Here is a 71,519-nt window from a genome sequence, read left to right on the forward strand (position 1 = left end):
TTCACTCATCATTCAGAAAATGTCCCTCCCCAATAGTTCTTGCAACTGATATCTCAAAAAAACAAAAACTTGGTGCAGGTTATTGAAACTTGTAATCTCAGCTATCTATAAACATAAAATCAATTTCATGTTGGCAAATCCAAGCATCCTGATTGGTTGGGACTGTGTGGGACTGTACTTCATCAACCTTTGACCCATCAAACTATCAATCAAGAGTACTTGCGTGCCATTGGTTGAATCTGCTCCTCTCTCTTGCCTGAGTGGCTGTTGCTTCTCAGCAAAGCTGATTCTGTCAGTAAAACGCAAGGAACCTTGGATCTGGCAGTTACTGGCTCTTCCTATTCTCCCCCATTTGGCTGAGCCACCTGTCACACTGAGGAGAGAAAGAAAACCTTACTTTGATTGGCTAAGGGAGGGAGGAGGAGGGAGACAGCCAGAGAAAGTCAGAGACTGTTGATCTGAAAGGTATCGCTAAAGACCTCTTAGGCAGAATTCATTGGGGTCAGTCCTGACTATGGCTGCCAGTTCCAGGTTGGTAGGAAATCCTTGGCGATTCTGTGGTGGAGTTTGAGGAGGGCATAGGAGTTAGAGTGTAGTGTATCAGCAGCCATACGTGACACGCGCAGAGGCGACTGGGCTGTCCCAGGCGCCTCCAGCGCGGGGCGCGTAATCCCCCGCCAATCACCAGCTGTGGCGGGAAGTTTAACAGGTCAGGATTGGCCTAATAAAGAATGTTGCCCGACTCGCGTCTCCAGACTGAGTACGTTACACTGGCGACGAAGGTGGGATTCTAGCCTCATTGGCTACAGAGGAGACCAAGGGCACCACCTGGCCACGACCGCCACCGCAGCCACCATGGCCAACCAGGGCGGAGCCACCGGTCACGTTGAGCCATTCGACCCCGCGAATCCAGAGGCCTGGGAGTCCTACCTGGAACGGGTCGAATGCTACTTGAGGGCCAACAAAGTCGCGGAAGACAGCATGAAGAGGGACGTTCTCCTGAGCGTCTGTGGGGCGGCCACATTCGAGATCGCCAAGGGTCTCTCGGCCCCCGCCCGCCTCACCGAGAAGTCCTTCGCGGAGATCAGCAGACTCCTCACCGGCCGTTTCCTGCCGCAGCCCTCACGGGTGGCCCGCCGATTCCTGTTCCACAAATGGGACCAGGCGGCAGGAGAGTCGGCCGCCGACTACTTGGAGGCCCTGCGCAGGCTCGCCGGGAACTGCAACTTCCCCCAGATGGAAGAGACCCTGGCCGATCGCTTCACGTGGGGCCTCCGCGACGAGAGGCTCCAGCAGAAGCTCTTCGCCAAAGAAGAGCTCACCCTCCAGAGCGCCTTCAATGAAGCCGTGGCGTTCGAGAGGACGTCCAGGACCTTTCCCAAGGCCCGGACAGACACCGTCCACCACGAGGAAGTGGACCACAACCGCCCAGAGGAGGGAGAAGCCCACCAGCTGCGCCGCCCAGCCGGGCCGCCCAACAGAGCGGCCCAACGCCCCCGAGCGCCCAAACGACCCCCAGCGTCGGAGAGGGTTCCTGCCACCAAGTGCGCCAGCTGCGGCGACCCCCACGACAGGAGAGACTGCCAGTACCGGACCTGGGACTGCCGGAGCTGCGGGAGGACCGGCCACATTGCCAGGGCTTGCCGAGCCAAGCCCAACCGCCGGAGGCCGACCACGCATCACGAGTCGGCGGAGTTCCACTCCACAGACTCCACGTCCCTTCAGGTACTGAACTTGCCCCTCGCCACCCCCGACAAAATTAAAATGGCGGTCCTCATCGAAGGGAACCCCTGCCAAATGGAGGTGGACTCAGGTTCCTCCATTTCCATCATAGCAGAGGAGACCCTGAGGAAATTGTGCCCCCGCCAGCGGCTCCAACTAAGGCCGGCGGACTTCATACTCCGGGACTTTCAGAAGAATCCGGTGCAAATCGCGGGGTGGGCGCAGGTGCAAGTTGAGTGGGGGTCCTTCTACGGCCCACTGGACATCCTGGTGGTTAAGCGCCAGCTTACCACCCTACTAGGCCTGGCCTGGTTCAAACCCCTGGGGATCCGCTTGGAGGGGGTGGGGAAAACCCTAATGGCCAGGGGGTTCGGGGAAATATGCAAAGAGTTCCCTGATGTGTTCGATGGCTCCCTAGGGAACTACAAAGGGCCAGCCATCTCCCTACCCCTAGACCCCGCGGTCAGGCCGATCCAGCTCAAGGCGAGGAGGGTCCCGTTCGCCTTAAAACCAAAAATAGAGGCCGAAGGAGTCCTAGAGCCGGTGGACTACGCCACCTGGGAGATCCCCATAGTAACCCCAATCAAGCCGAACGGGGAAGTGAGGATCTGTGCAGACTATAAGTGCACAATAAATAAGGCGCTGCAGGATAACCCCTACCCAGTGCCGGTGGTGAGCCACGTTCTGGCTGCCCTAGCGGGGTCTAAGATCTTCGGGAAGCTGGACCTGGCACAGGCCTACCAGCAACTACCGGTAGACGCTAAGATGGCGGAGGCCCAAACCATTGTGACCCACAGGGGGGCCTTCCGGGTGAGGAGGCTACAGTTCGGGGTTAGCGTCGCTTCGGGGATCTTCCAGAGTATAATGGACGCTCTTCTTAAAGGGATCCCCGGAGTCCAGCTGTTCTTCGATGACGTTTTAGTCGCTGCCCCGGACCCCGAAGGCAACCGACTAAGAGAGGTGCTCCGCCGGTTCCAGGCATTGGGGCTCAAAGTCAAGCGGGAGAAATGCCTGCTGGGGGTTCCACGGGTGGAGTTCCTGGGGTTCGCCGTAAATGCAGCGGGAATCCACCCAACGGAAGAAAAGACACGAGCCATCGTGCAAGCCCCGGCCCCCACCTGCAAAGCGGAGCTACAAAGCTTCTTGGGGGTACTTAACTTTTATCATTCATTCCTCCCCCACAAGGCAGCCCTAGCAGAGCCCCTTCATCGCCTGCTGGACAAAAAAGCCCCTTGGGTTTGGGGCACACGACAAGCCGCTGCGTTTCAGGCGGTCAAGGACGTCCTGGTGTCCAATGCGGTGCTCCACCATTTTGACGAGGGCCTCCCCACCATCCTGGCCTGTGATGCATCGCCTTATGGGTTGGGAGCAGTCCTGGGGCACCAACTCCCGGACGGGAGGGAGGTACTGGTAGCGTACTACTCCCGCACACTGACTCCGGCCGAGCGCAATTACGCGCAGATAGACAAGGAGGCTCTGGCAATCGTGGCGGGGGTCCGCAAGTTCCATGAATATCTGTACGAACGGAGGTTCACGATTGCTACAGACCACAAGCCCCTCCTAGGTCTGTTGGCCCCAGACCGACAAACTCCCCAAATTCTATCACAGCGTGTGCTGAGGTGGAACCAATTCCTCAACTCATACACTTACACATTGGTCCACCGAGCCGGCAAGGCTATGGGTCATGCGGACGCACTCAGCCGGCTGCCACTTCCTGAAGTAGGTCCAGACCCCGCCCCCGCACACCAGGTAATGCTAATGGAGAGCCTCCCGGAGCCGCCCCTCCACGCAGCGGAGGTAGCTAAGGCCACCCAGAAACACAAGACCCTAGCATGGGTGCTCGACTGGGTGGTGAGGGGCTGGCCAGAGGGGAACATGGGGGAAGAATTCAAGCCATATAAGGTCAGGAGGGAGGAACTAGCAGCACACAAAGGTTGCCTATTATGGGGAAGTAGGGTGGTGATCCCGCCTCCGCTGCAGAAGTGTGTCCTAGAATCCCTACACGAGACCCATCCCGGCATAGTCCAAATGAAGGCCCTGGCCAGAAGCTACGTTTGGTGGCCGGGGATGGATGGGGAGATTGAGAGCTGGATTCGCAGGTGCCAGACGTGCCAGGAGTCACGGCCCGAGCCACCCAGCGCCCCCATCACAAGGTGGGAGTCCACCCGGAAGCCATGGTCGAGACTCCACCTCGACTTCGCGGGGCCATTCCAGGGGCAGATCTTCATGATAATAGTGGACTCCTACACCAAATGGTTGGAGGTCATCCCCGTAGGGTCCACCTCGTCCGCAGCCGTGGTCAGAGCGCTGCGCAGGGTCTTATGCACACACAATATCTCGGACACCATAGTCTCTGATAACGGGACCGTGTTCACCTCGGCCGACTTCCAGGCGTTCCTCCAGAGATATCTGATTAGGCACATAAGGTCTGCCCCCTTCCACCCGGCCACCAACGGCCAGGCCGAGCGGATGGTCCGCACAACAAAAGAAGCCCTGAGCCGAATCATACAGGGCGACTGGGACCACAGGTTGGCCGCGTTCCTGTTCGATAATCGGGTCACCCCCAACCCTGTCACGGGGGTTAGTCCGGCCGAGCTCCTCATGGGGCGCAAACTCATAACCCGACTGGACAGACTACACCCCGACAGGGCTTCAGAGACCCGCGGAAATCCCGAGGTCCGGGACGCGGCCAGGGGTTTCTTTGTGGGCGACCCAGTATACGCCCGGAACTATGCGAGGGGGCCTGAGTGGGTGGCAGGCCGAGTGCTACGAGTAACGGGGTCCCGCCACTACGATATATCAACCGAGGGGGGCCAGGTATTACGGCGGCACATAGACCAGCTACGCCGCCGCACGCTACCGGAGGAAACGGCAGACACAGAAGGGGCGAGATCCGGGGAGGAGCCAACCGAGGGCTGACCAGAGGACGCGACCCCAACACCGGCTACACCGCCGCACGAAGCGCTGGGACCGACAGAGGCCGAGAGTCCAACGGAACCAGACCCGCAGCCTCTGGCCACACCTCGGCCCACCGACGCACCAGCAGCGGAAGCCGCGCCGCCTCCACCGGACCTCCCTAGAAGATCCACCAGGGAGCGCTGCCCCCCCGCATACCTTAAGGACTATGTGCATTAACCAGGGGGGGAGGGGTGTAGTGTATCAGCAGCCATACGCGACACGCGCAGAGGCGACTGGGCTGTCCCAGGCGCCTCCAGCACGGGGCGCGTAATCCCCCGCCAATCACCAGCTGTGGCGGGAAGTTTAACAGGTCAGGATTGGCCTGACCTGCCCAGTAGGCTGTATCGGAGACTGTACATAAGCGGGACCCGGCCTGCGTGTTCTCTCTCTTGCAACGTGCTCCTAATAAAGAATGTTGCCCAACTCGCGTCTCCAGTCTGAGTACGTTACATAGAGCTTCAGAGTGGGGTCTGCGAGACCCAGGTTCTTGTTATGGAAACCGACTGGGTGATTTTGGACCACTCACAGGAGAATGATGCAAGCTGCTTTGCCTCCTCACCCCTCACTGTGGAGAAAGACAGCCTATGTAGAGGCTGTGGGGAGGGCGAAGGCGATGGAAAGTTGGAGTCAGAGGGGCAGATAAAGGGAAGGAGATAGGGTTGCCAACTCCAGGTTAGGAAATTCCTGGATATTTAAGGAGGGGCTCGGAGAGAGTGAGATTTAAGGAGGGGTTGAACCTCATACAGGTACAATGCCATTTCCTCTTAGGGAACCACTGTTGCCAATCTCCAGGTAAGGGCTGGAGATCACTCGGAATTATAACTGCTCTCCAGATGGCAAAGACAGCTCCCCTTGAGGTGTGTGTGGGGGGAGTGAATGCCTTCACTTGGGTAGGTGGGAAGGCAGCAAGGGGGGCATTTGCCTGGAGCCTACTTCTAGAGCCTATTGCATTTTTCTTCACAACAGGCCTAGTCATCTATAAAGCTCTTCATAGCCTAGGAGCCACATAACTTGCAGTGTTCTGGCAGACAGCTCCCCTCATCTCAGGAGAGCCTTCTGAAAGTTCCTCTCTGAAAATGAGGAAGATCACCAACCACCCAAACACACATATTTTCTGTGGTGTTTCCTATCATGCGGAACTGCCTACTTTAGGAGATAGTTCTATCTTGCAAAATGTGCAAAACAGAATGTTTAGGAGGGCATTCTTATAATGGAATTAGACCAGTCATGTAGAAATAGATCTACAGCAATGACTACTGTTGGTATCATCTGACTTTTACTGCATTGTCTAATATCTTAGATCCAAATAGGCAGCTGTGTTGGTCTGAAGTAGTAGAATAAAATAGGAGTCGATTGCACCTTTAAGACCAACTTAGTTTTATTCAGAACGTAAGCTTTCATGTGCATGCACATTTCTTCAGACGAGGAATGAGGTACAGTAAGCAGAGCCACATATAGTTGGTGGGGTTTGGAATGCCAAGCGGTACAAAATTAAAAACCAATAGCACAGGGGTGGCCAACAGTAGCTCTCCAGAAGTTTTTTGCCTACAACTCCCGTCACCCCCAGCCAGCATGGCTGATGGCTGGGGCTGATGGGAGTTGTAGGCAAAAACATCTGGAGAGCTACCGTTGGCCACCCCTGCAATAGCAGAATAGTAAAATTAACAAATTCAGAAAACCTTTGATCTGGGTTGAATTAGCTGGGAAACCATAAAACAGTAACATGTCAGAATGTGAGAATGCCTGTTAATTATTCTATTGCTAATAAACCTGGGTCAAAAAGAAGGCATTTCTTCCCCAGAAGTTTTTCCTGTCCAACTAATTTACCTTTTAACATGTAACATAAATATATACATCATTCTAGTTTGCCATTAGGAAAAAATACATTAAAATATAGTAGATGGGTTTAATATATGTAATGAGATAAACAGCCAATATCCCTTGTTTGAGTATGTCAATACAAAAGCATTATTCTAATACACTATCCTAAAGGAGAAATATATTGGAATACTGTGGATATATCACCCTACTTGGTGAAAGTGGGTTTAGCATATATAATAAGATTAAAAAAAACCAAAACAACATCTCTGTTCAGTCCTGGGGAGGTGTTTGTTCCAAGTTTCATAATAGTTTGTAATTCAGCAATTCCCCTCTATTATCTTGTAAGCCCACACTCTGCATTGCTCACACAAAACCTCAACTTCAGGCAGTCTGCTGGTCTCATTGCTGCTCACATTGTCTTTGAATTTGTATTCCTAGTCCTATTTCATGTTCTAATGCCGTATGATCACACTGCTCGCCTGCTTTTTACTATGCAATCTCCTTTTACTGAGAAAGTTAGGCTATAAAGCTAAATAAATAGGCTCATAGACACTTGAATTCTTCACATCTTTCCCCATTATGGCCAAAGGGTGCTGCTGCTGCACAACGCCCTTTTTTCAGGGATTCCCCTTCGACGTCACTATTTTCATGGATGAAGTGCCTAAAAGTCTGGATTCTTAAAGTGCTGCCCCCGCAGAGCATGGTTAGCAGCTTGTTTTAAATCAGAAATTAAGTTATTTGGCTTTAAGATGAAGCACCATGGGATATGTAGTTTAAGTACACTGTAGGTCATATGCTCTGATGTAGCGCACGCTATTGGTCTAGATAAGCCCCTTTCTGGGGGCAAAAAAGTGTCTTGCTTTCGTTTGTTTCACAAGTTGTGAGCCGCAAAGAGAGGGGCAGATTCGCTTCTTTTAAACCACCAGTAATAGCACTAGAACTGGATCATTAAGGATGCCCTGTATTAGTCATCCACCAGGTGAATCGTGAGTTATGGCTTTGAATGCGTGAGATATCGTAATAAATAATAATGTAAGCTTCTTTGGCTGTGTGCTGGATACTTTCGCGCAACGGGGCTGAGCTGTCAGCTGACCGCTAAACTTGAACACTTAAGCCTGGGGTACGCTACAGCTAGGGTTGCTGACAGCCAGGGGTGGGTGGGATGGCCGTCGCTTTACTAGAGGCTTGATGAGTGGAACTGAGTTTTTAATGGCAAGGAAGCAAAGCACATCACCTGGCAAGTGTCCTATAGAGCGTCTGTTAGAGGACAGGACATTTTCTCCACCTCCCCAGCAACGTTCCTTCTAAGCTGAGTTAGCCTCCAGCTCACACATTTTATCTTAGTTCAGGAAAAAATAGCCCCAGAGCACAATAATTTTTGCAGTAGCTCATAACTTTAATGCCACTAGCTCACAAAGTAGAATTTTTGCTCACAAGGCTCTGTTGCTTAGAGGGAACATTGCTCCCCAGGGAGTTAGATCCAGATAGGCAGCCGTCTGAATTGTAGAACAAAATAGGAGTCAATTGCACCTTTAAGACCAACTTAGTTTTATTCAGAACATAAGCTTTCGTGTGCATGCACACTTCTTCAGACGAGGAATGAGGTACAGTAAGCAGAGCCACATATAGCTGGTGGGGTTTGGAATGCCAAGTGGTACAAAGTTAAAAACCAGTAGCAGAATAGTAAAATTAACAAATTCAGAAAACCTTTGATCTGGGTTGAATTAGCGTGGGAAACCATAAAACAGTAACATGTCAGAATGTGAGAATGCCTGTTAATTATTCTATTGCTAATAAACCTGGGTCAAAAAGAAGGCATTCCTTTCCCAGAAGTTTTTCCTGTCCAACTAATTTACCTTTTAACATGTGACATAAATATATACATCATTCTGTTTAAATCATATTGGCTGTTTATCTCATTACATATACTAAACCCATCTTCCACTATTGTTTCCTAATGGCAAACTAGAGTGATGTATATATCAAACATGTATACTCAGAAGTAAATCCCATTGAACTAACTGGGACTTATTCCCTTGAAAATGTATTTAGGATTTCATCTGCAGCAGCCAAATCAACACTGGGCCACTGCGCCTGTGTCTGTTGTAAAATAAATAAGCTGTGGCCACATTTCTCCAAAAGTGGTTTGCGCATTATCATTCCTCCCAGCACCTCCCTCCATACCCTCCTTGAACCTGCAAACATCTGACTTAAGCTACATAGCAGCTGGATAAATTGCTGGCATTCCATAGTGTATCTATTATTAGCACACAGAAGAACCCAGTTCCACTTGGAATTGCTTTTCTACTGATACTCACAGCGTATATTAGATAACCTCCTCCATGTATAATTGTATCCTGCTGCCTCTTGTAATGGAGTGGTAGGTTTTAAAAAGCTGGTGTGGAAGTCTGGTTCCTTAGGGAGAAGGTGTGTGAAAGGTGGAAGAATGTTATGTGTGTGTTATGGTTATCAGGCAACAGGGTTGGGCAGAGCAAGAACTTAAAGGAGCATGTGCATCCAAGTTGTTGGCTGGGTATGAATGCAGGTTAGTAGACATTCAGAACATGTGTTGCCTATGAAATTGGCCATGTGCAGTTTGTGTCTGCCCACCTGCACCAAGGATATCTCAGTAGCAGAAAGAAAAGTAATACAGGATCTCTCTTTCAAATGCTTAAATTCTAGAAAAGATTAGAGTTCTACATTCCTGGCTTTCTGCAAACTATATAAACTGGAATTATTCAAGAGGGCTTTTATGTGCAGGCAATAAGATAGAACTTAACAAAGTTATTTGGATAAATTAGTAGGGACTGTAGCCTATACTACTGTGTAGAGCCAGGACCAGCACATCCACTAGGCAGTCATAGGCAGCTGCCTAGGATGTGGACCTAGGGGGGCTCTGATTTGGGCCCTCCCACCCTCAGCTCCTCAGCAAGGGAAATAGGCAAGCGCAACAGTGCAGCTCTTACACCTCAAACTGTGTGTGCTGCCCAGCCACTGCTGCTCAGCCTCCTGGGCTCTGAAGGCTGAGTGATTGCCACCAGGTGGCATGCGTGCTCTGAGGCACAGGAGCCATGTGGCAACACCATGGTGCTTGCCCTCACCGAGAGAGAGGGTGGGGGGAGGAAAGGTGTGGGCAGCAGGGCCAGGGGCCAAGGCCTTGCCTTGGGTGCCAGATGCCCTGAAGGTGTACCTGTGAAGAGCTTGTTGTGAGTAGGATCCTACTGTGTAATTTTTGCAGTTTTTAACATGTCACATTAATACTTGAGCTATGCTTCAGTTCTGTTTCTAGGATTTTTATTTGTTCTACAACCTTAATCTTATGGCATTGTTCCTTAAGGCTGAGAACAGATGAGCGTTCTGGGGCGGCTGGGAGGCATTCCAAATCAGGACGGCTCAAAAAGAGCCTCCAGACAGTCCCCAGCAAAGCAGCCCCATCCCGTCTGTGAGGTGGCTGGTACCTCCACACAGGAAGGCACCCTAGAAGCTGGATACCCTGCTTTTTCCCCTTGGGGGGGGAAGTGCTGGTGTGCACTAGCGCTCTGATTGCTTGCATTAAAAAAAAACCCCGGAACAGCTTGGGGCGGCTTCGCAGCTCCAGGCCGCCAAGTCGCCTCCTGCTCGCCCTTCTCCTTCCAGATGATGTTGATATGCCTGGTGGCCAGCCCAAAAATTTGCTACCATTTCCAAAGTGGTAGCTTTTTGAGCTGGGTGGAGCGGCCTGAAGGACGGGGTGAGTGCGGGATGGGGACGCCTGGCAGATGTTTGTGGTTGGAGGGATTTTTTGGGCCGACTCAGAGGCGTCTCTGAGTCGGCCCAAAGTGCCGGTCTGTAATCAGCCTAAATGTCCCATCCTGTTGTCTGCATTGACTCACTTTATGTAATCCGCCTTGAGTCGCAGTGAGAAAGGTGGATTATAAATAATGGAAATAAATTAAATAAGTATTTTATGGACAATAAATATTTTGTCATAAAGCTGCACAAAATGTTGAATTGATTTTGATGATGCATTGCAAAATAAAGTCAGTTTTTAAGGTCTGGTAAGGTGACTTAACACAACCTCTCTAAAATAATCAAACTCCTTATAATTATAAAGAGAGTTCCTGAATTGAGTCAAGAGTAGCATTGTGGGTATGATTCTCCAGATTTACGGAAAATTTTGATTTAAAAGGATGCATTGAATAAAATAATGTTCAGCCCAGCAAATGCACCATGAGCCTTATTTTCATGCATTTTAACAGCTAACACTTGTATTAAATGAAAAGCTTCATAGAGGCTTAATTAATGTATACCCTTTACCCAGTCATCCAGTATTAGTGTCTCTATGAACAACTTTTTAATTCAGTCCATGTTTTGTATTCATCCTAAATAACATTAAAAAGGATGTTCTTCCATTTTTAAAGTAAACTGGTAAAACAGATATATGATCAGAATCAGATGTTGCACGTTATACAAAGTGATCTAAAGTTGGTTTCATGTGCCTGGGCACAACAAGGTTTTTACTTGACTTCAGCTTCACTTCATTAACCCACCTGCTCTGAGACTGATAAACTATGCCTATTCTGACTTTCTTTTCAAGATGAACCAAGGCCAGGAACTCTGTGTGTGACCCAAATTGAATTTGGAGATTTTTGTCATGTCCTGTGAGAGAGAGCCTTTCTAGAGCCTCATATCTACTGAACAGAGGAAATATAGAAGACAAAGAAACATCTGAGGAACATCAGATGGAGCAGGAGAATCCCTGTTGTGATGGAACACCTAAGCAGATGGCTCAGATGACTGAGACCTCTGAGGAAGCAGAATCTGCCTGTGTAGAAGAACACATGAGGACAGATTCTGCTCCAACAGGTACTATCTAAATATTTCACTCTGATGTGTGCGGCTGTTACCTGTGGCTCATGTGCATAGGTTTATGATATCTCTGAGGGTTGGTCTCAAAGGCCATAAAAGGTTATTTGGCAGCATTTGCTGCTAATCTCAGAGGGTGTAAGGGAGTCTACCAGCCACTTTAAAGGTAGGTGTATGGAGTGATGATCATGATAAGGGCCTCCAGTGGTCATGATGGTCATGAGAAGGGCCTCCTGGCAGCCTTTTTCTCCAGTCTGCTATTGATGCTGGGTTATCGATGCAGGGTTACAAAACCCACTTTGTTGGGACTGGGGAGACAGTACAGCTTCAAGCTGTGGTGCTGGTAGCATTTTATGCAGCATTAAAAATAAGTGAGTTGCTGGCATCCTCGCAATGGGATGTTTCACAAAAATGGCTAAAGCAGGAGGGGTTGTGGCTCTCTGCAGAGGAGGTCAGGCTGGTGATGTGCAGTTCCAGGTTTGTTTGTTTTTTTCTGGAAAAAGAAGTGCCAGAACTCTCAAGAGGGAAATGGAGAAACACACAGTGCTCCTCATGAACTTTTAAACATTTTTTGAGAATTTTGTTTCCATAAAGAGGTTCTAGAACTCTGTTCCGCTGCATTCCCCCAGAAAGAAAAAAAGCCCTGTACAGGTCTAAGACTGATCAGCACGGCAGGAAGTTCAGTGTGGTCCTGCAAATCACAAGGAGACTTCAGCTATGCCCAGTGCAAGCTCTAGCGGTCTGCATGAAGTTAAGGGGCACAGCCCTAGGCTACCTTTTTCAGCATAGCAGAGGTTCTCCACTGATGCAGTTTCAATTTTGGTTAGTCACTAGAAACATCTTGGCGGAGATCAGGTTACCTGCATGGGAATGTGGCACCATTCCATTTTGGCACTACTTCTACGACAGCAAAATTAGGGCTGTCAGCATGTGCTATTCAGAAAATTGAACTCAGTCAGAGAAGCCTCCATCCATCATAATGTATTCTGCCTGCAATGGAAGAACCACTTAAACTTGGAGGAAGACTCTTTAGGCTGGAGGAACTGCCCCTGACTTGAGGCAGGATGCACACCATTGAGCATTTTTCAGAATATACAGATTTTGTTTCTTGGGCAGATCTTGGAATTCATGGTGCACAAATCTCTGCATTATGGGGCTTCAAGTGCCATGCCAGTTTTTTTAATATGTTCAAGGGTATGGGAGACATAATTTAGTGGTGGCTTCTAAACTCATTTCTAAACGGAGGATCTTAGGAGACGTCCCAGTTTTGCCAGCTCATTTAAAAACTTGTTCAATCCAGCTGTCCATTTCCTGATATGTAGCTCATTGATTTCAACTTTGCCTCCTGCTTTCTCTTCTAGGCCTGTTCCTGTGAACAATGGATTTGTTGCATTGCAGTCAGTTCTTGCACTGTACCTTTGCCTTCTTGTGGACGCTGTTGCTGCCATCTTCTAATTCTGCCTCCAGCTTTATTCGTGCTCTTGCAAAGGCTTGGGTTTCTATAAAATGAGAAATTCTCATTCAGCAAGTATTGAGGTGCTATAATGAGGAATGCCTTGAACCCTCCTCCATGGATTCTTATTCCCACTCCAACACACTCCAAACATGTGCTATTTAAAGACCAGCTGAAGCAGAACTTCTTTCAGAAATTTTCCATTTGCTGCCAGACTTCTCATGAGGCTAAGTCCCCATTCTCTGAGCCAGTTAGGAAGACCACTAATAGTCCCCATCCCACTGCTGTGCCCAATCATGCTGTGGACCCTATTCATGTCAGGGAATGATATTTGCTCCCTGTTAAAAAAAAAAAAAAAAGAAAAAGCCCTGGTGATAGGAACAACTCTTAATCTTTTCCAGTATTTTGTTGATAGAGTGCTTATTTGTATGTTCTATTTTCACCTCCTATCCCAGGTTTGTGTTTGAGTTTACTTAGGGGCCTTTGATGAAGAACTTTATCAAAAGCTTTCTGGAAGTCTAAGTAAACAACATTACTGGGTCACCTTTGTAGTTGCAGAATATGGACCCTACAGATATATCCATGGTTCCTGGAGCCTCCCTTTCTTGCGGCATTTTCACTTGACCCTAAGGCAAGATCGCCCCCTTAATTCCAAAGAAATAGCATTTCATCATGGCTTTCCTCAGCTCTATGTTGCTGTCACCCAGTGTTTTAGTCAGCACAACTGCTTTACAGTTTGTCTTCCTTGTGCTCACTGTCTTGCTTCCATTGACTTTGAGTCATCCTTGTTTGTGGAGTTCCAGAAATAATCCAATCCATGCTTTGGAGTTCACTTTCAATGAATTTACTACAACAGGATTTTGCAAAAAGACAATAACTGACTTCATGCCACTAATACAACAGAGATGCTCTCAAAGCACAAGCACTAACATGGACTAACACACAGCAGAAAAAGAGAAACAACAAGAGGTAGGCTGAACTTCAGGAGAAAACATTCAATAAACCTAAACACTAGGAGAATGCACCACAGCACCCCCTAGGATACAAGTGGACTAATTCTCTCTTTGAGTTGTATTTACAGTAACTAGACTCTTAGCAAGATCAAGATGGGTAGCCATGTTTGCCTGTAGCAGTGGAAAAGAGTAAGAGTTCAGTAGCACCTTAAAGTCTAACAAAATTTGTGGTAGGGTATGAGCTTTCATGAGTCATTGCTCACTACTTCAGAACTGCATTGAAGATGTGAGCAGTGACTCACAGAAAGCTCATTCTTTTCTGCTAGAGGTTGTTGCTTCTCCAGCAATCCTCTCTGCCACTTACTACTTACCTCTCAGTACACACTTCTCTATACCATACTCTGTTGACTTTTAAAACTATTCTCAGATTTTAAAATTGATTTCAGAACTCTGGCCACATCTTGGTTTGTGGGGGAGGGAGCAATTCATGTGGATGATACCCTTTCTTTCTATTGGGGAATGCGCAAGAAAACTAACAAGTATTATGTTTCCCCCTTTGCAATTCAGCGCAGAATAACCCTTTATGGAAGTTCATTGTGGGTTCTGTCGCATTAGTTATCCTAATCGCCTTTGGGGTCATCTCTGCAGATGGTAAGCTGGTTGGACTTCAGTGCTATTGCCTTGAAATGTTTCTTCCCAGTTATATTACATGTAGCTGCATATCCTCAGACAGCATGCCAAAAATATTTGTGGATGATTCCCTGGCATTCAGCCACTGTTTTGGTAACCAGAAGACTGGTATGAGCTCATCCTCTGAGTTGCTGTGAAAATAGGTCAAGATTCTGTTTGGGGATCACCTTCCACCTGATCCTATAGCAAAATATTGAACTGGGCATCAGGGCATGAGAATAAATGCCATGTGGTAGCATGGCCTCACATGTCCTTTACACAGGCAGAATGCCACTGCTGGGGCCCTGCTGTTTCATACTTACATGTTGGGAATGTAATAATATCTTCTCTGATTTCTGAAATTCAAAACTTTGCCATCCTCATAAGAGCTGAACGCTGCATTGGCTTTAGATAAATGTCGGAACTTCATAGGTCAGCAAAACAAAGCTTCCAGTTTATGTCTAACCCACTCTGCTGCTTCCCTCTTTCCACAAACTAGAGGTAATTGGCATCTAACAGGCCACTTCTAGAAGTAAAGGCATGAGGCACACACCTTCTTTCCCACCCCAGGGAAAAACAGTTAGTGACTAGAGCAGTATGAAATGCAGAAATGATAGCCGCTGAGGGGTACAGAGAATGATTGATTGCCTGGCTCTGGCACATTAAATTTTATGCCTTGATGCACAGGGCCAGCCCTAGACTGTCTTACACCCTAGGCAAGGCTAGCTTCTAGTACCCCCCCCCACACACACACTGATAACATCACAGAGTCACATGGGGGCACCCAATTTGATGCCACCAGAAGGCCAGCACCTTTGACAATTGCTTAGTTTCTCTAGTGGCAGGGCCAGCCCTGTTGATACATTTGCTAGTTCTTAAGGCACCAGAAGGCTTAATTCTTTTGGCTGCATCAGATCAACATGGTGGCCTCGCTGGAAACAAAACACACCTGTGCATGTAAGTGCTAAGGGCACCTAGGATAGATGGTGGATCTCCTGATGCCAGTCTTCTATCTGTGTTTCCCTGTTAGATAATGGCATGGTGAATGATCTGTTTCTTCTCCAGTACTAGCAAGAAGATCTAAACCATTGCCCTGTGTCCCACCTTGCCCGACTGACTGGATTAGATCTCAAGGAATGTGCTATTACTTTTCAAAAGAAAAAAGGAACTGGACCTCTAGCCAGAACTTCTGCTTGTTCCAGAAGGCCACCTTGCTCACTTTTAATCCCAGCCTGGAAAAGGTGAGAAGCATCAATGCAGTTGTCCGTGCTTGTTTATTGATAGGCAATGTCATAGCTTTCCGAACCTAATAGCGCTGGTGGATTTGTATAGCGGGGAGGGGCAAGAGTGCTTTCAGAACACTAAAAGCTTCCTTGACTCAGTCAGCATAGGATTCATTCCCAAATATGTGACTGCTTGAAGCAAAACTCAGAACAAGTGACTGCAAATATATATATTTTTTTTAAAAAATAAACTGATTATCTCAGTTGCCAGCTGCAGTTCAGGGCTGTAACATGCTCACCTTCTTGTCTTAAAAGGATTTTGTGATGCTTCACAAAGGCAAAGCCCCTTTTTGGATTGGTCTCAAAAGAGAACCAAATCAGCCCTGGAAATGGACAAATGGAGAAAATGCAACGTGAGTGTTATTTGTTTCCTTACAGTCTTGACTGGAAAGTCTCAACTGTTGAGAGGCCTTTTGTTTGGAAAGTGATGTTAAGCAAGGTCATCTTATTGCTCAGAACCGTTGTTATTCTGCACAATAACTTACTTTCTTGTAACTTGGCTGCTGAAACTAAGGTCAAGTTCAAGGCTTAGGGCCTCCTTTCTTAAAGCCCTTCCCCCCACTCCTCACATGTAGGGTTGCCAGCCTCCAGGTGGTGTCTGGAGATCTCCTGGAATTATAACTACAGGCTGCTTCGGAAGTTCCTCCCCAAACTCCACCCTCCTCAGGCGCCATTCCCAAAATCTCCAGGTATTTTCCAACCTGGAGCTGGCAAGCCTATTCACACACCTTGGCTTAAGCAAAGCAATTGTATTCATGACAACGGGGGGAAATACAATTTGCACCTCTGAATATGGTACTCCTCCACCCCACCCCCAAGCTCCTTTCCTTTCCCATCTCCAAACTCTGGAGATGAGTGATGATCTCTCTCTCTCTCTCTTCCCCTTCCTCATTCTCTCTCTCTCTCTCTCTCCCCCTTCCTTTCTCTCTCTCTCACACACAAACGTCTTCTCCATAGAGTGAGCTGAGCAGTTAAATCAAGGCAGAAGATTAATTTCTGAAAGAGGAAACCCATTTTAAAAGGCAAGGCGGAGACAAGCAGACAAGGGGAATTGGGGAAGAGAAACACAGACATTAGAAAAAGAAAGTAGTGTTTATCTCTCTTGTGAAGGCAGGCCAAGTATTCCTATTCCTGAGAAATACTGACTCCTGTATACATGGGTCATTGCTCCCTTATTATTTTTGCCATCTTGCCCACCTAACTAAAAAACCTCAAATCGATTTATAAGGCAATTTGGCTAGCTGTGTCGTATGATCAGAGTCTGGCTCCCAGGCTGAACACAGTTTGGCAGCAGCAACAGATTTGTGGGCAAATCCAAAAATCAGAGTCCAAACATGGTCTAAAGGTTCAGAGATACAAGGCAAGTGCAGGGGCAGCAAGGTTGGGAGTAAACAGGCCTTGGATTCAGCAGGAGCTCACAGGAGCACAGCTCCTGAACCTTTCTGCGGGTTCTCTCTCTTCCTCCCCACCTTGTCCATTAAATAGTAGGTGCAGCTTCATAACAATTTCTGGATGAGCTCCACCACCTATTTTTCTACATTGCTCCCACAGCCAGTCTCTCCCTTTCTCTGCCCTTTATAATCCACCTTGCAGTTGTATTGCATCATGCAGGCATGCACATACCCTCCCTCCCTGTCTGGATCAGGGTGCCACTGGGCTGCTAATCATGGACTCCACCATCTTTCCAACCTCATCATGCTGAATCCTCCTTCATCAATGCTCCAATGGTTTTACAGACAGGGGTGAGGTGGATGGTGGAAAGCTCCCTGATTCTGAGCCATGGGGGTACTGCTGTCAGGCTGTGAATCATTGGTTGGCAGCATGGAAGTAGCTTGTGGCGGGGGGGACCTTCTTCACATAGGCATTCTGAAGAGGCCTCTGGCCCTTCGTGGTTAATTTTGACCAGCTGACCCACAACAAAGAGGCTGTGGAACCTCTGGGAAAGGGGGCACTGGGGGCTGTCCATCACAGGGTCCTTTGTTTTTTTAAAAAACTATTGTGATATATTGTAATAACGTATCTTCATTTGTCATCAAATGTTAGTACACATATATAACATTTTCTCCACCCCACCCACCAGCCTTTTGTGACCTCCAGCAGTGCATGCCCCTTATCAAACGTTCCCGTATTATTATTTAATCTAATTTGTTATAAGGTAAAAAACTTTGTCTATTAGAAAATCTTTCTCCAAAAAACTCAAAAGTTATAATCCATCTTCATGGTATTTCTTCTTAGTCATTGGGAAAAAGAAAAGAGGTTATAATCCAATAATCATGTTTTTTAAACTGTAATTGTATATTGTTTCTTTAAAGATTAACCATTGTCAAAGATCACCAAATGTCCTTTAACGTTCCATTGTTTTTCAATATATTTTTGAAACTTTCCCCAGTCATTTTTAAATTTCTCTAAATCTTGTTCTTTTAAGATTCTCGTAAGTTTGTCCATTTCACTCCAGTGCATAACTTTCAGAGTCCATTTCCATACTTATAGTATTTTGTCTTGTTTCCACACTTGCGCATACAATGTCTGTGCAGCTGAAAGCATGTACCAAATTATTGTTCTATCTTGCTTTTGAAATTTTTCCATTTGTAATCCCAGCAGGAAAATATCTAGTGCTTTCTTAATATTATATCCCAAAACTTTCGAGATCTCCTGCTGAATCATTTGCCAGAATTGCTTCGCCTTTTCGCAAGTCCACCACATATGGTAAAAAGATCCTTCATGGCATTTACATTTCCAGCATCTATCCAACAACTGATTGTTCATTTTTGCCAGTTTCTTAGGTGTCATGTACCATCACAGGGTCCTTTGGAGCCCCTTTGTTACTGGTGGCAGAAACTGGTGGCAGAAGGGCTTGTGCAAACATCCCCTCCAAAAGGTCCAGAGCAATGTTTTCCCAAGCCTATGTGGGTTTATGCAGACAGAAATTTTGGAATTATGTGCACAGCTGAGAGCAGGGTTCCCATGAATTCACCTGTGCAAACATTTGATGATAATTTAAGCATCCTTTCTAATTCTAAACATCCTTTTATTGAAAACTGCTCTGAACCATATTCCCCTAAAAAAGAATCTGTATCTGTGGGGATTTGGCTACCTCTTCTTTGATACAAGCTTTATGGTGTTTGTATTACAGGCTGGAAGTAATTGGAGAAGGACACTGTGCTTATCTAAACAATGAAGCTGCTGCCATCTCATTAAGATGCCGCACAGAACTCTTTTGGATCTGCCAGAAAACTGAAGCAAGCTGAAGGGGAAGAAATAACATGGACATTAGGGTTGCAAATCTGTTAGAGACATTGGTAGGGGGATGGGGGAACATTCTGGTAGCTGGAAGTATTGCCCATGATGTGCCATCTCCAGAAATGACGTTGCATGCCATTCCTGTGTCACCTGGAAGTGACATGGGCACATCAGGTTGATGCACTGGTTTTTGAGCAAAACTCTATGGTAAAATTGCCTTCAAACCATAAGAGTTTTGCCCCAAAACCAAAGTCCCCCCCCCCCCCGGTGTGCCCACATCACTTATGAGTGATGGAGGCACATTATGTAATGTTGCTGTTGGGGAGGAATTTCCTCCCACCAGTCACGTGGTTGATGGAGCAATCCCCCACCCCCAACTGGGGAATGGCAGTTCTAATGGACATTATTTCATAAAATGTGCTGGAATGTCAAGCCTGTGAGCACTTTTGTATCTTGAGAGCAGGTAGTGGGTGCCAACCTCGAAATGGCTTCTGAGGAAGAAGAGGCACAGCAAGTTCCAAATTACTGGAATCTTTCAAGCCAAGGCTCTTTCTACAATGGAGGAAAGTCTTTCCAAAAAAGGTGCTTCCTGCAAACATAAAGATGATGCTTCCTGGACTCTTCTGAAGCACAGGGGTGTCGAACTCATTTTTCATGAGGGCCAGATCTGATATAAATAAGACCTTGTTGGGCCGGGCCATGTGAGGTTGGGCTGAGCCATGTCGGGCTGAGCCATGTGTGTACCTATCTAAGATGAAGTAACAGAGATATAAACTTTATAAAGGATAAAAACACAATTAAATATATTTTTTAAAAAACTTCAAACATGCTTGAAACATTAGCACTCATTGGTCTTAATGATGCTTTCTTTGTATCTCTCCCATGGGATCCAGGGAACTGGGCAAAGGAAGCTCTGGCTCTTTCCTTCCTTCCCCAGGGGAACAGGAGGGGGAGAAGCCTCAGCCAATAGAAGGAAGAGATGCTTGGCTCAGTAGCTCTGCTGTGCAATTGAGAGATCCCGGAAAAACAAGTTGTTATGCAAAAGGGAAGCAAGCAGATGACAGCCAGTTGCTCAGGGGCCTAGTAGGAGCTCTCTAGGGGCCTGATTCGACTCCCGGACTGCATGTTTGACACTCTTGCACCTGTTCCAATGATGGAAATTCGGGGGGGGGGGGCTTACAAAGTATATACAGTTGAAGCGTTAAACTATCACATCTAAAATAGACACAAAGCTTTAAAAAAAAGTTTCTTACAGATGTTCACTACAAGGTAACCTCCATAAAACCCGTGCTTCTTAAGATTCAGAGTCACAGCATTCTTCTTCCAAAGAGAGCCAAGCCAGGTAAGCACTGTCGGCAGAATTTCTTGGCACTTGGAGAAGTGAGGATCATGGAATAATAAATGTGAAATATGTGTATGGTATGTATTATTGATGTGTTGCTGCCAATCAAGATAATCTATGCCCTAGTATTCCCCATTACTCTGTATGGATGCAAAAGTTGGACAGTGAAGAAAATGTGGTGTTGGGGGAGAGTTTTATGGATACCATGAATCTACGAAAAGACAATTCACTCTCCCTAAAAGCTAAAATGACTAAATGGATGTGTTTGTGATTGTATTTTGGTTACATTATGAGAAGACAAGAGTCACTGAAAAAGACAATAACACTAGGAAAGGTTGAAGGCGGCAGGAAAAGAGGAAGACCCGACTTGAGATGGATGGACTCAGTCAAGGAAGCCACAGACCTCAATTTGTAAGACCTGAGCAAGGCTGTTAACAGTAGGAAGTTTTGGCGGTCACTGATTCATAGGGTCACCAAAAGTCAGAAGCAGCTTGACAGCACTTCACACGCACAGTATGCCTCACTTTATGCTTAATTACAAGGAATCTCAGTTGCCATTGTGCTCACGTGTTCCGTTTGAAGAGATGCTTTGGAAACTTTTGCAGTCTGCCTGGTTTTTCCTCCAGGAACTTGATCTAACCCACAGGCTGTATGTTTGACACCCTGGTCTAATCACTCCATTACATTGGCTCTTGATACTGAGAAATGCTTTGGTTGGGGTTTTTTGTTTAATGTTATATTTCTAATTGTATCCAAAACAGATTTTGAGGCATATGTCTTGTTTTCCTTAACATTTTATTTAGTATTATTAAATACAATTAAAAAAAAATCTTTTGTTTTGCTGCTACATAACTGTTCAATTTTACCAGTGTTGCATAATCAAATAACATATCATTCCCTAAAGACTTTTACTAATTCTTAAATACTTTACAGAAATCATCCTAGCTGCTAGAGGGAGGGGAAGAGAGAACACTTGTTGCAATGAGGATGGACAGTGGCTCAATGGGAGGTGTGTGGAAGGTCCCAGGTTCAATTCACATGGTGATCACATGCAGGGCTTTTTTTTGGAGCAGGAACTCCTTTGCGTATTAGGCCACACACCCCTGATGTAGCCAATCCTAGAGTTTACAGTAGACCCTGTACTAAGAGCCCTGTAAGCTCTTGGAGGATTGGCTACATCAGGTGTGTGGCCTAATATGCAAAGGAGTTCCTGCTACAAAAAAAAAGCCCTGATCACACGGATACAAAAGGAAGTCTTGTACATGAAGTACATAGGGGAAATGCAAAGCCCTAGTAGAATTTAAAAAGGTAAATACGGGGTGGTTTGCCATTACCTTCCCCAGTCATCTACACTTTTCCCCCAGCAAGCTGGGTACTCATTTTACTGACCCCGGAAGGATGGAAGGCTGAGTCCTTAACCAGTTTCTGCTGGGATCGAACTCAGGTCATGAGCAGAGGGCTCTGACTGCAGTACTGCAGCTTTACCACTCTGCACCACAAGACTATTAGAATTAGAATTGCAGTCCCTCATTTATTCCTGTGATTCACAACATTTTTAGGATGATTATTGTTCCTGCACTGGATAGATGTGTTGTGATTATTTGTGTATATACTGTGTTCTACTACTTGCAAATAACAGCACATTGCAGGAATATTAACTGAATTCTCATAATAGATTGACATAGTGTCACTTCCCCATTAGGGAAGGTAGATGTCTCATATGCAAATATCCAGTAGGTCTGGGGGCCAGGATCCATGTAGTTGGGAGGGAGGACCTCTGATGCATACTGGGAAGTCTTGTATTGCTAATTCTGTTCCCCCAGTTTCCTGCGGTTGATATATACTGCAATGGAACTTGAAAGAAGAGACCGCTATAAGGCTTATGATATGTCTGATGCTGAGAGACTGAGAAAAAGCAAGACTTGTGGGGAAGCAGAATTAGCTTCAGGTAGAGCAAAGAATTTTCACAGGTTTGTCTTTTTTTAAATGTCAAGCCATGGACAGATGTGGGATTTGTATATTTGGTTTTATAAAAAGTATGTAGTTTTATGCTGTGTTGGAAACAAAAGATAGCAACCGGCTCTGTGCTAACTTAGCAATATTTACAAATTAGAAATTGAATCTAATTAACATCAGGTGGATATCTTCAATCACCTATATAAGTTTGAATGTTTCCAGGCCTTTTTACCAAAGAAGGTCATACAGCCAAGGTATAATTTAAGCTATGTCTGGGCCAGCAGTACTTTAAAAACATAACCTTTTAAAAAACTATAATTTTGAGAGAATGATGAGGCATTGTAAAGATGTGTCTCCTTTCATTTTTAAAAGTTTATTAAAATGTTTATGCTCTTGCTTTCCCTTTGACTTAAAGTGGCTTACAGGTAATAATCAAAACATTTTTATTTAAAACCAAGTAAAATAATTTTTTTTTAAAGCCAAATGCCCTCTCTCCCCAAAGAGATGCCTTGTTGGTATATGTAATTTGGTTTGTTGTGAAAGTCAACCTTGACATGGTTTTCTTTTCTGTTTACTGATTTATAAAATATTACAAACATTAAAGTGAGCATCACATTCTCTGTCAGTGCTGAAGAAGCTGAGTAGGCTCAACCCACTGGTGGTTTCAGATATCGCTGCTAACCTCTATTGGCTGTGATGGGCAGGAACAGATGGCCTTCCTTCCTCTTACAGCCTCTCATGAGCTAATGGTGTACATTCAAGGAGATGACCTATATATGAAGGCTCTATGCTTCCTTCCAGGTTTCTGGAATGTGCCCCTTCCCACATATCAGTGGAAGAGAAATGATCTGCATAACCCTCATTCTTCAAAGACTCCTGTAACTTGGAATATAGTTGGTAATGACTCATCAGCTTTTTGTGTTAGCTTTTCTCTGCAAAAAAAAGTTCTTATTTTTTTGCCCTGAACTGCATAGTTCAGGAAAGTCCAATCTCATCAGAACTCAGAAGGTAAGCAAGGCAGACCCTGGCAAGAAATCGGATGGAAAACCTTGGGATACCAGGACCGGGAGACAGAGACGGGCTTTATCAAACCACTTCTCTGGACATCCTTCATGCTCCAGTGGGGGTCACAAGAAGTTGCCATGACTTCCAGGCATACACACACACAGAGAGAAATACAAAAAATACCAAAAATACATAAATGAGCACTGTTTGTGCTGGTGGATGTTAATTCAGGTGATAATGGCATTGCAGTGTCATGAAGGAGAAACAGCATGAGATCTTCCCCTCCACTGTGCAGTGACAACCCCTTCATGTTATGAATGTGGCCCCCACAGTAGATCCTAATTGTCATGTGGAGGCCCAGTTAGTGGGATTCTTCCTGCCTTTTGAGAAAAACAGTGCAAACTAAAAGTTTGGTTGTTCATGTGAGGGGCTCAATTCACACCAGAGGCATTTGTGTTTTGCCTCTGTCACAGTGTTCAGTCATCACTCCTGGCAAAACCAAGACAGTGTTCTGTCCTTTACATTTTGTCATTGTTTATATTGAGGGCTTCAGTCTCACAGACCCATGTGGTTACATGGCTGCAGGCTTCAGAAATAATTTTATTCCCATTCAACATCCCACAGCTGTTTATTTCGACAGGGCCCAGTTCTTCTGATCTGTGAAATAAAGAAGAACTTATTTTATCTAGCATTTTCAAAGGGCAGCATTTCAGAAGTTGGATGCATATAGAGGCACTTAGTTGACTTCTATCTCAGAAACTGCAATTTGGCTTTTTTTTTTAAAAAAAAAATTTTTCTTTTGAAATTCAGCTCCACTGAGAAAGGCATAGGCAACAGGTAAGGAACAAGCCCCCTTTTGCCCTCCAACTGCAACTCCAGGGGGCTATTCTACTGGTACTCTTAGGCCTTTTCAGATGCACAGTATAAGCAGATGTCACTGCTGCTTCCTACCGGATTAAAAGTGGCTGATCAGACAGCAACATCTGCCTCCGGGTAGTCAATTATGGTAGCCCCGCCCCCATCCTTCTCGGAACCGGATTATTTTGTTACTTGCTCCTTTGTGGTGTTTTTTGAGTTCTCTGGCCTCAACTCGAAGTTTTCTCCATCTGGATAGTTCTGCGGCGATATTAACCAACTTCCAGATGTCTGAAGGCTGTCCCATGTGCATGAACATATGTGCATAAGTGCATGATGTGTGCATGATGCATGCATGTGCATAGTAGTGGGGGAAACAAAAAACTGCATGGTGCTGTTGTGTGGACGGCAGAGGACAGTTTCATTGCGGAGTGATTCGAATTGCAGTATGGCAGTCTGATCGATAATATCCGGAACAAAGAGATTCAGGACAGAACTGAGTTAGTTTAACACGGACTCAACATGCTGTGTGAACAGGGCCTTAGAGTTTTAAAGAAACACTTTGCTATTTCCCTTCTTCATAAACAGCTGACATTACAGCTTACATACAGTAGTCCATTAAAAAAAATTGTGGATTATTCTTCACCCAAACTGCACTTCAATATGAGACTGTATTTAAGGTGTACTTGAGAAATATAATAAGGAAAGTGCAACATTTTTTACAGGTTCCCACTTGGAATCTATTTCTGATCTATGCATGTTCATTCAGAAGTAAGTCCAGCATAAATGGTAGAAGGAAATACTCACAGTTTGTCATCTAATGGGGATCCATCCACCCATGTCCATTTTTGTTCAGCGAATGTAGCTTGTAGTCCAATCCACAGCAGTTGCATGTCTTCATTAATATCCTGGATAAAAGCCTGTTAACCAGCATAATTAGTCCTGTGGTGTTGCTTTAAATGATTTTGAAAAAACATTTTGCTTTGTGAGAAAGACCAGTCCTTTGCTCCACTATGTCCAAGCCAGCAGTAAAACAACAATCAATCCTATGACATCTTAGGAACGAATGTGTTATGGTATGAGCTTCCATAGGCAAGGTGCTCCTGTATTAGATTAGTATTGTTGTGGGGAGGGTCTCTGCTGGTTTAACAGGCAGCCATTCCACTGACTAGAGGATGCTGAAGTGACTGCAGGTGGCATCTTGATTTCTGCATCTTCCAAAGAGCAGGAAAACAAGGACTCCTCTGAGAGATGAAAAGCCAGCAGTTTCTTCTGTTTTGTAAAGCACTTTGATGGCTTTTTCAAGTTGAAATGCAACTAACACATGAATAAAACAGACCCATCATCTCTGCCTTGACCCTAAAACTCTTTTTGCTGTCTTGCAACTATGTAACACCAAAGAAGAGTTTGTTTGTTTACCTTAGATTTATATGCCATCCACTCCGCAAGCGGACTCAGGCTTAGATCCAAGTGGGCCAGCCGTGTTGGTCTGAAGTAAAGAAGAAAGTTGGAGTCCAGTATCACCTTTAAGGCCAACAAAATTTATTCAGAATGTAAGTTTTCATGTGCATAAAGTGTGCATGCACATGGAAGCTTACATTCTGAATAAAGTTTTGTTGGTCTTAAAGGTGCTACTGGACTCCAACTTTGTTCAAAGGGTTGGTTGTTATATGTGCACTTGTAAAGCCTCTGTCAACTTATGGCAACCCAGAAAGAGGCTTTCAAGGCAGGTGAGAAGCAGAGATAGTTTGTCATTGCTTTCCTCTGCAAAGCCATCTGTGGTGGACTCTCTTCCAAGTACCAACCCTGCTTAGCTTCCCAAGATCTGACGAGACCGGGCTTATCATGCCGTCTTCCCTCCAAGGGTTGGGGAGAGGTCAGCCTATATTTACCGTGTCTTCCTGCTTCTGCAGCACTAGCAGCCGAGATGATCTTGCTGTGCAGTCTTCCTTGCCCTTCTTCCAGCTTCCTTTTTCTTTTGAAATCCAGTAGCATTTGTCCTCATACAGCAACCAGTTTTCAGGACAGAGTTTGCATGTGGCATTGTCTAGAAGAAAAATAAATTGAAAACATAGAATTATGTGTAGCTGGAAGAGTGCTAAATATTATAGTTTTCCCACATGAACCAAGCTTTAAGAGTGCACAGCTGACATTTACACTTAGGTTTTTTCCTTTAATGGTGTAGGAAATAGCTGTATTACTCTGAAGCACTTGGATGGAGCTACACATTCAAGCATGGAATCAGAATGTGAACTGAAAGGGTCTATGAAGGTCTGGCTTTGATTGCTTCCCCAGCACCGCACAAGTTTTGATTATACATTATAAATCAGGCTCAGCAGGTAGAGGGTTTTTAACTTATTTGTTTTCATTTATTTAAAACACTTATATGCAACCTTTCTACCTAAATAAGATTCCCACTTTAAAACAAAGTAAAATATATTTCTATCATTTGTTCCATTAGACTGGGAATTCTAATACTACAATTAAATAAAACTCAAAGAATCAGCTCTAGCCTAAATTTAGATGCCAGAGACAAGCCAGGGCTTGTTCATGACGAATGTGAACTTAGTAAGTTGTTGGGTCCAAATGCTTCATTCCTTCTTAGAGGCAGCATGGTGTAGTGGGTTAAGAGCAGCTGACTCTAATCTGGAGAACCGGGTTTAATTCTCCATTCCTCCACATGAAGCCTGCTGGGTGACGTTGAGCCAGTCACAGTTCTCTCAGAACTCTCTCAGCTCCACCTGCCTCACGGGGCGTCTGTTCTGGGGAGAGGATGGGAAGGAGATTGTTTGTCGCTTTGAGGCTCCCCAAGTAGAGAAAAGTGGGGTGTAAAAACCAACTCTTCTTCTGGTCTTCAGGCTGAGATTGATGATTAATCTTTACAGCTAACTCCAGTTTCTTCATGACGTCCAAATGTAAGTATCTGAATTTAACTGAGGCTACTTTGCATTGAGCAACCAGGATTCTTTACCAGGATTAAACCATAGACAGACATTCCAGTTGCTGAGAGATGGAAACTGACCCAACTTTGTTTTGCATCCACATCCAAATATCATGAAGAACTGAATCTTGTCTCCAATTTTTGTGTTCAATCTCTGCACACCATAAGGTGAGGGAAAAAAGGGCCTGATAGCAAACCAGGCTGAAGGCTGTTGTAAACACACTCCAGATGCTAAGTGATATCCAAATGCTCTTTTGATAACTATGTTTATTTTATTGACTCGCAAGGTTTTGCGGCTGTTTCCCAGAACTTAGCAACCCACCTGTGACTTTAAATGTACAACCCCACATTGTATGCAAGTGACAAGGGGGTGAAAGTGGGGAAAGATGATTTCATACCAGTACTGTGTCTCCTGGAGCAGGGGGGTTTGAACCAGAAGACAAGAGGAACCAATTTGGCCACTTCATTACTGGTACTCCATACCAGCCTGTATACTAACTTACTTTTAGCTCTGGACAAAGCTCACATTAAGCTCAGAGACAGAGATGCCAGCCTCCAGGTAGGACCTGGGGATCCCCCAGAATTACAGCTCATCTCGAGACTACAGAGATCAGTTCTCAGGAGAAAATGGCTGCTTTGGAGGGTGGACGCTACGGCATTGTACCCCACTGAGGTCCCTGTCCTCCCCAGGCTTCATCTCCAATCTTCAGGAGTTTTCCAACCTGGATCTGGCAGCCCAGTTCAGAGGAATTGTACGATTCATGCTAGGTTGGTCCTTTGTCACTGAGGGAAAACAGATTACCTGCTAAGCCAGTGTAATGTGGCTGACACAAAAACTGCCACAAGTGAGACACAAAGATCTTCACGCCAGAATCATTTTCTGTTCCATTGGTAGTGGGTTCCTGGGAGACATTGGTTTTCTTCGTAGCATCCATAGGTTGCCGCATCTGAAAAGCTTCAAATGATGCCCATTTAGGTGATTATGAAATTGAAAAGAAAACCCTAAAGATATTTATACTTTCCAAAATTTCTTAGACAAACACAGGAATCTTCCATTCTCATAACAAGAATCAGTGCCAGAGTTCTACATTGCTATAAATCACAGAAGTCTGAAGAAAAACATGGACGGTTCCCTCCATGGAGGGAAATAAGTGGTATACCTTCCCTCCAGTGATCTGCATTACAGCCTTTCTTGTTCAACTTTTACTCATAAATTAACTGGTGTCAGGAATGAGCACCAGCAAGTAATTTACACCAAATTATGCAAAATGTCTAGAATCTAAACAGAATACTAATCAAAGTAGATGACACACCAAGAAAGCCATGACTAGACGCTGAGGAAAGATCACTGACAGCTTTGATATCTTTTCAGTGGCTGTTGATTTGCTGCCATTTGTAGGGATAAGTCAGGAGGAGACCAGCAATAGGACTTTTTTGGTGGTTCCTGGGACAACACAGAGCTATTCCCAACAGAACAAATAGCAGTCCATTGGACTATTTCAGGTCAGAAACATGGTGCAGAGTCTGGAACCGGAGGGGCCCTTTCTTCACGTGCACTGCCATCTAAAACATGGATTGCACATTTTAATATTTACTAAAACATTTATACTGTGCCTTTCCTGGCAGCTTACAGTAATAGTTAAAAACATTTCAGTTAAAACCAAAAATAAAACTGCAAGCCCCAAATCTCTCCTCTCCTCCCCTTAAAAGATGCCTGATGGTTAAACCCCTCAAAACATCTGGCAAACAGGCAGAACTTTCAACACCTCCTGAAGATATCCCAAGGAAGGGCCCATCTCAGCTCTTCAGAAATTCCACACCACGGAGCCAGAGCCATGATTTAAAAAAAGGCCTGGGATCTGTTCAGTGTCAGACAAGCCACCCTAAGCACTGGGATAGCAACAAATGTCTGGCTGAAGATGCACAGGGACATATGGAAGGATATGGGCCTTCAAATATGTGGGTCATAGGCAGGGCCGGCCCTGCCACTAGGTAATTGCCTAGGGCACTGGCCTTCTGGGGGCGCCAAATCGTGTGTCCCCCATGTGACTCAGTGATCTTATCAGTGCAGGGGGGAGGGCACCAGAAGTTAGCCTTGCCTAGGGTGCCAGACAGTCTAGGGCTGGCCCTGGCCACAGGTTGTGAAGGGCTTTAAAGATCACAATCAGTACATTGAATGGAACTTGGCAATAGATGACAGCATGCTAGAACCAAGTAATTTTGTTCCCCATTCCTCTGCACCTTTTCAAATGCTGAAACAGCTTCAGGAAAAGACACACAAGACAGACTTCAAGATTTTCTGGTCCCACCATCCCATGGGCCCAATCAGGACTGCATCCTCACCATTTTTTAAAAATGGCCCAAATTCACTAAGTGATGGTGTCCATTGTCATGCCCTAGGGTGCAGGCAGGAGATGAGACCCAGTCCAAGCTGGGGTCTGCGTCAGGAAGTGGAGGGAGAACCACAAGGGCAAGTCCAAAGCACAGGGCGTTTTCGCACTTACCTTTTACTGGCGCGAACACCCTCCTCACGCCGGCGGATCTGCAGGGATTTCCCACCAGAAGCGCCGGCGCAGCCAAAAGAGCCGGCAACTTCCATCGCGGAGCCAGCTCAAACGTTTTCCTGCTTCTTGGCGGTTTCCGTTTGAGCTGGCTCCGCGACGGAAGTTGCCGGCTCTTTTGGCTGCGCCGGCGCTTCTGGTGGGAAATCCCTGCAGATCCGCCGGCGTGAGGAGGGTGTTCGCGCCAGTAAAAGGTAAGTGCGAAAACGCCCACAGAGTCCAATTCCAAGCTGAGGTAAGAACCACAGAGCAGAACAGGAACCAAGAGAGCAACGTCCAAAACACAAACCAAGAGCAGGGTCGTTCAAAGCCATGAGTCAAGGAGCTGAAGGATCAGGTTTTAAAGGCAAACTGCAGTGGAGGTGCGTCACAAGATAGATGGAGTTGCTTCCACGGAAGCCCCAGCCCCAAGTAGGGGCTAAATAGGCCTCCTGTGGCACTCCAATTAACAGTGGAGAAGTTCCTGCTAATACTCAGGGTTAATCGAATGTCTTCCCCTTTGGCGTAACTCCCTTCTTTGGGTGGCTAAGTAACAGCATCACCGTTCCCTTAATTGAATCACTGGCAGGGGGGATCAGGCGGGCTTCTTGCCTGCAGCTATGCCGGCTTCTACTCTGCTGCCGGCGGCAAGGTGTCAACCTCTGGAGCACCAGAGGGGCCAGCTGTAGGTTCTGAAGCCAATCGAAGGACACCATAATGTCTAGTTTGGCCCTGTGTTATACTTGATACAGGGTAGGTTCCCAACATCCAACATGTCTAGAGCAGTGGCCCCCAACCTATGTGGTCCCACCGTGCCGCCGGGCTGGCAGGGTGGGGGCACTGAATTTGGCCTCCCGCCCACCCTGCCCCGCCCCCTAGACAAATCCCTGTTTGCCTCCCTAGCCTCCTCCTCCCTTCGTTCTTCACAATTTCACTGGGGGCAGCAGTGGCTAGCAGCACCGCCCTTGCTTCCTCTCCAATTCCTTCCTGGGCATGGGAAGGAAGTGGGAAGGAGGCGAGGGCCGTGCTGCTTTTTCAGCGGGTCGCTCGCTGCCACTGCCCCCAGCGCTGATTGTAAGCGCACCAGAGAGGCATAGGAGCCCAGCCTTCAGCACGGTTTCCCCTGCTGATTAGCTGATCAACAGGGGGGGATTGGCCTTTAAAGAGCCCGGGAATGCAGCGCTTCGCCACCCCTTCCTGGGCCTTAAAATTGTAAAGAATTGAGGGAGGAGGAGGTGCCGTGGGGGAGGGCAGGGCAGTGAGGCCCTGCATGGCCCGGTTGCTAACAGGCCGTGGACAGGTACTGGTCCACAGCTCAGAGGTTGGGGACCCCTGGTCTAGAGGGTTGCCATTGCCAACACTGAGTTAGAAAATTCAAGGAGATTTTCTGGGGGCAGCCTAAGAAGGGCAGGGTTTGGGAAGGGAGAGACCTCAGAGGGACATAATGCCATAAAGCTCACCCTCCAGTGGAGCAATTTTTCTCCAGGGGAACATCTGTGTAGTATGGAGATCAGCTGTAATTATGGGAGATCTCCACCAGAAGGTTGGCAACCCATACTGCTCCCTAACGTGTGAATCAGCAATCTAAGCTTCACAGTTAAGTGAAATAAAGGATGTCCTAGAACTAGAAGCATGTAAAAAGGGGAAAGTGATAGGAGCTTCTTCTCTCTGAGGATTTTATGGGCTGACAAAGGATCTCATAGTTTCCCCCCTCTTTCCATTTTATCCTCACAACCATTTTGTCCTCAGAGACAGTGACTAGCGCAAGATCACCCAGTGTGTTTAATAGCAAACAGGAATTTTGAAGCCAGGCCTTCCTGCACTTGGCACAAGATTCTAACTGCTGCCACTGCACTTACCCCAAATCCGGTGTGCTATCAGAGCTCCAATTAGAAGGAACATCACAGCGCATCCAATTCTTGCAGTGATCTGATGCCTGCGGGGTTGCTTCACCAGAGTCTCTACAAGGATAGAGATTTAGAGAAAGTTCTTCACAGCAGGAAATGCATCCTGAAAAATCCTTTGTTGTTGTTGCTGCTGCATGTCCGAGTTGGTGTTAAAACTGGGGATTCCTAGTTTGTAGTTTCTTAAGCATGATTCACAAGTTATACTGGTGCCATATCTGCTACTCAGGAAACAAATGCTCTTAGGTATATGTATAGCTTCTTCTATGGATACGTTCCTGTGTGAATCCAGTTCCCAATCAAACCATGATGTGATCCAGGACTTTTTTTGTAGCAGGAACTCCTTTGAATATTAGGCCACACACCTTGATATATCCAATCCTCCAAGAGCCTACAGGGCTCTTCTTACAGGGCCTACTGAAAACTCTTGGAGGATTGGCTATACCAGGGGTGTGTGGCCTAATATGCAAATGAGTTCCTGCTACAAAAATAGCCCTGAGGCCCACCCATGAGGTTCAGACAAATCATGGAGAGCCACCCAAAACATTAGTGGTTTTGTCAGTGGTTAACTGGGCTGCCAACAGAACATTGGATTTCAACCTCTACAAAGTCAATTCTGGATTACAGACAAAATCAGGGCTTTTTTTGTGGAAAAAGCCCAGCAGCTCATTTGCATATTAGGTCATACCCCCTGGTATAGCCAATCCTCCAAAAAACCAGGGCTTTTTTTTTAAAGCATGGCTGCTTTTTTTTAAAAAAAAAAAGCCCTGGACAAAATAATACAATAGTTAACAATAGTCAGAAGCAAATCTTTATTTTCAGAGGCAATTTTCCCCTTGGCCAGAGCCAGATAATAGCAGTTAACAACAGAAGAATAGTACCATCATGGCCTGTTTGTAGTAGGCTTGCCAGATCTGGATTGGGAAATTCCTGGAGATGTGGGGGGGTGGAATCTGGGGAGGGTGGGATTTGTGGAGGGCAGGGACTTCAGTGGGATTTAATGCCTTTGAATCCACCTTCCAAAGCAGCCATTTTCTCCAGGGACACTGATCCCTGTTGCCTGGAGATCAGTTGTCATCTAGGAGATCTCTGGCTACCACCTGGAAGTTGGCACCCGTAGTTGTCAGCTGACTGGGCTGAGGGGAAATGCCATGACCCTCTAATAGGTAATTACTGTATGAAAATGGACCCCTGAAGTATTCTATGGAATGGAGGTAAATCATCACCCCAAGTGCTTACAACCTAGAAACTTCCAAACCATGTAAAGAAGTGTGACTTACCTTGCACTGGCGGACTGGGATTGTTTTTCTTTTGCCCTCTTGCTGTTGACTGGAAGTTAAGAGCCATGCTGCTTTCTTCATCTTCCATTTGGAAAGATTCACTTGAGGCTCTCTTCAGTGGCAGTGGGAGGGATTGAGAATGAGCGAGGGCTTCTCCTAGCACCAAGCTCAGCTCTGCCACAGAAGCGACACTGACCACTTCTCAGAGGAAAGGAAGCAGATCAACACAGGAAATAGCAGGGCCTCTGAACACTTGACCTCTTCTTGCCACCTCTGACACGCTCCTGCCTCCAGAAGGCTGACACTGGCCTTTGTTTCCAAAAATGGTGATGAGGGAAAGGCAGTGCAATACATGCTCCAAAACAGATTCTGCTTTTTAAAAGCTGCTTTTAGTTTTGCACGTGCACATCAGGGAAAATGAAAAGTAGAAAGGCCGCCTCGATTTTCCCTTGAAGATAATTCTCCTGCCATTTTAAGGTTTTTTTTTTCCACATCTAAGTGCTGAAACTAAAGCAAGCCTAAATGTGTGAGGTTAAATGTGTGAGGAATCCCTTTTAGGGGGGAATTGCAAGGCAAAGTTCAGTGCAGTCCTAAAAAGACATACTTCTAAGCCTAGTGAAGGATGAAGGGGAAAGACATCCTTCTAAGCCTAACAAAGTCAATAGGTTTAGAAGGGTGTAATTCTTTCTATGACAGCACTCAAATGACTGAACTAGACATGATGTTTGTCTTGTGTTCTCCATGGAAACTGACAGCCAAACACCAGGAGCCAGTCACCAGAGAGAAATCCTACCTAAAAGTGCCACAGGGCCCCAATTCTGGTTGGCATTGTGGCATAGGGAGAAGAAAGACTATTGCCTCTTCAAGTGCCTTTTTACCAGCCCCCAACATCAACAGGGTATGCATGCACAACCAGAAGGGTGGTCATCCAGAGGGGCTAATAATGCCCCTTGCATGGCTGGTGTGTGGGAGTAGGCCAAGTAGGCGACAGTCTAGGGCGCCACCTGGCCTAGGGGGTGCCCTAGGTGGCCCCTCTCCCCATACATGTGTGTGCTCCTTGGAACCTGCCTTCACCAATGGAAAGCAGGCTCCATGGAGCGCAGATGCTCCCCGGCCAGTTTCACATTCCCGTAACAGACCCACAAGACATGAAAGCGGACAGCGCCTGCACAGTGCGCTTCTTGGAGCCTGGCAGGGATAAATTAATCAATTGTAAAAGCTGAAGAGCCAATTACAGTGTCTAAAAACTAGTTCTTGTTGAAGTTGTATGCTGCCACTCATCCTTCCCACTTTACTTTAACAGAGCCATGGGGTGGGAGCCATAGCTCAGTGGCAGAGCATCTTTCTCGCATGCACAAGGTCTTGTCATCAAGGATCAAGTAGAAATGATCATGTGAAGGTCTTGTCTCTGGCACCTCCAGCTAAAAGGATCAAACAGCATTCTCACAATTTTTAGTGGTTAATCTCACAATTTTTTTTAAAAAAAAGATAAAATGGAAAACTGTAAATTAAAAATGTAAATAGTTTCAAGTTTCTTCATTTCTCTTACAATTCTCTGTGTTTTAAAATTGGGAGGGGGCGCTAATGGGCACCAAAAAACCCTAGCACTTGCCCTGGCCTCTTGGGGCAATTTTGGGTAGGAAAAAATAGCACAGGGGAGGCACAAGTCCTTCCTCCCCATGCAGTAGTTGTGACCAGAACTGGAGCTCTGCTGCAATTTTAGAAGGCATTTCTCTAGGGACTGGCAGCTGGTGTATGGCTGCTAGTCTCTGTACAGAATACAAAACAAATAGAGAGTTGCTAACCTCCAGGTGGTGCCTTGCAAGACCAGCAATCTTCTTTCCGTTTTCAAGTGCCAGAACTCCCAGGGCATGTGGAGCCAGAGGAAGGGGCAAAGAGGACCCATAGACATTTCTGCTCGCAAAAATGGCATGGGGAATGAAGTTTGAAGTGCATTGCAGAGCACAGAGCCAAACTTAGCAGTGGAGCACTTTAAAAAGCGAATTTCCCTTTGCTTGTAATTACCTGGCAAGAATTGTGTAACTTTTAACTTTTAAATAATCCCACAGGCACAGGTTGGAAGAAAAGTACCAGCTCTGAGAATTTCATCCCAGTTGGATGAAGGGAAAAAGTTACATCCAAAAATCTTTACCTTGTACAAAGCAATGAACATATGAACATATGAAGCTGCCTTATACTGAATCAGACCCTTGGTCCATCAAAGTCAGTATTGTCTACTCAGACTGGCAGTGGCTCTCCAGGGTCTCAAGCTGAGGTTTTTCATGCCTACTTCCCTGGACCCTTTTTAGTTGGAGATGCCGGGGATTGAACCTGGGACATTCTGCTTACCAAGCAGATGCCTGAGCCCTGAGCCACCATCCCTCCCCTGGAAATAACTAACACATTACTCAACTTTAATCTCAATATGAAAGATACTGACTGAGGTTTTTAACGTGACCAAAGAACTGACTCCAGTTCTCACTTTGCCATACATCCCAACTGCTAAACTGTTGCATTCCAGTTTCAATTGCAAAGTGGTAAGAACCAGAGAGGATTGTGAGGAACCCCAAAGGGATCTGTTGAGGCTGGGTGAGTGGGCGTCAACATGGCAGATGAGGTTCAATGTGGCCAAGTGCAAAGTAATGCACATTGGGACCAAGAATTCCAGCTGCAATTACAAGTTGATGGGGTGTGAACTGGCAGAGACTGACCAAGAGAGAGATCTTGGGGTCATGGTAGATAACTTAATGAAAATGTCAAGACAGTATGCAATTGCAATAGAAAAAGGCCAACGCCATGCTGGGAATTATTAGAAAGGGAATTGAAAACAAATCAGCCAGTATCATAATGCCCCTGTATAAATCGATGGTGTGGTCTCATTTGGAATACTGTGTGCAATTCTGGTCACCGCACCTCAAAAAGGATATTATAGCACTGCAAAAAGTGCAGAAAAGGGCAACTAGAATGATTACAGGTTTGGAAAACTTTCCCTATGAAGAAAGGTTAAAACGCTTGGGGCTCTTTAGCTTGGAGAAACGTCGACTGCGGGGTGACATGATAGAGGTTTACAAGATTATGCATGGGATGGAGAAGGTAGAGAAAGAAGTACTTTTCTCCCTTTCTCACAATACAAGAACTCATGGGCATTCAATGAAATTGCTGAGCAGTCGGGTTAGAACAGATAAAAGGAGGTACTTCTTCACCCAAAGAGTGATTAACATGTGGAATTCACTGCCACAGGAGGTGGTGGCAGCTACAAGCATAGCCAGCTTCAAGAGGGCGTTAGATAAAAATATGGAGCAGAAGTCCATCAGTGGCTATTAGCCACAGTGTGTATATATATATGTATATGTGTGTATATATAGATATATAGATAGATAGGGTTGGTTCTTGTGTATTCTTTAAATCCACATGTGATCGTGCAGCATGTCTCCCAAAAGGTGTACTTGAGTGTGGGGTCTAGCCCAAGAAATCTTATGCTGGAATATAAAACTGCTACATTTTAAGGGACCACAAAGCTATTGTTTAAGAACCAAGTTTGAGTACAGTGGCACCTTTAAGAGCAACAAAGTTTTATTTTGGGTATATGCTTTTGTGTGTATTTACACTTCATCAGATAAATTTAGTTTGTAACTGTGAGTACCTCATGGAAGGGAGGTTGGAAAGATTATTGCAATTTAACCTAGAATAATATGAAACAGTTTGTCTATGTGTCTCTTTGTTAAGGCAGGTGCCCTTTGCATTAGAAGACAACAGCTTTCTTCTCACACATCCATTCGAACTTATCACTGCACATTTCATAATTAATCCCTTTATCTTTAGTCACAGCCCCGCATGTATTTTCAACTGCAGAAAGAGATTGCTTGGCCCTGTGAACAGAGAATAGAAAAGGGTTCATGAGAACTTACCCAAGCAAGGCAGATGCTGAATGTCTGACTCAGTGATACAGGTTGCTGGGAAATCCCTGGAGATTTGGAGGTGAAGCCTTCAGATTGCAGGGTTTTAGAGAAGTAAGGGACCTCAATCAGGTATAAGAGCCATACATATAGAGTCCATCCACCATAGCAGCCATCTTCTCCTCAACATACCCCCCAAGTTTCAAAAAGATTGGACTGGGGGGTCGAATTCTATGAGCCCCAAAAGAAGGTGCCCCTATCCTTCATTATTTCCAATGAAGGGAAGGCATTTTAAAAGTGAGCAGTCCCTTCAAATGTGATGGCCAGAACTCCCTTTGGAGTTCAATTGTGCTTGCCACACCCTTGCTCCTGGCTCTACCCCCAAAGCCTCCTGGCTCTACCCCCAAAGTTCCCAGTTATTTCTTGAGTTGGATTTGGCAACCCTACTTCAGATGGCAGGGTTTTAGGGAAGCAAGGGACATCAATCAGGTATAAGACCTTAACCATATATATGGAGTAGGGTTGCCAAGTCCAATTTAAGAAATATCTGGGGACTTTGGGGGTGGAGCCAAGAGACTTTGGAGGTGGAGCCAGGAGACATTAGGGGTGGAGCCAAGATCAAGGCTGTGACAAGCATAATTGAACTCCAAAGGGAGTTCTGGCCATCACATTTAAAGGGACCGCACACCTTCTCAATGCCTTCCTTCCATAGGAAATAATGAAGGATAGGGGCACCTTCTTTTGGGGCTCATAGAATTGGACCCCCTGGTCCAATCGTTTTGAAACTTGGGGGATATTTTGGGAAGAGGCACTAGATGCTGTACTGAAAATTTGGTGCCTCTACTTCAAAAAACAGCCCCCCCCCCGAGCCCCAGATACCCGTGGATCAATTCTCCATTATTTTCTATGAGAATAAATCTCCATAGGGAATAATAAAATTCCCAGCAGACATTTTCCTCCCGTCCCTCTGCTTTCTGACGACCCTGAAGCAGGGGGAGGTCCTCCAAACCGGGGGATCCACTGCCCCCACCTGGGGATTGGCAACCCTAATATGGAGTCCACCCTCCATAGCAGCCATCTTCTCCAGTGGAACTGATTACAGTAGTCTGGAGATCAGTTGTAATTCCAAGAGATCTCTAGCCTGGAGACTGGCAGTCCTATGATCTCTGTGCTGTAGCCTTCTCCATGTATGTTCTCTAGATATGGAAACCAAGATAGCTTTTTTCTTTTTTCAGAGGAGGGCCAATTTCAGTCTTACAGCTTTTTTTATATTTAACATTCCCATTGTTTATGGATGTGTTTTTAAATCTGCAAAGCAAAAATGCATACTTAGAATCCCTTAACAGTTCAGGAATAACTAGCTTGCATTAATCTGGAGTTATGCCTTCTTAGTGGTCCATTAAAAATACAAAAAGGAATTTAATAAGAAGTTTATTGGGCTGTGCAATCCAGTGTGTACATTTTAGCTAACTTCCAGGTGGTGCCTGAAGGTACCCTGCTATTATGACTGATTTATTTATTTATTTTTGCTACTGTGGGACACATAGTGTTGGGCTGGATGGGCCACTGGCCTGATCCAACATGACTTCTCTTATGTTCTTATCTCTAGGCAACAGAATTCAGTTCACCTAGAGAAACTGGCTGCTTTAGAGGATGGGCTCTGTGTAACTATATTCCACTGAAGTCCCTCCCCCACCAAACTCCTCCCTCCTCAGGTTCCACTCTCTAAATCTTTAGGTATTTCCCAGCCGTAGATGGTAACCCTGGTGTGCGTGTGTTTGTGCTTGGAAGAGTCCCAACAACCACTGGCTTGTGGCCCATCAGAAAATCACAATTAATCCTATTGCCAGATCTGGTTCATTTGACTCTACAATGCTATTACTTTGTTCCACATGGGGACTACACAGCAACACCCACCAATAAGTAATGGAAGCTGATATTCTTCCTCTCATGCCCTGCCTAGGGTTGCCAAGTCCAACCCAAGAAATATCTGGGGACTTTGGGGGTGGAGCCAGGAGACTTTGGGGGTGGAGCCAGGAGACACTGGGGTGGAGCTAGGGGGGAGGGGGGGAAACGGCGCCGGGGAGCATGGCGAGCGCTGCCGCCTCTTCTCTGCTCACCGTGGCTGCTGCTCCGAGAGCTTTCCACTCCTTCCTTCCTCCGGCTCTCAAATATCTGATGTTCATGTCTTCCGGCTCTCAGACATCTGACGTTTATTCTATGTGGCTCTTACTGTTAAGCAAGTTTTGCCACCCCTGGCTTAGAGGAAAGGTCAAGGACTGGGCCCTGATGGCTGAAAACGGGGAGGGAGGGGCGGTGCCTATAGCTAGAGGTGAGCCTGGGGCCTAGTGGTTCGAGCCAGGGGCAAGGAGTACCGTGAACTTAGATGCTCGGGGTGTCGCTTAGGATTTGGGGAGGGCCTGTGCCCCCTGGGCTCCTCTTCCCCGAGCGGCTGGCTGCCTGGTTTCCTTCCTGCTGGCCTCCTCCTGGTCGACTCCCTCTCTTTCTCTCCCTGTGGCAGGGGCTCAAGTGCGCGCCGTAGAAGGGGAAAGGCGGGGAGTGGGGAAGCCGGAGGAGCGGCTCCACCTCCTCCCCAACTCACCCTGTCTGGCCGGGGAAGGGATGGGGGCCCCTCGCTCGCCTGCCTGCCTGTCAGAGCGCTCGCTGGATGTGAGCAGCGCGGGAGGACGACCATGCCGCTGCTGCCGGGCCTACTCCTGCTGCCGCCGCCTCTGCTGCTGCTGCTCTTCCTGGCTGGTCCCCTGCGTGGCGGCACGCAAGACCCGGAGGCGGCATGCGGCCCGGACGGCTGCTACACCGTCTACTTCCAGCGCCGGAGCTTCCTGGACACCTGGCGCAGCTGCCGGGAGCTGGGCGGCAACCTGGCCACGGTCAAGCACCACGACGAGGCGGCCCAGGTGGAAGCGGAGGGGGATGTGGAGGCGGGCCGGGGGCATGGCAAGCCACGAGTCTGGGTCCTAGAAGGGCCCGGATTCGCGGCTCACCATGCTCCTGGCCTGCCTCGCCCTCCCCTGCGCTGCTGCCACCTCTTGGCTGCTCTTCCGAGATGGGCTCAGCCTGGGCCCATCTTGGAGGAGCAGCTGCGGTGGGCAGGGAGGGTGCGGCAGCGGCGCGGCAGCCTCGCCCAATCCAGGATCAGGCGGCTCTCCGGCGCCATTTCCCCCCTCCCCCCGCTTCTGTTTTTATGGGGAGCGAGGGAAGAGGGTGGAAATCCTGGGGTCCCCCGCCAGGGCGGGAGGGTTGGGAAGCCTAGCCCTGCCACAGATTTTGCTAGTCTTTAAGGTGTTCCTGGACTCTTGCTCTTTTTGTGTTTGTGTATACTGCTACAGACTAACATCATTACACATCAATCCAGGTGGACAGCCGTGTAGGTTTGAAGCAGTTGAACAAAGCAGGAGTCAAATTGCACCTTTAAGAACAACAAAGTTTTATTCAGAATGTAAGCTTTTGTGTGCTCGAAGCACACTTCATCAGACAGTAGTATGGAATGGCATTGTAGAGTCAAATGGTTACATATCTTAAGCTGCCAACTGAAACTTTTCCAATGATGCCCAGTATGACTTGCTGTAATTTGGAGAGCAATTAAAGAGAACTTCTACATTCAGACGCAGTCAACCTCAGAATTCCAGAGCCAGGAAGCAACATCAGAGGAAGGCCTCAGACTCTCTGTGTGAAGTTCATTTCTAATTCCAGTCACTCTTGAGGGAGTTATGCTGTTTTTGTACATCTCACGGTGAGCCAGTTTATAAAAATGATCCTGTATATCTATAAAGAGTGAATGTAACAGAATACTCACGTGTCATTTAACAACGAACCATCTTTCCAGGTCCATTTCTTCGTTTGGAACACAAAACTAAGCCCAATCCATAAATTATATTCTTCTTGGATGTTCTTCTTTATGAATTCCTGCCAAACAAAATGAGGAAGTTGTAATATTTGCTGTTAATTTTGGTGTTTTTGAAACTGTGTTGAGAATAAAGATATTACTATTGGTAGGAAACTGTCACCCCAATTTACAAAAAAGCTAAGCATGCATGAAAGTTTCATGGAGTACTAATGTGTGTATATTCAAATTATACTTAGGCTTTCCCTTTCTACTCTAACAGCAAGAATTTGAATGGGATTCTACCAGGACTGGTCCTGGACTGTCTTGCACCCTAGGCAAGGCTAACTTCTGGCACCCCTCCCCACTGATAATGTCACTGAGTCACATGGGGGCCACCCAATTTGGTGCCCCCAGAAGGCCAGCACCCTAGGAAATTGCCTAGTTTCCCAAGTGGCAGGGCCGGCCCTGGGTTCTACTCAAAATGCCAAAATCCTGTAAAAGAACTGTGTTGGAGGGAAACCATTGAGATGAAACTGAATTCTATCCATACCTAACTGTTACTACACATTTTTGTTTGTTAGTTTTGTTTTTTGAGATAACTCAAAAATGTTAAGTCTATCCTTAACATTTGAAAAAACAAATATCCAGATAGGAATCCTGCACATGTCAGGACCAAAAGTCAAGATGGGCATTTTGCGACCTCCACCACATCTTTCTTTCCTCAATTCTGATGGTTCACATGCCATGTTATACCCAATCTTACCAATTCTTCCAAGTTCTGGATCACAACCATTTGTGCTCCCTTTCTAAAGCAGTGGTCATCAGCCTCTGACCATGTATTTCTCTGGTCAGAAATCCAGTAGCATTTTCCCTTTCTTGGCATCCATTTTATTGGACAGAGTTTACATTCAGAGCCTTCTACAAGAAGAAAAAGAGTATCCCCACATTAGGCTATTCCAGTCCATTTAAATATAATCCAGCTCCTTCCATGTAGCACAGTGATCCCTAACATGACATCCATGGGCACCGTGATGCTGACCAATAATTTTTTGGCACCCAGTGGTTTCTTCAACAAATCAATTCTTTTCTAAAGCAAAGAGCCAGCCCTAGCTTGCCTCCCCTTCATTGGTGCAGGAGTTACATCAGATAAAAGCAGGAGGCTCTCCTGAATAGAGCACCCATTCGGAAACAGCAGTCTTGGCCTGCATTTTTTGTGATTGGCCATGGGACCCCAAGACAGCCATTTCATGGTGGTGTGTGTATTCCCCATTCTCAAAAGGCAACAGGTTCAAGAAGCTTCAAGAGGGAATTGGATAAACATATGGAGCAGATTGTACCCGGTTCTTCATAGACAGCTTCAAGAGGGGATTGGATAAATATATGGAGCGGAGGTCCATCAGTGGCTAATAGCCACAGTGTATTGTTGTAACTCTCTTTCTGGGGCAGTGATGGTCTGTATTCTTGGTGCTGGGAGGGGCAACAGTAGGAGGGCTCCTAGTGTCCTGGCCCCATTGATGGATCTCTTGATGGCACCTGGTCTTTTTTGGCCACTGTGTGACACAGAGTGTTAGACTAGATGGGTCATTGGCCTGATCCAACATGGCTACTCTTATGTTCTTAAGAGGAAGAAGAGGAGAAGGAAGAAAAGGAGGAGGAGGGGGAGATTTGATTTATACCCCGACCTCCACTTGGAGTATCAGAGTGGTTTTCAATCTCCTTTCTTTTCCTCTCTCCAAAACAGACACCCTGTGAGGTAGGTGGGGCTAAGAGAGCTCAGCTGTCAAAGAACTGCTCTTGAGAAAACAGCTCTTGCATATGGAGGAGTGGGAATCAAAACTTGTTCTCCCAGATTAGAATCCACATACTTAACTACTACCTTTTCATCAAGCTTTTTTGGTGGTGGACAGTGCCATCAAGTTGCAGTTGACATTTGGCAACCCCAGAGAGTCTCCAAGGCAAGAGATGAGCAGAGGTGTTGTGTCATTGCCTGCTTATGTGTAGCAGCCCTGGATTTCTTTGGTGGTCTCCCATTCAAGTACTAACCAGGTTGACCTTGATTAGCTTCTGAGATCTGTTAAGATCAGGCTAGTGTGACTCATCCAGGTCAGTACACAACCTTCTTTAATACCTGATTATCGACTGAAAAAATTAGCAAATAAAAGTATCTATTACAGTTATGCCCCATTTTCAGCATAATGGGACAATTTCAAAGGGTCTGGTGAGAAATAATGGAAATAATATATATGTTTCTGGTAATGCACAAACAAAGAGAAATCTGCCCCTTTTGTTCAGTGGGGGAGAAGGGGGAGAATCACCTTTTAACAGCCTCAATGTGTACTTAGAGAGAACCAGTTCTATCTAATTTTCAGTGAACCCATTACAACGATATGAGATTTTTTGTTTAGGAGTTGTTGTGGAGAGTGAGAGCTTACCTGATGGTGTTTCACACAAATTGGATTTCAGATGTGTAATCTTGTTGGAACATTCTAGTAGACTTCTTGTCAGGTTTCCTGCTTCATCCTTAGGGGCATTTATAGTTGTTACATTCTCTTCTTTGTGACAACTGCCCTGAGAATCTTGACCAGGTTGATTTTGTGTGACATAAATAAACCATTAACAGCCTATCATAGAGTGATGTAAACCATGAATTATTCCAAAAATTGTAGTTTATTGAGGGGTGGGGACTACATAGCTGCCATGTAAGCACTCAAATAAATGATTTCCTAAATGGCACTCACTAGTGGGGTTTTTTTTTCACCAACTGTCACTCACTTCTTGGATCTTTGGAATCAAAACCAAAGTGGATAGAAAAGAATCAAACCATGTGCTTCAGTTCACTCCCTACCAGGAGGCTGACTAGTAAAAGACTGAGGTCAACTCTAACAAGTTTACTAGAACTGCACTCCCTTGATTTAGCAGATTTATTGAGACTCCAGAGAATTTTCAAGGAAAGAGATTAGCAGAACATAGGCCACTACCTTTTAATGAATATCTTGGGGCCTTAAACAGATGTATTTACCTGTGTTGTTCTGGGATTTCCCTACTCTTCTACAATCCCAGCCCAGCTGCACTATTTTGTCTTACTGGGAATCACTGATGTTAGAGTCAAATGTTATCATATCTTGTAATCCAGTCATTGATTGCCTAATGTTATCAGATTTTGTAATTTACTTACTGATTGACTGAAAATATTTATCATATCTGTAATCTGCCTGAGTTCCAGTGGGAAAGGTAGACTATAAATGATGGTGGTGGTGGTGATGGCAATGCCCATTCAGAAGCTGTTACTTCCATTGTAGGAGAATGCCTGGCCAGGAACCATTCAGCATTTTATGATTAGCTACTCACTTCTGACAGCCATTTTGTGGCCGTGCCCGCTACCTTTCCCAAAACTCTGAAGTACTTGTAGGCTCAAGAAGGTTGTGTAACCCTGACTCAAATGATCCCATCCCAATAAGTAATTCTGCAGTGGAGGATGCTTTGATAAACAAAACTCAACTCTAACTGATATGTATTTATTCTACCCTTTCTCCAAGGAGCTCAGGTCAGTTCGTATCGTTCATCCTTCTCCTCTCTCAGGTGGGTTAAACTAAGAAAGTATGACTATGTCAGAGTCACCCAATGGACAGCAATGGGTGTCTGAATCTGAATCCCAGTCACCCAGATTCTAGACAAGCACTTTCATCATTACAGTATAGTGCTTTTCAGTCACTAACTCAATTTGAAATTCTTATTCCAGATACCCATCATGTCACCATAAGCCATGTCAGAAGTTCTTTTTTTATCTACTATTATTAAGAGGTTGGATAAAGAAGTGGTCAGATGTGGACAGGGAAGGCCTGGGTTCAGTCTCCTCAGATACTCATAAAACTTAATGGTTGCCCTAACCTTTATAACAATCAGTGGGGTGGATCATACCTCTGTCTACTAAGCAAAGTTTTATTTATTTATTTAAATATTTATAACCCACCTTTCCTTTTTGCTTAGGTTGCAAACCTTATATAAGAAGTGTCCCTCCAAACCACAGCAAAATACAGTATGATAACAGATGAGGAAAGGAAGTGCTCATGTGTATAGCTTTCTGGTCCTTAACACTGTTGAGCAATTGACTTAAAATTGTTCTGTAAGAATTCAGGAAAGCCCAAAGCCAGGCATTTAAAGGCCAGGCCCACCCACATTAGTCAAGTACTACTGGACAGAATGATTTCTGTTGCCCACATATCATTTCCTGTCATCCCACCACAGAACACTATTGCCTGTTCCCATAGCAACTCATCTACAGGACAATAAGAAAAGAATTTTCACTCAAGATAATTTTTACATAGTAAAATAAATATTTACTTTCACTGACAACTTCAGCATAATGAAGCAAAATTGTGACACTTTCCAACTTTCATCGAAGAATGGGTGGAAGCTGATCTAATCTTGAAACATGTTTGACAGTACAACAGCTTAACCAACTCAAAACTTTGGGAGAAAAGTTGGGTACAAGTGCGAAAGACAGATGATCAACCACTATAAAAGTACTCATGCCGTTTACTCTTTTAAAAGATGCCACATGCAAAAGCCATAACTATTTCAGGTAAGGAAAACAGCATGGCTTATACCCCCTCTTCCCACACAGCTCGAACTGGGCCCTCATATGATTTTAAAACTGCATTTTAAAAACCTCAGGAGGTTCCGAACATGGAACTCCCAGTGAACTATTGGTGTTGCTGCATGATTATGTTACTTCTGCGGAAAACCTGGAAGTGAAGATAGGTAGCTCTAGGTATCATGGAAAATTCTGTGGCTTTACCATACAGTTTCATGTAAGGTTGCCAGAACTGTGCTGGAAAATACCTGGAGACTTTGGGGGTGGAGCTGGGAGAGTGTGGGGTTTGGGGAGGAACCTCAGCATGGTCCAGTGCTGTACAGTCCACCCTTCAAAGCAGCCATGTTCTCCAGGGGGGCTGATCCCTGCCAGCTGGAGTTCAGTTGTAAAAGCAGGAGATCTCCAGGCCCCATGCAATATCTAGAACTACCTGCTGTTGCTTCCATGTTTTCCCTGAAAGTGACATCATCACACATATTATGCTGCCCCGCACCATGTTGCTTAACTCCTGCCAGTTTCCAAACTGAGCCTGGCAACCTTAGCTCCCAGGCTGTCACATAGGCTTGCCAATCCCCAGGTCCCAGCGCGGGTTCTTCCACTTTCTCAGGCTCCTTCCCGCCCCCAGTCAGCTGGCTGGCAGGGAGAAGCCCTGCCCCCAAAGCCACCATGTGACTTCCCCCCTCCGAAGCTCCAGTCTCCGATTGGAAAGGCTGCCTCTTGGGATGGGGTGTCTGTGTTACTTGGAAGAAGTTGGCTGCAACTTGTGAGTAGAGAGGCCAATACCTCACTTCAGAGTCGCCAGGAAATGGTGGGGGGGACATTTGCTGAGCACTTCATTATTCCCTATGTGGAGATCGATTCTCATAGGGTATAATGGGGAATTGATCTGGAGGTTTCGGGGACTCTGGGGGAGCTGTTTTTTGAGGTAGAGGCACCAGATTTTCAGTATACTATCTAGTGCCTCTTCTCAAAGTACCCCCCAAGTTTCAAAACGATTGGACTGGGGGTCCAATTCTATGAGTCCCAAAAGACGGTGCCCCTATCCTTCATTATTTCCTATGGAAGGAAGACATTTAAAAATGTGATGGCCAGAACTCCCTTGGAGTTCAATGATGCTTGTCACACCCTTGTTCCTGGCTCCGCCCCAATGTCTCCTGGCTCCACCCCCAAAGTCCCCAGATATTTCTTGAATTGGACTTGGCAACCCTACTGTCACGGCTTCTGTGAAATCCATTGGTTTTTCACATTGGTGCCATCTCTTGGAGTTGCGGCAATGAAAGGGGGGTGGGTCCCCAACTGGAAACAAAGTTAATATGGCCTTGTATCTTTATCAAAACCTAGCTACGTTGGTTAGTGCTTTTCTAAGCTACACATATTGAATGAATCCCACCCAAAAGTTAGCCATAGTTAGGGTGACCATAATGTCTGAAGGCCAGCCAGGGACACCTTTGGGGGGGGGGAAGGTAGGGGTGCGCACGCACTTTGCGCGCGCGCCGCTGGAAACAGGAAGTGACGTCACTTCCGGTGACGTCATGCCACCACCGGAAACAGGAAGTGACACCACTTCCTGTGACATCATTTCCCCGCGTCACCTGCCAGAAACGGGAAGTGACATCACTTCCTGTGACATCACTTCCCCCAAATGACATCATTTCCCCCAAATGCCACTGCCGGAAACAGAAAGTGACTTCACAGCACTTCCTGTGACGTCCCCAAAAATCCCCCAAATATCACCGCCGGAAACAATTTTGTTCTCAAATCCTGTATATACTTCATCAGTATATGGGATAAGGCACTTTCTCAACTGTGCTGCATAATGCAGCCTATTTATTTTGTCCTGTTTGCTCTGTTGGCTCTATCTGCGCCACCTTCATCACTTTCGGGGTGTGGATCCCCCAGTGGGGTGGTCTCCCAACTCCCTCCGCCGGCTGTTTCTGATAGCCCTGCGCCCCCTCTTTCATTTGATATGTGTCCCGTGCGGGTGCCACCCTCCCGCCAGGAGATGCCGCAAAATGAGCCCCCTTGAGGCTTATGGCGGCAGGGCTCGGGGGAAGCGAGCTAGACTGCTGTTCTTTTGAGAGGTCATAGAGTGTTTCGAGCCCGTCCCTGTGGCATCAGTCCCATCGTTGTGGGACCCAGGGGGCCGGCGCAGCGGCACGCCGAAGCAGCCTGTCACTAATAACACAGATCGAGATGCAGGACAGGAACCCGGAAGTGACCGACAGGCTGGCGCGGGTCCCTGGAGGCCTCCAGAGGCCAGCGCCGGCAGTGGAGAGACCCCCGCGGGTCCCTGGAGGGCCTCCAGAGGCCCGCAGAGGCCGCGGAGAGGCCGGCGCTGGTCCCTGGAGGCCTCCAGAGGCCAGCGCCGGCAGTGGAGAGGCCCCCGCGGGTCCCTGGAGGGCCTCCAGAGGCCCGCGGAGGCCGTGGGGATGCCGGCGCTGGTCCCTGGAGGCCCTCCAGGGACCCGCGGGGGCCTCTCCACTGCCGGCGCTGGCCTCTGGAGGCCTCCAGGGACCAGCGCCGGCTGCTCCGCGGCCTCCGCTGGTCGCTGGAGGCCCTCCAGAGTCTCTGGAGGGCCTCCAGCGACCAGCGGAGGCCGCGGAGTGGCCTTCGCTGGTCGGCGCTGGTCGCTGGAGGCCCTCCAGAGTCTCTGGAGGGCTTCCAGCGACCAGCGGAGGCCGCGGAGAGGCCTCCGCCACCGTCGGCGGGCCCCGCGCGCGGGCGGGGAAGGCGGCGAGTGAGGGAGGGAGCGTCACTGCGCACGCGCAGGGACGCTCCCTCCCTCACTCGTCGCCTTTTCCGCCGGCGCCCGCGGCCCACCGCCTCCGGGGCTGGCTAAACCGGGACCTCTAAATGGTCCCGGTATAGCCAGCCCGGGAGGCGGGAATAGGGGGCCAGAACCGGGACATTCCCGGGCTCCCGGGACGGTCTGGCCACCCTAGCCATAGTTATTTTCAATGGAATTCATTCCTTCATTCACAAGATTTTTGTCTTACCTCTCAGCCACAGCTTCTAAGGTAGGTAGCATGGAAATAACAATTAAACAAACAAAACCTCAGTAATTGTAAGCATCATTTACATTATTTAACAATCTAAACACCAGTTCAGCAAGAGCAGCATAAAACTAAATTAATGGAGCAGGGCTGGATTAACAATTAGGCCAAGTAGGCACTGGTCTATGGGCCTCCACACCTTTAGCGGCCCCAGGCTAGCTCCCCCCACCCTCCATTTTCCTCCTGCTTGCAGCTTTCCCAGCCTGCACATGCAGCCAGCAACTGAGTCACTCTTTGCCTGACTTGCCTGGTGCAGCTTCTGTTGGCATTGTTGCCAAGTTTGCCTCTCTGTGCCTCTCCTCTGCAGCTTTGTCAAAGGGGCTTTTGAGATGGTGGCTGCAGGCTGCAGCGGGGACCACGGGTGCTGGTGGGACACTGACTCTGAGATAATTTGCCAGGTGGCCCCCAAGATTTTGACTGCCTAGGGGCCTCCACAGGGTTGAATCCAGCACTGAAAGGGAGTGAGGGTGGAGAAAAGCTTATCAACAAGAAGCCTGGGCGGTGGAAGGGGGGGATGTTTTAACCTGGCACACTCCACAGCCCAGGTGCCAGGCAAATATTTGCAAAGAGGGAGTTTCCACAATCTGGGGGCCACTGCAGCAAATGGTTTATTTCTGGTAACCACATACCTCAGCAACAACCCTAACATTCATAACTTTTGAGGGGTGGTATTCACCGAGTACTGGCATCTCTTGTGGGGGGAGGTCTCTCCCAATTCCTTTGTGGGGAATTGGTGGAAATTGATGCAACCTTATACATGAGCACCAGCACTTATATTTGTTGAAAATATATATCTGTTCTGTATGTCCTTTGCAATGTTCTAAAGTTCCAGTCATTATAGGGTTAACACTGTGCCTGATTCCCTATTGTCTGCATGATATGGGAAGAAGATACTGACTGCTGTCAATCAAGGTCTAGAAGCGAGAAAACCTGTTTTGTATGTTTGGCCAGTTAGTCAGGTGACTTCCTTTGTTCAGGCAGAGAGGTCAAGAAGAAGGAGGAAGTGGTCTTCCATTAAGCACATGATCTTCTAGTGTGAGGATGTAGTTCTTTAGTGTTTGTTCTTTTATCTCCCAGTACCCTTTCCCTGTAGAAATAAATATGTTTTTGCTTTTTCATGTTACATGCCTCTCAATGATTATTTGATCCAGTGATCCATCGCACTTTGAGATAAAGAAATAGAATTTCAAACAGAATTCCCTAACTATATTTTTGCCCATTTTAAAGCATTTTTTACTAATAATACCTACACACTGCTCCAGAGATAACCAATAATGTCACAGTGATCACCAGAATTATATTGCCAGTCCATCCGATCCATAGGGCAATCCAGAACCAATGGGATCTCCTAGAAACACCTGTAAAGATTACAAAGCAAGTATTCTAGCATAACAAGAGCCCAGATTCTGTCTACTCTCAGGTGATTCTTCTGTAATGAAGGACACTCCCTTCCCCACTCACACACTCAAACACAGAGACAATACTTCTAACAATTAAAAAAAAATGAAAGCAGATAAAGCATTGTACTCAGAGCATGGATGTTATCAGTGACACATATATGGATGCTGAGCACTTCTATGTCTGATGAAATCTGGTAAAACAAATCTTTTCTACAAGACTTCTATGAATTCATCCTAAAGAAAATATTACAGAATAATTTCTTATTGGCTTCTCCTCCCACTAAGTAGAGTAAAATAAATAAAAACAGTCAAACAGAGAACTGGCAGGTCTCTTCATATTTGATTGCCTTAAAATAAAGGATTTTTAACAGTTAACCTAAATAACTTCCTCCCTATTCTACCCTGATCTCCCCCCCTTTTTTCTTTCTACTCTAACTACAGTTTTCTGTTCTACCTTATAAATATTCTTTTGGGTTACCTGGGTGGGTCAGTGTCTAACAGCCAAACTAGATGTGACAATTGTTAAGCAGTTGGGTCCTCACTCACTTTCCCTGCAGCTGCAAATTATTTTTAAAGCTCTGCAAGGGTCCAGTTCATCTTGAAACTGTGGATGGAGGGTAGTCTGCCTTTTTTTCTGCACCATTTTCCAAAGCTAAAATCGCTTTGATGTTTGCCCCATTTTGGAGCTGCACATGCAGTATTCATTGCACAAGTGTAGCCCCCATTTGGCCCAACTCATTAAAAATTGCACATATGTTCATCAAATGTTCATAGGAAATCTTCTGACTGGGCATAGAACATTTTCCCCAGGAAACAGCATATTTCAGCTGTTTCCCTATCAGAGACAGTACATGATACTGGGGAAACTGCTGAAATTATGATTTTACTTAATGTTGACAACATGGAGGACGGGGGGGGTGGAATATAGCAACTTCTAACATTGTTGAAATTCACATGATCCTGTATAATTTCCATGGGTTGGGAACAAAGAGTCAAAATCCATGAGGCATATAAAGCCCTTTATTGTACCTAAAGAAGCTCTTTAGATATCGTTTACAGACGAATTCTGAGTGAATACTGTAAATGTGTTCAATTGGACATCCTCAAATATTTGGTGGTTGTCAAAATGTCACACTTAAGGTTTTCTTTTTCTTGCACTCAACACACCTCATTCTGTCAGTCTTTAGAGTTATCCTTCTATACAGTACTGTATTTGTAATGCAACAGAGAAATTTGAGTTCTTTGAGTCCTAAAACAAACTTTTGATTTAAAAGAACCTTAAGGCTTAGATATCAACAAACCCTGCTTCTCATTAAATACTGTTTTTTTTAAATCTTGTAGAATTCCTCTCATAGAATTCCTCTCATTGTTTGCTCCAGAGAGATTTCACCCCAAACAGACCTGTCCTTCTCTTTGCTATGATTAATAGGATAAAATCTAATTAATAGGATAAAGACCTAAATCAGAATTTGTAGATAATATTAAGATTTACCAGAGCCTTGAGATGGATGAGGCAGCCTTGCAGAATTGGGTTCAGAAGGAAGGCTGAGGTCAGCGTAGACAACAATTCCATCCGCCATGCTGTGAGTAGCAGATAAGACCAAGAGATCGTGTGTGACAAGTGGGCAGAGAGGTGCTAAGTGGGTGTCTATGAATCAAGCAGACCAACTAGTACATGTCACAATCTGGAAGTGTTATTATACTATAGCTGAATTCAAGCATAGGTTCACCAGCTTTGCAAAGACCAACACAGTTTTCTGTTGCAGAAAGATGAAAAGAATAGCAAGAACTGGATAGTCTTTCCTTCCTTATAAAATTATGCTGAAGTCTTTATCGTAGGATGGTCACTGATTACAATAAATGAATGAACAGAAGTATGACTGTTTCTAGAAAACCTTTGAAAACCATGTGCCCACACACATACATGCACACAGGCATAGACACTAGGGATGGGCACAAACTGACTCATGAACTGAAGTTTGTGGGTTGTGAAGAAAAGTTCATGGCAAGTCAACTGGCACAAACTTTCCACAGACTTTTAAGCTGTTTGTGGTGGTTTGTGAATGGATAAATTTCTAGACATACAGTCTCCACTCAATCTAAACATTTAACAAACTTCAAAGCAACAGGGGGAAGAACTTTGAAGACATCTAGAGGAACATCTAAGAGATGTGCCCTGGGACTTTGATGTCTCTAACTTGCACAGGATCCATTCTATACATTCCTGACCTTGAGCCTGTCAAAATAACCACCTGTCATTTCCCCAGAAACCCCTTTCCTGGGGACACCTTCTTTGGGGGCCTGTAACTCAGACTCCATAAATCCAATCCTCACCAAAATCAGAAGGCAGGTAGAGGAGAGCCAGTGGGAGATCCCTGGCAAGTAGAATGCTGGGGGTGGGGAGAATAAGGAATAAGAAAAGAACGAACAGAAATGGAAAAAGTTCTGCTTGGAGACAATGAAAAATTTATTTCAAAAATATATAAATTACTTTTAAAATGGTCTACGGAGGATGAAGTAGTGAAATCTCAAATGATTAAATGGGCAATTAATGTAAATAAAGAAATACAGATGGAAACTTGGGAATACTTGTGGAAGAACTCTATGAAGCTCTCAACGTGTCATAGTATTAAAAAGAACTGTTTTAAAATGATGTATAGATGGTATATGACTCCTAAAAAATTGGCAAAGATGAACAACAAGATGCCAGATAGATGTTGGAAATATAAAAAACATGAAGGTTCTTTCTACCATATGTGGTGGACTTGTGAAAGAGCAAAAAAGTATTGGCAGATGATTCAACAAGAAATTTCTAAGATCTTGGGATATGATTTTAAGAAAGTTGCAGAGACTTTTCTGTTGGGATTACAAATGGAAAAAATTCCAAAAGAAGATAGAACTATAATTTGGTACTTGCTTTCAGCTGCTAGGACATTGTATGCGCAGTTGTGGAAGCAAGAAAAAATACCAGAGAAATGGGATTGGATTGTAAAAGTTATGACGTGGAGTGAAATGGACAAATTAACAAGAATTTTAAGAGACTATGATGTAGAAGTTTTAAAGATGGAGTGGAAAAGTTCAGAAGATATGTAGAAAAAGAATGGAAAATAAAAGGACATTGGACAATTTTTGATAATGATTAAGTCTTAGAAAAAAGGAGAATATTAATTTTTGTTTTTGTTAGTTAAGGGTACCTTTAAATATTAGTATTTTAAGTAAATAACACCGGCGGGGGTCAAGTAACAGGGGAGGGGTGGGTAGAAAGAAATATATGGGATAGATAAAAGAAGTTATTAATGATGCAAGAAATATGTTACCATATGTTACCAGATAAAATTGTTTTAAAAATAAGATTTGGTATTGTTCATTGTGTTGGCGCATGCTAAAAATTTACTGGATTACACTGCAGCTCCTATACCAGTTTGGTGTAGTGGTTAAGTGCACAGACTCTTATCTGGGAGAGCCAGGTTTGATTCTACACTCCTCCACATGCAACTGCTAGAATGACCTTGGGTCAGTCATAACTCTTCCAGAGTTGTTCTGCTTAAGAGCAGTTTCTGTCAGAGCTCTTTCAGCCCCTGAAGATTAATTTCTTCAATCTCTTTCCAAATTATTTCCAGAGAAAACAATAGCAATCCATTTTAACTTCACCCCATAAACACAATAAAAGTCTTACTCCACAGAGAATGAACTGGGCAAAACATCAGCTAAGCGCATCAATGCTGGGCAAAAGAATATTTTGATAAAGCTATTTTATGTTAGTTCTGCTATAAAATGGTATTTTATATATATTATGTCATCTAAATATTGTCTCAAATGATCCTGTGTGTTTTTGAACCTCAATGTTCTAATAATTATTTGATTAATATATCAGTGAAAAAGTTGAGAGAATTATTCACATGTTTTGTCAAGTTACAAAATTTTATTTTTCAGAGTGTGCCTTTGATATGCACAAACTATGATTAATGGAAATAAGAGTGGTTGATAATCTTCAAATGTCTAGCAACTTACAGTAACGCTAAGAGGTGGCCCAGTGTTCAAAGGCCTCGTTTCCTGTGCGGTTCTCTTCTTTGCTTCCAAACAGTGGTCAGTACTGTGTTCCATTCAGAGCTGGGTTTGGTGATCAGGGGAGCACATTGCTCCACTCAGTCTTCTTCCTACTAAGAGGGAATTTCATTTGTTGAGGAATCAGCCTCAAGAGGATCTTTTCAAATGATGGAGGAGGAAGAAGGATACATGGCACTCAACTTCAAACCAAGGAAACAACATGGTAAGTACAGCCTTTTGTCTGATGTGCAAGGTAAATATGAGATAGTTGATATGAACCAGAGGATTCTAGCTTATTATTATTCTTGATATTACAATAGTTTTGGTGATACATGCAGAATCGGTGCATCATTCCATCTAAATTTCTGGAGTTATGGTTGCCTTATCTAGCAGAACAGGGAAAATATGTCCCATCCATTTGCATTTGGTAAATCATTTTCATTAAACCTGATCTACAAGAAACTGATCTAAATTAAACCTCATCTAAAATGCAGGCAAAAAAACAAATAATAATAATAATAGAGACAAGTGTACTAGGGACTTTGTTCACCAATCTTATAGCTCAATGCACTCGTAACATTATTTTATAGGAGCTAACTCCAAAAGCAGCATTTGGCCACATCTTTCTCCTAAGCCTGCTTCAGCGGGGAGGGCGGGATATAAATTAAAAATTATTATTATTATTATTATTATTATTATTATTATTATTATTATTATTATTATTATTATTATATCTATTTTCAGTACATTTTATTTGACAAAAAATAACTATTTTGCAATCAATTTGAACACCTGTTTTTAAAAATATACAGCATTTAGTTTTCATTAATTTTATTAAGGAATTTAAACCATTATGTGTTTTGGTATATATTATCTAACAAGATATTATTGTATATAACAACTATATTCAACAATTTTACATCTATACATGTATGGTAAAGAACTATAATAAATAGTTTTCATCTGTCTCCTGCTCTTGAGCCTCTTACATCAAATTCCCCATGTGTTATACAAGGGTTTTCAAAATCAAGGGTGATTCTTTTTAATGGTTGACCTTGAGCTGTATTGATGATCACTGCAAAACTTAGGAGAATGGAAAATGAAGCCTCTTAGAATGTCTGCATGTATTACAGGAATTCATGGAAAAGCTACATCTTGGCCTGTGAAATGGTCTGTAATTGTTTTTTCCTTTCATGATCTCACTGATATGTTGGTTTTCCATCAGTCTACTTCCATGGTGTAGTGTATTCAGATTTTGCAAATATGCTATGGATGCACCCATTTTGAGCTTCCATATATGTTGTAGTAATTCTGATGTTTCCAAAACATTTAAAAATTCAGTTGGATAGTTTACAGTTTGGTCAGAATCTATCACTGTATCCACCAAGTGCATTCTTTTGCAGTTCCTGGATTTATAGAAATGTGTGCTACATTTGGATATACTGGGTTCTCTTGGTCCTCCATGTTATCTAAAATATCACCAGTGTCTTCCATGGGTATATATCTTTCTCCATCAGGTGTTATGAGAAGGAACACATCATGGTATAGTTTGATTTCATCAGATCTCAGAAGATAAGCAGGGCTGGTACTTGGCTGGGAGATTGCCAAGATTCTGCAGAGGAATGCAATGGCAAGCCACCTCTGCTTCTCACTTGCCTTGGAAGCCCCTTGCTGGAGTTGCCATAAGTCAGGTACAACTTGTGGCACTAATATACACATTAGGTGTTATAGCACTACTACCTAATATCAAAAAAAATTCTCTGCAAATTCACAAACTGTAGCAAAACCAGAAAATTGTACTTGTATATTTCATGTAGCCATGAAATTAAAAGACATTTGCTCCTTGGGAGGACAGCTATGGTGAACCTAGGCAGTATAATAAAAAGTAGAGACATCACCCTGCCGACAAAAGTCCGTATAGTCAAAGCTATGGTATTCCCAGTAGTAATGTATGGCTGCGAGAGCTGGACCATAAGGAAGGCCGAGCACAGAAGAATAGATGCTTTTGAGATGTGGTGCTGGAGAAGAATCATGAGAGTCCCTTGGACCGCAAGAAGATCGAAACAGTCAGTTCTAAGGGAAATCAACCCTGACTGTTCCCTGGAAGGTCAGATGCTGAAGCTGAAGCTCAAATATTTTTGGCCATCAAATGAGAAGGGAGCACTCACTGGCTGGACAACATTACTGATATACGGTAACGCAAATTTGAGCAGACTTCGGAGGATGGTGGAAGACAGGAGGGCCTGGCGTGATTTTGTCCATGGGGTTGCAAAGAGTCAGACTCAACTGTGCGACTGAACAACAACAACAAAAATATTTCTTCTCAAGCTGTGCTTTTGGACATGGTGGAGAAATGTCCTCTATCCTAGAATATACCCCAGTATTTAAACCATTGTCTGTTTATGGGTGAGAACTGAGCTGCAAACTTGGAGCTGCCTCTAGGTGGCTGAGGCAATGAGTCATCAAGCTGCAAGCACTGAGTATTTTATGACTTCTATATGCTAATAGATCTCACCCAAGTAGGGCATGGTTTACCATTTCACACCTGGCTGGAACATCACAGCTGCAAGGAACAGAGACATAGACAGCCAAATGGCTCGAATGTTTTGAACCAGACAGGCACAATAGCTTGAGCTGGCCCTGCTGAAAAGAGGAAGCCCCATGAATGTGTGAAAGGCCTGTGTTTTAAAGTGTCCCATAAAGAAGTGTTGAAAAACGAACCTTGAGTGACCACAAGAGGGAGCATGAAGACCTCACTGGCTAAAAGCCAGATGTGCTGGTATGCTTTACAGCAAAAATGACAACATCTAAGGTTATCTGGAGAGCTTTGTGCAAAGTATTTCAGCTAGAACAGGAACTGGGTATCAGAAAGACTTTTGGTTCTTTGATGGCATTTAACTGGAAGCAAAACTTGAAACTGCACATTAATTTTAATTAACGATGCTTATTTATAGCCTACCTTCTTCACTGAGACTCAAGGCGGATTACTGAGGACAGAAAGAGAAAAATATCTAATTGTACAGAACATTGAACGAGCAATGCAATAGGACTAAAATTACAATGATTTAGTGACAACGCAAGCAACAGTGAGAACTGCAAACTGCCCTATGGCAAGATATAGTTTGAAAAGTGCAGAATGTGGAATTGCAAAGTATTAGACAGTGCAGTAAAAGCTAGATCAGGGGTGTCAAACACATTTGTTATGAGGGCTGGATCTGACATAAATGAGACCTCGTTGGGCTGAGCCATGTCGGGCTGGGCTGTTTGTGTACCTATTTAAAATTATGTGGCAGAGAGAAAAATTTTATAAAGGACAAACAATTAATTTAAAAAAACAAAACCTTAAAACATACTTAAAACATTAGCACTTGTTGGTCTTAAAGGTGCTTTCTTTTTATCTCTCCCATGGGATCTAGGGAGCTGGACAAAGGAAATTCTAGCTCTTTTCTTCCTTCTCCAGTGGCCAGGAGGGAAAGGAGCCTTAGCCAGCCCCGTAGCTAAGGGGGGTCAAGGAGGGAAGGGGCCACAGGGGGGTCATGGGGGTGAGAGCAAGGAGCTGGAGAGGCTGGGGACCACCCCTCTCCCTCCCCACTCCAGTGTGATTTAAATTGCATGTTTGCTCTGATTCCACTTCTGCGTTTCCTGGAGCTCAACCTGCAGTGATCAGCTTCCAGTTCTGAAGTTCAAAAGAAGGCTGATTTGCATCTCTGCACTCTCTCCCCATTTCCCTGCTTTCCTGTGCCCTTCCCCAACTGGAAGCAGCAGGAAATGTGTGTGGCTTGTACACAGTGGCTGCGGGAGACATGTCCTGAGACGAGCCTCAGCCAATGGAGAAAACAGAGACTTTGTTCTGTAGTTCCTGTGTAACTGAGCAAGCCTTACAAAGCAAGCTATTATTCAGAAGGAAGCAAGAGAGAGGGAGAAGGAAGCAGATGATGGTCAGTTGCTTGGAGCCTGATAGGAGCCCTCTGAGGGGCTGATTCGACCCCCAGGCCACATGTTTGACACCCCTGAGCTAGATGATCCATACAATAACTGACAATGGCAACAATGCTACAATACAGGGCTGGCCCTGCCTAGAAGTGATGTCACACCATCAGTTAGATGTTTTTCCAACCAATTTTTTCCTCATCACCCCACAAAGTGGTGGAAAGCAACTAAGAGGGAGGTTAGCCTCCCTGTAGTGAATAGACCACAGACTACATAAATGAAGGTTGACAACAGGCCTGGAAAAATATCCCATTAATTTAACAGAGGCTTAATGGGTGTTCTTTATCAGATGGTGTTACTTACTTCAGCAGCCCATTCCCACACATTAAGCTTCTATTAAAGGGCTAGGACATTTTCCTCCAAACTTGTTTCCCAAATCTAGCTACATAGAATCTGGCCTAATTTGAAAATGAAACCTTGCCAGTTTCCCTTTTCTCCCAGTTGAAGCTTATAAATTTATTCTGTTTTATAGCTCCAAGTGTCCCATCTCATTTACAAGAAGGATGTGGACAGAATGGAGCAGGTGAAGAGAGTGACAAGGATAATCAGGGGCCTGGAGACCAAGCCCTATAAGGAAAGACTGAGGGTCTTGAGAATGTTCAGTCTGGAGAAGAGGAGGTTGAGGGGGAACATGATCACTCTCTTTAAATATTTGAACTTGAAGAGCTTTCAGTTAGAGGAGGGCAGGGAGCTGTTCCTGTTGGCAGCAGAGAAGAGAACTTGCAATAATAGGTTTAAATTAAGGGTGGGAAGGTACCAGTTGGATATTAGGAACAACTTTTTTATAGTAAGAGTTGTTCAGAAGTGGAATCAGCTACTGAGGGAAGTGGAAAGCCAGTCTGGTGTAGTGGTTAAGTGCGCAGATTCTTATCTGGGAGAACCAGGTTTGATTCCCTACTCCTCCACTTGCACCTGCTGGAATGGCCTTGAGTCAGCCATAGCTTTCATAGGAGTTGTCCTTGAAAGGGCAGCTGCTGTAAGAGCTCTCTTAGCCCCACCTACCTCACAGGGTGTCTGTTGTGGGGGGGGGGGAGGTAAAAGAGATTGTGACCACTCTGAGACTGTGAGATTCAGAGTATAGGGCGGGATATAAATCCAATATCTTCTTCTTCTCTCACTGGCAGACTTTAAACCATGGCTGGACAAACACTTGTCAGGGATGCTGCAGGCTAATCCTGCATTGGGTAAGGGACTAGATGGCCTGTATGGCCCCTTCCAACTCTATGGTTCTAACATTTTGGGTTGATTTCAAAATATGACACTCATAGCTCTGAACTTAACTTGTATAGAAGACTATAAACATTGACTTACGTCTACTAAAAATGAAGACCTAAAGAAACCTTCACATTTAAAAGCAGCAAATCTTTAAATATCAGTGCCAGGAGGCAACAGCTATGCTTTGTTGCTTGGCCTTCCAGAGCAACTGGTTGCTCACTGAAAGAAACAAGATGCTGGACTAGATGGACCACCTGTCTAATTAGGGTTGCCAGTCCTATTTAGCACTCCAGTGGAAGAATCTGGGGGGCAGGGACAAGCTATTTGGCATCATGCCCACACGAGGTGTCATTTCTGGCATGAAACTGGAAGTTATATTTTCATGTCATGTAACCCTCTAGGATTCACCCAAAATTCTATGGCTTAACTCTGTGGTAAATCTCACTAGACCAAGACATGATGAGGTTAAACTCTGGGGCAGTATACTTTGCTGAGGACCCTCCCCTCCCCAAACCCTTCACTTCTCACGCTATACCCACAAAATAATTTCTCATCCCACTGTTGGCAGCCCTCGCATTTGGTGAGGGCTTGGTGGAAAATCCAGGTTTCCAAACCTTCACCCACAACTCAACTCCTCTGTGATACTTCTGCCCATGGAGGGCTGACAATGAACTTGGCTTCCAAAAACAACTGTGAGGAAAATCTTCTGTGTACATGTTAAAAGATGCTCTCTCTCTCTCTCTCTCTTTTTTTTTTAAAGAAAAAGTGTATGTTTTTAACAAACTGTGTTAATAATATAATCTCCATCCTTTTCACAGAGAAATTGACAGAGCTTACACAATACCGGTACTACAGTGTTTAACTACAAAAATGCTTGTGATCATTTCATATATCATAAACATTCCCCCTCCTTCCAATTCCATTTACTACTCCCTTGAATTTTAGGATCAAGAGATACTGAGAACCAGAGCAAAAAAATCTGTGGTTTGGCCCATTCTTTCTTAGGCTCACTGTACTGCAGACATGCATCCTCCGCTTCCTTTTCAGAACCCAAAATACCCACTTTCCAGCCTCAAAGGCAACATTTTCACTCACACCTCCTACGCAAAACGCCCACTTACTTTTCTCATAGCTGATATTTGGAGTGGGGGAAGCAACTTCTGCAAGTTATGTGTAAAATAGACTTGGAAGTCCACTCTGATCACTTGAGAGATGGTATTGCCACAGAATCATTGAATACATGAGTCTGCCTTATATTGAATCAGGCCTTCAGTCGATCAAAGGGTGTAATCACGTAAAAGATTTGGCCTGATTTAGCCATACCTCCCATCTGGATTTAATGTGCACAATCACACATGCACATCTGAAGAAGAAGAAGACTGCAGATTTATACCCAGCCCTTCTCTCTGAATCAGAGACTCAGAGCAGCTCACAATCTCCTATATCTTCTCTTCCCATAACAGACACCCTATGAGGTGGGTGGGGCTGAGAGAAGCTGCCCTTTCAAGGACAACTCCTGAGATAGCTATGGCTAACCCAAGGCCATTCCAGCAGGTGCAAGTGGAGGAGTGGGGAATCATACCCAGATCTCCCAGAGTCCGCAAACTTAACCACTACACCAACCTGGACACCAATCTGTCCCCAAAGTCCCAGCCATACCTACCTCTTCTTAGGGCAGGCTAGGTCTGGATTAAATAGCTACTGGGAACCAATGTTTGCTCTAAGCTGTGAAGTCTTGTGAGCAGAAATTCTACTTTGTGAGCTACTAGCATTAAAGTTGTGAGCTACTGCATAAATTAGTTTGCTCTAGGGCCATTTTTTTGTGAGCTAAGACAAAAATGTGTGAGCCAGAGGCTAAAAATCTATGAGCTAGCTCATACTAATTCAGCTTAGAGGGAACACTGCTGGGAAGTTCCCAGTAGCAAAAACCTCTAAAATGTATCTAGGGCCCATTTTCCGGTTGTCTGAATGGCCCGGGGTGGGATGCACCCACATGAACAATCTGAATGCTCCTCTTGTGGGTGTGCGGCTGGTGCCTCTCCTGGCAGCAGGGTGGGGGCTGTGTGAATGCTGCTCTCCAGATCAAAGAGAACCAGCCTTTTCAGAGCTGGGATACTGTTGTGCCAAATCTCTGGTGTGATCCCACCCAAAGTCAATATTATCTAGTTAGACTGGCATCAGTTCTCCAGGGTTAGAGGCCTTTTCATATCACCTACTATCTGTTCCTTTAAACTGCAGATACCAGGGGAATTAAACCTAGGACCTTCCACATCCCAGGTAGATGCTCTACCATTGAACCATCACCCCTCCCCTTGCCACAAGATGGCCAAGAAGAGGGGCAGAATTAGATCAGGGCCACATTATAACTTTTCTCCCCCAGGTCATTCTTTCAGCGTGACAAGGCTCTCCAGCTTTATTTGGAGGGGGGAAGTTAGCTTTAAAAGGCTAAATGCATCTCTGGCCCTCCCAAATGGAACTGGCCCATTCTCTTTGTGATCCATTTCTGATGGATCCCCCATCTCCAACAGCTTTTTGCCCCTCTGGAGAAATCGCATAAATCCCCTAACCCTTACAGAACAGAGTTGCTTTTCCTACAGGCAGAGAGCAGTGCTCTCTCATTCTCTCTCTCTCACTCTCTCTGTGATATTAAAAAGAAAGATTTAAGTTGGCCCTTAATAATTGCTGCAACTTACTGCAATGTCCACATGCATATACACTCTTGCCTTCTCTCTTGTTTTTCTACAGTTAAAAAAAGTAGAGAAGGCTGCAGAATATCACTCAGGGGAGGGAACTGGGAACATCCAAGCCAGAAGGGTAAGACCTGTGTCTGAGCACCTGTCCCTCCCTTCCAGCTGCCAAGATCCCACCGGAGGTAGGGGATCCCCTGCCCAAGAGGGCCCCAACCCACTGGCAGGATCAGGCAATTGGGAGGATCCCTGCCTCCCGAAGAGCCCCGTCAGAGTATGCCATCCCTGGTGTGATGACGTTACCCGGAAGTGATGTCATCAGGGCAGGGATGACACGCCGGGGATGCTCTACGACTCACACTGTTTTACCGCGAGTCCTAGAGCACCCCTAGCACAACGTCCCCGGTGCAATGATGTTATGTCCGGGTGATGTCATTGTGCCGTGTGCGCTTTGCATGCACAAGGAACAAGCCCCCCTCTGCAGCGGCAGAGGGACTTGGCAACCCTAAGCCCCCTTTCTGCTGGGCCCCTGACTCTTAACTGGTGACCTTGTGTGAGCCCTGCTCCCACAACCACCTTCAGCATTGGCTAATTTTGTATCCTGCCACCAGCTGGAAGAATGGCCAAAGTGCTTGTGTTGTATATTTCTGTTTAAATCATGCTGTATACACTTAGTATATAAGTTGCTTTGAGCTCCCACAAAGGCTGAAAAGAAGTGTGTGGGTGCATTAAGTGCTCTCAAGTCACTTCCAATTTATGGCAACCTTATGAATTAATGACCTCCAAAACTTTGTGTTGTTAACAGTCTTGCTCAGATCTTGCAAACTGAGATCTGTGGCTGTCTTTATCCATCTCATGAATATAAATGTTTAACCAAATAAAATAAATACAATTCCATGCTGAAGTCATGGGAAGGTAAAGTTGCCAATCCCAGTTGGGTGCAGTTTGGAGGTCTTCCCCCCACTTCAGGGTTATCAGAAGGGGTGTGTGTGTGGAGAGAGAAATGTCTGCTCAGCACTTCATTATTCTTTATGGAGACCAATTCCCATAGGGTATAATGGAGAATCAATTTGTGAATATCTGGGGCTTTGTGCGGGGGGGGGGGCGCTGTTTTTTGAGGTAAAGGCACCAAATTTTCAGCATAGCATCTGACACCTCTCCTCAAAACACCCTTCAAGTTTCAAAAATGTTGGACCGGGGGTTCAGTTCTATAAGCCCCCAAAGAAAGTGCTCCATCCTCCATTTCCAAATGGAGGGAAGGCATTTAAAAGAAACATGGTCCCTTTAAATGTGATGGCCAGAACTTCCTTTGGAGTTCAATCATGCTTGTCACAACCTTGTTCCTGGCTCCACCTCCAAAGTCCCCAGATATTTCCTGCATTGGACCTGGCAATTGGCAACCCTAGAGAAGTGACTCGGTCATTTGATGACTCTGATAAGAGGTGCAGTCCAATAAAAACTACCTGAGCTTTAAAGGTCAGCTTAGCTGACCACAACAACACGTGATGAAAACCTTCAGCGATAAAAGCACACCCCATGCAACAACATGGTAAGGCCTCCCACATTTTGGTATTGCTTTATGCAAGTAGAGGGGATATTTGTACCAGTGAAGACCACAATTGATTTCTCGCAGTGGTGTATAGACACGACTTCCAAAGCTAACAGAAGCCACACGCTCTACTGTTACAGCCATGGTTAACCACTGGTATGCTTGCCTCCAGCTTCTGCTGAGAAACCATGGGTCTGGTGTTGTTTCTGATATGGTGCTACACTCAGCCTGCTCTTTGTATCACTTCTGCAAAACCCGTTCCAATATAATATGAGCTTAAGGCCTCCATAGAAGCTGCTCTTTGTGTTGCAAAAGGGGCCCTGGACTGCTCTGTGCATTGCCCTCCTCCTTGAATTGAGGGTTACTAAGTGTGGGGAGAGAGGGGACAAAATATCTATTTAGCTTGCACCTGGGTCTTTAACAACAATTGTAAGGGGATGGAGGCTTTTCACAGCATGAAGATATACATTGCTACTTGCCACTTGATAATGGCATGCTGCAGTGAAAGTAGGGTTACCAACCTCCAGGTGGTGGCTGGAGGGCTCCTGGGATGACAACTGATCTCCAGGTGACAGAGATCTGTTCCCCTGAATAAAATGGCCACTTTGAAAGGTGGACTCAGTGGCATTACACCTTGCTGAGGTCTCTTCCTTCCCCAACCTTGCCTTTCTCAGGCTCCAACCCCAAAATCTCCAGATATTTTTCAACCTAGAGCTGGCAACCCTATATGAAAGACATCTGGGGAGGTATTACTGAGGGGGCAGAGGATTGCAGGGTCCCTGGAGTCAATGGCTGGGGGGAGGCAATGCAGAAGGCAAATACAATGTCTTTGGAGAGGTGCAGGGAGGGCACTAGTAGGGAAAGTAGGCAGTTGATGGGTTCTGGGTGCTGTAGCAGGCAACTCAAAGCCCTTGCCAGGGCCCTGGGGTGGCAACTGAGCAGGTATGGCTAGATATCTGCCATAGTGGAAGAATTCTTTCTCCCAGGGTATGGAGGGATTGGTAGCATCTTTGACAGCAGTCTTTGGCACCTGGAGGGGCTACTGGATGTCACAGGGGGCATCAGGGACAGCCTGGTGCACACTGAGAGGGGAGGTACTAAAACTAACGATAAGGCTGAACAATGGGAGATGCTGGAAAGCTCATTAGTTATACTGGAAGGCAGAAATGGCAACTGACTTGCCTAGGCTTCATTGAGATACATTATTACTGCACACAAAAAATCAATGAATGCAGAATGGATTTAGGATGATGGTCTCTAGGCACAGGTAGATTACCATGCGACTGGAAAGACAGTATCTACAGTGGAATGACAATCTGGAAAGACAGTGCCCAGAGTGGAATGATGGGTGGCCAGACATTGCGGTGCAGGCTGCTGTGAAGATTGCACTGTCTTTGCACTTCCAGTGGTAATGAGGCTGCCATATGGAATTGCCTCCATACAAAAGCAGCTTGTCTCTCAAACTAATCTACATTATAGGGCAGTTATGTAATTAAATAATAGGAGGTGTATGTACAACATCCTGAGCTTCTTTGAAGAACAGCAGAATAAAAAGTTGATAATGTCTAGAGAAGAAGATCTATAGAGAGGTCAATAGGCTTGAAGGGTGTAACTCTGCATAGGATGGCACTGTTAATCACTGAAAGCAAGTTTGAATGGACAATATAATATTGGGTTCAATACATCAATGAGGCGAAGCCACAGTAAGAACAGCTCTTTATTGGAAGCAGCATGGTAACTGGCTACACCAACAAGACTCCCAAAGGGGCCTAGGGGCCCAACATATTTACAGCTCTGATTCCCGCACTAACGTGCCATTGGGTCATTCAAACAGGCAGGGACCTGTGATTGGTTTAGGGCAGCAAGTATTTTGAATCTTGCTGCCCATTTTTCCCAAGTCCCCAAGCTCTGCTCTCCTGTCTCCAATCAGCCAGGTAGGAACTACATATCCCAGTTCAATACATAACATCCCTTCCCCCCAAGTTCACAAGCCCTATTGTACATAGTCCTGTAAGTACGCAGGCCTGCGGTGCTCGCATGTTGACCGTCTGAGGGCTGGCGCTGCTTGTGGTGCGGCCGCTGCTTCTGGCGCTGTGAGCGGGGGGCCCGGTGACATAGGTGTCTCGGGCGGGGAGTTCAGTTTCCATCGGAGCATAGTTGGGGGCTGGATGTTCCGGTTCTCCTGCATCATCCGGTGGTTGCAGAACTGCTATTGTGGGGGATTCAGCTTTGGTTGGTTCCAGCTCAGAGGAAGCGGCTGGCGGGTCGCGGGGGTTCCCTTCCTTAACCCTTGGTGCCTCAAGTGACCGCAATTCGTCTATGTGATGCCTAATGGTAAACCCCCCCCCCCCGAAATGACTTCATACTTTACCGTCCCGAGAACCCTAGAAACCCGGACAAGTATCCATGTTGGTCTCCCCCCCCTCCAAGTTTTTAGCAAACATCCAGTCCCCCTTGTCAAACCCCCTGGGCACCCGGACCGCCTCTGGTATCTCCTGTAGGTTCAGGGCCCAGTCTGGGTGCATGCAGTCGAGTAATGTGTTCAACTTCAACCTCCTACCATTAGAAGTTCAGCCGGGCTCCGGCCGGTAACCATGCTAGGTGTGTAATGCTGTACTAATAGGCATTCTGCAAGAAGTGCCTCCCAGTCGCTCTGTATGATTTGACGGAGTGACTCTTTTGTTGCTTTTACCATCCTTTCCGCCAGCCATTAGTGGCTGGATGGAAGGGGGCTGACGGTATGTGTTTTATTAAGTTTCGGCCACAAAAGTCCTGGAAATCAGCCAAAGTGAAGGCGGTTCCGTTATCCGAGACCAGAGTGTCGGGCAGCCCGTGGCGAAGACCCTATGGAGTGCCCCTAGCGCCGCCCAGGTGGAGGTGGACGCTATCGGGATGACCTCTAACCACTTGGAGTGTGAATCCACCATTAAGAAGAAAACCTGCCCCTGGAAGAGCCCCGCAAAATCAAGGTGTAGGCAGAATCACGGGTTCTGTGTGTGCTCCCACTCTTGGGCTGGCATTCTCAGTGGAGCTGGACGGGTCTCCTAACACGGCTGGCATCGGGCTACCTATGACTCTATGGTGTCATCAATTCCCAGCCACCACACATAACTCCGGGCCAGCGCCTTCATGCACACTATACCTGGATGGGTCTCGTGAAGCACATTGAGGACCTGCTTCATCAGCATTGGAGGCACCATCACCCTGTTTCCCCACAACAAATATCCCTTGTATACAGACAGTTCATCCCAGCATGACACAAATGCAGAAAATACTGACCCCACCCGGCCATCCCCTCCACACCCAGTCCAGAACCCGTGATAATATCTTGTCTTTTTTGAAGCAGCGGACAATGTCCATGGCGTGCACCGGCCAGTCCGGGAGGGACTCCGGTGACATGATCTGGTACACCAGGGCTGGATCAGGGTCTTTGGAGGGCAGCGGCAGCTGACTCAGGGCATCTGCGTGGCCAATTGCTTTCCCAGGCCGGTACTGGAGGTCGTACTGGTACCTGGCAAGGAAGACAGACCACCACAAGACACGTGGAGAGAGCATCTGCAGTGTTTGGGGTTCCAGGGCAAACAGTCCGAGTAGGGGGTTGTGGTCTGTGTGGATGGTGAAGGGCTGGTTGTACAAATAATCATAGAATTTCTTAACCCCCGTGACTACGGCCAGGCCCTCCTTGTCGATCTGCACATAATTGCACTGTGGCTTCTGCAAGGTCCGGGAGTCATATGCTACTGGGACCTCACAACCATCCAGGAGTATGTGCGCCAGGACTGCCCCCACCCCATATGGTGACACATCACACCCCAAGACGACAGGCAGCCGCTTGTCAAAGTGCACCAACAAGCTATTAGATGTCAAAATGTCTTTAACCGTCTGAAAAGCAGCGGCTTGCTGGTGGCCCCAGACCCACAGAGTCCTTTTCTCCAAGAGGCGGTGATGAGGCTCCGCTACCATTGCTTTGTGGGGGAGGAAGGCGTGGTAGAAACTGAGGAGTCCCAAGAATGACTGTAACTCCGCCTTGTTCTGGGGGGGCTGGTGCCACACAAATCGTCTTGATTTTGTCCCATGCCGGGATGATACCCTTCGCATCCACCGTGTACCCCAAGAAGTAAGTGGTGGAAACCCCCAACTCACACTTCTCTCTTTTCACCTTCAACCCCGCCCTGTCGAAACGCTGCAGTACTGCCCGGAGGTGGGATGCAAATTCTTCCTCTGTGGCTGCGGGGATCAGCACATAATTGAAGAATGACTGGACCCCGGGAATCCCTTTAAGGAGAGAGTCCATTAAATTCTGGAAGATCCCTGGGGCCATGCTGATGCCAAATTGCAACCGTTTTACCCGGAAGGCCCCCCTTTGCGTGACAATAGTCTGGGCCTCTGCAGTGGTGCCGTCCACCGGAAGCTGTTGGTAAGCTTGTGCCAAATCCAGCTTCCCGAATATCTTGGCCTCCGCTAACGAGGCCAGCACATGGCTGACCACGGACACTGGATAAGCATGACCCTGCAGTGCTTTGTTGATTGTACATTTATAGTCCGCGCAGATGTGCACACTGCCATTGGGCTTGACGGAGGTGACTATGGGAGTTTCCCATTTGGCGATAGCCACTGGCTCTAATACCCCCTGGGCCACGAGGCAGTCCAGCTCCTCAATCTTGGGTCTTAATGTTAGGGGGATGTGCCTTGCCTTCAGCCTCACAGGCTTTACTGAGTGATCCAGCTGTAGAGCTATGGGGTTGCCAGTGTACGTCCCCAAGGAACCGTTGAAAATGGCTGCAGTCTCTTTGCACACCCTCTGAAAATCTTTTTGGACAGGGATTTGATGGATACCCGTTACTCTAATCCCCAGGGCCTCGATCCAGGAATGCCCCAGTAGTCTGCACAGGTCCCCCTCTACGACTATCAGGGACAGCTTGCCAGAAAATTGTCTGTATTTTACGTGGACCTTTCCAACCCCCAGGATGGCAACCTTCCGCCTCTGGAAGTCCCGGACTACGAACAGGGATGGGGCTAACTGGGATTCCCTCCCTGGGCACAGTTCCCTGAAAGTCCGGGCTGAAATGACTATCTGGCCCACTCCCAAGTCTACTTCCATACTGCAGGGCCGACCTTCTAGAAACACCGTCACCTTGTATTTGTCAGGGGAGGGCATGGGTAGCTGACATACCTGGTCCCCCACCATGGTGAGTGCCTATATGTCGTCCACCAGAGTGAGCTCATGCTGGTGGCCTTCTTGCTTCCAAGATGTGCCTCCTGGGCACAATGACTTCAACCAACACACACGTGCCAGGTGGCCAGTTCTTCCATACGCATGGCAGACGGTGTTTCTAAACTTGCAGGCACGCCGCTCATGGGCTTCGCCACAGCTGGCGCATCCTCCCGACGGGGCCTGTTCAACGGCACATTGCAGAGGGCGCTTTGGGGCCTGGTGTGTCTTTAGTGCGTCTTCCTCCCCCGAGTCCTCATCCTTGGTCCCACTCGCAACCTGGGGGGTTCCTGCTATGCACCGCTCTTTGTGCGATTTTTCATATGTGACCGCTTCGTCCAGGGCATCTGTCAGCTTGAGGGTCTTGTGCCTCGTCATCTTTGCTTGTAGCTTCTCGTCACGGAGGCCAGCCATGAAGCGGTCCAGCAGCGCTTTGTCGAGGCTCGCAAAATTGCACCCTCAGGCCAGGCAGTGCAGCTTGCCCAGGAAAGTCGCGGCTGGCTCGCCCGCCTTCTGTACCCGTTTGTGGTATTCCAATTGCCTGGACGCCAGCGTAGGCCTGGGGGAGAAGTGCTTGGTGAGCCTCTCTGTGATGATCTGGTAAGTTGCAGTGTCGTCGGTCAGCAGCACGGGCGACATCAGGTTCTCAGCTAGCGCCAGCGTGTCCTCCCCATAGAGGCTGAGCAGAAGCTGTTTCTTCTTCCGCTCATTTTAGACATCGTGGTAGAGGAGGTAAAAGTTGAGCCGCTTCACCCATCTCTCCCACCTTTCTGGTTGATTGGGGTTGAACTCCAGAAGTTGCCCATGTGGGCCAGGCGCTGCGGCCTGGTCGGGGTTGGCCCTCAGAGGAGCCATTTCTGCAGCGCTGGCAGAGCTGGAAGCTTGGCCCTGACTCATCTCCTGTCCTGGCGTGGCGATCTTTATTAGCGATGGTGGTGTGATGCACAGAGCTGGACAGCTGCTGCGAGGCGCGGTGCGTTGCCAGTTGCTGCGTCGCCTACCAGGATTCCACCTTCGTCGCCACTATAATATAGTGGGTTCAATGCATCGATGAGGCAAAGCCACAGTAAGAACAGCTCTTTATTGGAAGCAGCATGGTAACTGGCTACACCAACAAGACTCCCTAAGGGACCTGCGGGCCCAACATATATACAGCTCTGGTTCCTGCACTAATGGGTCATTCAAACAGTCAGGGACCTGTGATTGATTTAGGGCAGCAGGTATTTTGGATCCTGCTGCCCATTGTTCCCAAGTCCCCAAGCTCTGCTCTCCTGTCTCCAATCAGCCAGGTAGGAACTACATATCCCAGTTCAATACATAACAGATGAATAAGAAAGTTAAGGACACATAATGTTTCTGAAGCTATTTTGTTCTAGTTAAAGTTTCTTTACTAGGCAGTGAAACAGGAAATATTAAAGGCACTTCCTTTGAAGAGAGAGCGGCAGGTCTTAAATTATATGTCACCTCATACTTCCTTCAGCTTCTCAAAAAGGCACTGAAAAGCATGGTTGCAGTCCCAGAGAAATGCATTTAAATGAAATCAGAGGCTTGACAAAAGGTACTGCCTACTTCAATTGAACCCCAAGGGAAAACACAAGAGCCGGGACCCAAAGTGACTGAAGGATGCCAACTTGAGGGAGAGTGCAAAGAGTGGGCCCAGAAACAGACCTCTACATATTCTTATAGGCAGAGGCTGACAGGTCATTTTAAAGCAGAGCGAGAGACTCACTTGTTCTGGTGTTGATGAATAGATTCTCATGAGAAAAGGAAGTCAGGAAATCTCTGACAGAGACCCCCCTGGATTCTGTGATGCTGCCTAAGCATGATAGTCATTGTGGCTTGAAGGTTCCCCTCTGCTGCTATCTCTCCTCCTGTGCTCATTTACTTTCTCTGAATATCATGGCTGAAGACATTGCCTATGCAGATCTCAACATTCAGGAAATATATTCTTTGGCAACGGCTCCGCATCCTTGTCCAGGCAACAGTAAGTGCCTCATTTGTTTGTTTTTGTATGATATGTTTTCTCATTGAGGTGCAGGAAAATACATTCACAAAGGATTGCTAGAACTCAGAAAGAGATTTGATTCACCATCCTTTGCTTAAGGTTTATCCTGTCCTCAAAACAAGGCAACTGAAGTTTTTGTGAAGTGATGTTGTCTGCTTTTCACTGTTTAAAAAAGGTGATGATGGGCGGGAGCGGTGGGGGAGATTAGATTTGTATACAATATAAATGGTATGAAGACAGAAGAAAGCAATGTTTTTCTACATCTGCCATAATAGGAGCCACCCAAAGAATATCAGCCTGACCTGGATAGCTCAAGCTAGCCTTATCTCATAAGGTTTCAGAAGATAAGCAGGGTCAGCCTTGGCAAATATTTGGATGGGAGATCACCAAGGAACATCAGAGTCATGAAATGGAGGCAGACAATGGCAAATCACCTGTGAATGTCTCTTCTTTTTAAAACCTACATGGACATCATAAAAAGAAAAGAAAATAGCTGGAAGTAATTTTTGGACAGACAACATGGAATTATTCCCTCCCCCCAAATAATTAAGGTATGCAGTTGTCTACTATCCAGCATGGTGATGGCCACTGGTTTTAAGTGACCTGTTTAAAGGCAAGCAAACACATAGAGACTGTGGCGAACCTTGAAAATGGAATGGCTCCTTCGTGACCAGAAGAAGGCCGTTCCTCTCATGTTTTGTTTGTAAAGTCTCCAGAAGAATCTGGTAGGCAGCTCTTCAAAACAAGATGCTGGACTAGATGGACCTGTGGTCTGATCCAGCAGGGCTCTTTTGTATGTGTTCCTCTGAGATTCCTTACCCTACTGACCTTTGGCTCTTCCTTATGAGCATCTTTGGCTCCAGATCTGCAAATGGGCTTTATTGTGGGCATCATTTTGTCTTTACTGAATCCTCTATCATTGCTCTCAGTTGTTCTCCTCTTCCTTCAAAAGTTGTTCATTGAACAAATGGTAAAACCCACCTGAAGTCAGGTTGTGATCTAACAGTTGAAAACTTCACACAAATGCTTTAAGCAGCAAGCACATCAGATTTGGTGTGCTATTAAAAATAGTTGTGCTTCTTTGAGTAGCCGTTTGTACAACCTTGTTGTACACTGCCATGAGCCTGTTTATAGGGAATGAATGGTATAAAAATTTAATTAATTTTATTTTTAAAAATGAAAGTCCATGTATTTTTGCTTGTCAGTCACACTTAAGATAAATAAATATTTTTGCTTGTCAGTCACACTTAAACAATT

General features: G+C 45.9%; 2 protein-coding genes across 2 annotated transcripts; one reads left to right on the plus strand and one right to left on the minus strand.

The window, feature by feature from the left end:
• The first annotated feature begins 15,341 nt into the window (after window positions 1-15,341).
• LOC132571958 (C-type lectin domain family 2 member D-like) lies at window positions 15,342-18,977 on the plus strand. The gene is made up of 4 exons (XM_060238750.1): window positions 15,342-15,378; window positions 15,487-15,662; window positions 15,960-16,057; window positions 18,838-18,977. The coding sequence occupies exons 1-4, from the start codon at window positions 15,342-15,344 to the stop codon at window positions 18,950-18,952; spliced, it is 426 nt and encodes a 141-aa protein (XP_060094733.1). The 3' UTR covers window positions 18,953-18,977.
• Window positions 18,978-23,689: 4,712 nt separating this feature from the next.
• Window positions 23,690-33,100, minus strand: LOC132571451 (killer cell lectin-like receptor subfamily B member 1B allele C). The gene is made up of 6 exons (XM_060238247.1): window positions 32,768-33,100; window positions 31,443-31,544; window positions 27,846-27,998; window positions 25,995-26,149; window positions 24,910-25,022; window positions 23,690-23,904 (listed from the first exon to the last, which is right to left on the minus strand). The coding sequence occupies exons 1-6, from the start codon at window positions 32,853-32,855 to the stop codon at window positions 23,766-23,768; spliced, it is 750 nt and encodes a 249-aa protein (XP_060094230.1). The 5' UTR covers window positions 32,856-33,100; the 3' UTR covers window positions 23,690-23,765.
• Between the last annotated feature and the right edge of the window lie 38,419 nt (window positions 33,101-71,519).

This window comes from Heteronotia binoei, chromosome 5 (genome assembly GCF_032191835.1).
Source record: "Heteronotia binoei isolate CCM8104 ecotype False Entrance Well chromosome 5, APGP_CSIRO_Hbin_v1, whole genome shotgun sequence".
NCBI classification, from domain to species: Eukaryota; Metazoa; Chordata; class Lepidosauria; order Squamata; family Gekkonidae; genus Heteronotia; species Heteronotia binoei.

Excerpts from the sequence above, each read along its gene's own strand:
- LOC132571958 (XM_060238750.1), top strand. The coding sequence starts at position 15,342 with ATGGTGGCCTCGCTGGAAACAAAACACACCTGTGCAT. Across the intron at positions 15,379-15,486 it reads AACAAAACACACCTGTGCAT|TACTAGCAAGAAGATCTAAA; the intron begins GTAAGTGCTAAG and ends TTTCTTCTCCAG. Across the intron at positions 15,663-15,959 it reads TTAATCCCAGCCTGGAAAAG|GATTTTGTGATGCTTCACAA; the intron begins GTGAGAAGCATC and ends TTGTCTTAAAAG.
- LOC132571451 (XM_060238247.1), bottom strand. The coding sequence starts at position 32,855 with ATGGAAGATGAAGAAAGCAGCATGGCTCTTAACTTCCAGTCAACAGCA. Across the intron at positions 31,545-32,767 it reads TCCCAGTCCGCCAGTGCAAG|AGACTCTGGTGAAGCAACCC; the intron begins GTAAGTCACACT and ends CTATCCTTGTAG. Across the intron at positions 25,023-25,994 it reads TGCAGAAGCAGGAAGACACG|GCTTTTATCCAGGATATTAA; the intron begins GTAAATATAGGC and ends GCTGGTTAACAG.